At 34.4% G+C, this 72,089-nt stretch overlaps 1 protein-coding gene and 1 long non-coding RNA gene across 5 annotated transcripts; both read left to right on the forward strand.

Moving 5' to 3' along the window:
• Window positions 1–18,787: 18,787 nt before the first annotated feature.
• On the forward strand, window positions 18,788–53,082 carry LOC117916180 (molybdopterin biosynthesis protein CNX1). 4 transcript variants are annotated; one of them, XM_034832077.1, is made up of 14 exons: window positions 18,788–19,098; window positions 22,331–22,457; window positions 26,461–26,591; window positions 41,016–41,117; window positions 41,193–41,276; window positions 42,881–43,108; window positions 43,296–43,483; window positions 43,821–43,919; window positions 44,127–44,417; window positions 46,867–47,024; window positions 47,136–47,242; window positions 51,695–51,751; window positions 52,621–52,870; window positions 52,957–53,082. In XM_034832077.1, exons 1-13 carry the CDS (start codon window positions 18,928–18,930, stop codon window positions 52,837–52,839), a joined length of 1,962 nt encoding a protein of 653 aa, XP_034687968.1. In that variant the 5' UTR covers window positions 18,788–18,927; the 3' UTR covers window positions 52,840–52,870; window positions 52,957–53,082. The 4 variants fall into 4 exon arrangements, with proteins under 4 accessions (XP_034687968.1, XP_034687970.1, XP_034687971.1 ...); XM_034832079.1 differs by lacking the exon at window positions 52,957–53,082 and adding an exon at window positions 49,227–49,293 and having other exon boundaries at window positions 52,621–52,707; XM_034832080.1 differs by lacking the exon at window positions 18,788–19,098 and adding an exon at window positions 22,826–22,965 and having other exon boundaries at window positions 22,366–22,457.
• An 8,516-nt stretch (window positions 53,083–61,598) lies between these two features.
• On the forward strand, window positions 61,599–63,549 carry LOC117915523. Its single transcript, XR_004651408.1, has 3 exons — window positions 61,599–61,712; window positions 63,006–63,365; window positions 63,460–63,549. It is a non-coding gene; the product is annotated as an uncharacterized LOC117915523 (long non-coding RNA).
• Window positions 63,550–72,089: the final 8,540 nt, after the last annotated feature.

The raw sequence follows: 72,089 nt of genomic DNA on the forward strand, positions 1-72,089 counted from the left end.
AGTCTCATTTTCTTTCATAAAAAACAATTCATAGCTATGAAAAAGTAAATTGATTTTTGACTCTTTCACTTGATTTGTTCCTTCATGGGTTATTTCAAGCAATCTTCAAATTTCTTTAGCCGATTTGCATTGACATATTCTATTATATTCATTTCTATCCATAGAGCATTGCAAAGTATAAACGGTCTTAGCATTTAATTGAAAATTTCTTATATCACGCTCATCTCATTCTTGCTTGAGTTTTGAAACCATGACTCCATCAACTAGTTTTGAAAGAAAGATTGGTCATCTTTAATGACATCCCATACATCTAAATCAATTGATTGTAAAAACCAAGTCATTTTATTTTTCCAATAGGGATAATCGATTCCCATAAAAAATTGAGGACTATTTTTTGCAAAACTTTCAATGTGAGATGAGCTTGATGGAATAGTCATTTCCTCTTAGACGATTAAGTCTTAAACAAGAAGCCTAACTCTAATACCAATTGAGAAAATAAAGGTTAATCTTAAATGAGAAAAATACCTAAGAGATGGATGAATTGGGTTTTAAAAAAAAAAAAATCTTTTTAAACACAATAAATTTAAGCACAAGAAAAGAAAATAAAGAGAGATATGGTTAGAGAAATCAAACTCAGATTTTATAGTGGTTCGGCACTTCCTTACCTACATCCATTCTCCTCAAGTTCCTAATTGAGTGAGGGTTCCACTAACTTAAAGCTTCAACCAAGCCTCTAATCTCCTTTACACTTGGATTCTAGCTTCAATGGGCTCTTACACAATCTCTTTAACATTCAACTCACTTGAAGGCTTTAACGCTTAATTAACAAGAAAGAATCTCTCAACCTAGCTCAACAATAGCTTAAATATAATTTAAGGCTAGGATGAATCACAAAAGTGCACTAAAGGATATGCAAGTGAAGATTTAATGCACCAAGAAAGAAATAAGAGCTAAGGCAAGAACAAGTGGGTAGAAAAATAAATACAAGTGTTCTCTTGTTCATAAATGAAGTGGAGTTCTTTATTTATAGGTTTCTAACCTCGAGAGCCAAGAAAAACAAAAAGCAGCCTCAACCAGTCGAGTTGGGGGTCAACCGATTCACAAGCCGTTGGAGTATTTAATGTTTTGGCAGGTTACCATTGTTTCGACCGGACCTTAATCGGAGGTCGACCGGGAAGGAAATTACCTCGACCAGGAAGGGAAGACTACTAGAATAGAGAGAGTGTTTTTTGCCCTCCTCGATCGGACCTCAACCAGACAAAGGGAACCGGTCGACCAGTACCCTAGCTAGTTGGCCAGTGTCTCGACCGGTTCACCATTTTGGGCTCAAAAACCTATCTTTTATATTATTTTCTCTTCTCACACTTAGGCAAGGTCTTTAGGTAAATTAATACACCAATTTTGAAAAGTTTTACCTAAGGTACATTTGATAAAACTCAGGTTTTAATGAAACTGTAACTTTTAAGAATAAACTGAGCTTTTCAAAGATGCATGAAATGATATGTAAAACCTAAGTACACCCATGCATTCATCTTACATTTGTTTTCTATGATTAATGGTCTTCCAAACGTCTTGATCTTGCATCCATTAAGTCCTTTGATGAATTTCCAAATTAATACCTGAGATTATTTACAATTCAAACCAATTAGTAACTTAACCATGGTTTGTTATCATCAAAACTTGATTAGGAGAACCCTTGAGCTAACACACTACATGTAGATTCCCCATAAACTAATGTCTATAATTTAACACAGTAGTGTTATCAATCTATCAAAATGTCTTCTCCAATCCTTGAGATATAGATCCACCTATTATGTGATTAATTGACATACTCTAACCCTAGAAGCACATGTCAAATTCCACTGAAGGAATTATTATGGTCATAATCTTCATGATCACGTCTCTTTAGATCACCTCATAAGACACACTATCTCAATATCATGAGATATCATGGTTTCTTTATCGAGAATACATGTTGTTACTAACCTCCATCAACAGTGACTCAATTTGTATGGATATATGATTATATTAGGGTCAAAGCCTTCTATTGACTTCAACACAAGCTTGATATCTTCTTAAGGTTAAGAGTTCATCAAGTATAACAACTTGGTGAATCATGACAATTGATAGCCTTCTTATATCATGGTTCACCATATGTCCTATTCAATGTGGAATTGTAAACACTAATGCACTCACCATGAGAAAACAATTTCAACGATCAAGATACGTCATTCCTCCAATTGGGAGGTAGTGCACTACAGTCTCTACTAGATTGCTCAAATCCATGAACCGATTAATTATGAACTACTATCATTTTGTAAGAAGCTCAAGACTGGTATCTTTTGTGTAACTCTTAATGCATCTAAGTCATGTACGATGCAATTGATATGGACAAGAATGTTGAAATAACTAATTAATGCATATGGGATGATAAAAGAAGCCAAAAAACATAAATAAATAAATATATTAACCAGTCAACCATTTGCTGCAGCATGTCATTCTTTTTAAGGCTCTATCCCAACAACTTGGTTCCTAATTGATTAATTAACATAAATAAATAAATATATTAATGAGTCAACCATTTGTTGCAGCATATCATGCTTTTTAAGGCTCTATCCCAACAACTTGGCTCCTAATTGATTAATTAACCCTATGAAGCTCCAAGTAATTAATTAACCCATTCTAGAGAGACCATTCACAAGTTTTTGTGCAACCTTGCGCCACTACAAGAAAAAAGGCTTTCATTGACAGTTTTTCACCATCAAAGTAGGGTATATCTGTCAAGGTATGTTACTATTCATATATGTCATCTATGCCAGTGTCAAGAAAAGTTTAAATCTACCTTGACATTTAAATATATCAAGATTGTTTCTATTTCTAGTAATTATGGAATCTTTGTTAGTATGACATATGTCAATGTTTCTTTCACTTTTGTCACGGTTGGATTCAACATATGTCAAGATTCTTTGATCTTATGTTAATGTTAACTTGCTTTTCTATCAAGGTTGCTGCAACAAATGTTAAGGATAAGTATAATATGTCAAGGTTTCTCGCTATTGCAGATGTCAATGTTGGGCATTAGCCATTTGTCAAGGTTGCCTATGAAAAATTTAAAAGTATTTTATTATAATTTTTAGTTTTTAATGGAAAATGAACCTATTACCATATTTGGTACTATTTAATTATTATAATAATAATTAAGTCCTAAAACCATACAAATAAACTATTACTCAAGGAAAAAATTATTATATATACATTTGAATAATAAAAACACAATGGAATAAATATTTTTCTAGTTACTCTCTATTTTCTATATACAAAAAAAAAAAATTAATTACAAACATTCAATTAAGATACTATACAAACTTAAATTAAAAAGTACAATACTATCTTCGTAAGATGGTCTCTAATTCTTCATCATATTCTTCTTCTTTTTGCTATATTTCTTGGATACCTAATAGGATAGACACAACATTAATAGAAAAGTAACAAGTATCAAAATAGACATTTTCGAATTATAAGGTACTTTCAATTACAAGAATACATCAAACATATAATCAATTAGTAGATACCATATCTCTAGCATTAATCTTCAAGCACTGCCCTCTAAAAAGTCCCCAAAATTGCCAACACCTCTATCTCAAACCTATGATAGAAAAAACAAACCATGTTAACAAAAAGAAAACTCAAATTGAGAAATTAGATATCTAACTACAATTAAATATTTTTAAGAATGAATTCTAAGTTTAATTATTGTGCTTTTATATTATGGACCTAAATAGCTATAAAAATATACTTCTTTTTAGTTTCTAAAAGGAATGCAAAAAGGAAAAGAGCAAAAGAAAGTTCCAAATATATCTTTCATGTTATTTTGGCTTTTAAATAGATAAAAACTCACATTATCCAAGAAATAATTGAAATTTAAGTTGAGCAAAATTTTTAATTATCTCAATCATAAATAATAAAATATCTAAATTCAAATTCATAGAAATCATACTCACTATTAATTTCATTCACCAAATGCATCTAAACTTAAGAAAATAAAAAATCAAGGATATTCTCCTTCAATTTTTCACAAGCAGCACCAACATGGGAAAACTGGCTTCTCCTTATAATCAAACTTCCCTGTGGCTAACATCATTTCCCCCACCCCAAACTACATCCCAAGCTTGTAGAGCCAATTGTATTCACCAATTTTATCAAGAAGGTTGCATCCCAAGCTTGCAGATTCAATAATGTTCATCAGTTTAATTAATAAAACCTTGTGGATATAAAACACTCTTATTTTATTAACAACATTTATACTAGGGAATATTTTTTATATTGTCACACAATAAAGAAAATATCAAAGATAACAGGAAAATTCAGAGAAGTGGACAATTATCTCATGACAAACACTGAAATAATTTCCATATTACACAACTAATATGCATCACCAGTTGAAAATAATAAAAAGCAAACATTCACCAATATGGTTACTGACACACTCAGCAGCTAACTAGAAAGTAGGGAAATTAGATAGAAAACAACAAAAAATAAATTAATGAGGGAATTTTATACTACAGACTAAATGAAATTCATTTATACAACCACGTATTGTTGGCAGTCTAACATTGAACAAGCAAGGATTTTCACCTATAGAAGCCTATTTGGCACAGTTATAACTTCTAATGAAGTATTAATCAGTAAAAAAAAAAAAATCTGTATGGTGAAGAGGTTTCTATTTAACATGCAAAAAAGTTAAATTGTAAAACCTATCCATTAAGCTCTTCAGCAGAAGTATATCACCTTTTTAGGTCTCAAAACTTTGTAAAATTCTACCTTGAAGTACATTATCCAGCTAACCTATGAGACTCACTAACAGTCAAATAGGTTTTTTCAAATAAACTCCCTCTTGCGTAAAACAATTAAAAAATTTATTTATTTTTGGAAAAAACAACAGCAGCAGGTCAAACAGCCTTTCACAATCAGAAAGAGCATGGAGTGGGCCTTTTGTTTACATTCTATTAATAAGTCACATGGAAAACCACAAGGATTATAATTTCCTTATAATTCCTCTACCACTCTAAACACGCATCAACACCATAGGCAGGAGATGGAAACACATTTGTGAAGACAGAGGTTAACGCAACCAACATCATCACTGACACGGGAAATGGAAAATACTGTCAGCAAACCTATTACCAATTCTTCACAATGATGACAATTCGCATCATGCATGTTGACAATTCGCACCATGCATGCTGACATGTTCACCCATTGCTCTGACATGTTAGCCACAAGGTGTTGTCGTGGCAACATCCAAGTCATCTAGTACATGGGCTCATAATAAGATTATAACATTTTCCTTTCGCAGTGTATATCTCAACCAAGAAGTACAAGTCAAAATAATCCTAACCCTCCAATTGTTTATTGAGAATCAAAGGAACAAACAAAAGAATGAAAATTTGAATCCTTCTTTTTACATTGTTGTTTCAGTTTCCAGTAGAAAAAAGAAAATAAAATAAAAAAAAAGTCCTATAATTCCTAGTATAGTCTAAGTTTCGTTTAGGCCAATGAAAAATAATTCAAAATTTCACTCTTATTTACTCAAAATGCCTCAGCAGCCAAACAAATCCTAATTTCAACCAAGATTCTCGTTAATCAAACAATCGATTACCAAGAAATATGACATACACTACAATTTGAAAAAAAAAATCCAAAATTGATTGAAACAAAAAGAGTGAGCTTATGATTATTTTCTATGCAATTTTTTTAATCTCATTCTCCCTCAGTTTTTCTCGACAACCAAACAGATTCAAAAAAGCATTCTAAAAAGATCCAGAGTCACCAAACCACTAAATTCAATGAAAAAGACAAAATGAAGCTATGATGAGTTTATGCTTTAATTCCTCCTCTTTTTCCTTCCAATTTTTCTCAGCAACCAAGCGGATCGACAAAAGCAAATTAAAGAAAAGACCAACAATCGAAAGAGATAGAGGATTACTGGGCTTCTGGGGAACGCCATTATCCCATTTGGAAATGGAGAAATGGACCTTCTCACGAGTGAGGGCTTCGTATTTGAATGGCTCCTTGAGGCAGTTCCTCACCAAATTCGCGCAGATGTTCGAGTAGGATATGTACGTCATCCCCCTTGCTTTCTAGAACGACACCGCCGTACCTAATCCCACTACCTACGCCATTGATTTTCTTTCTTTCATTCTCTCTCTCTGATCTTCGCCTTCTTCACCGAGGAAATTCGAAGTCAATGAAACCCTAACCCTAATATAAGCTAGGATTTGGATATTCGCTTGGACTGGGTTTGAATATATCAAAATGGGTTGAGCTTAATTATGGTCCAGATATTGTATTTTCCTTAATTTGATTATATCTAGAAAATTAGTTTACAAAATAATACCATTACAGTATTAATTAAAATATTATAGATTTTGTAACGACTATCCCCCTATGTAGACACAATGTCATGTCCACCGGATTACGAGAAAACACTTTGAGTCCACTTGACAATGCTTTTAAAAAATGTTTCTAACATAAAAGACGTTTTGAAGAAAAATCAAGTATTTGATAAAATTTCAAAAATAAATTTAAAATTTTGAAAATCACTAATAGTGCATCCCAAAGAAGCATTTTATAGGTGATTATCCTAAAAAACACTTTCATTAAAAGCACTTAAAATAGGAATATCATCGAACACACTCCTTTTTTATTTATGTTTAGACTTTAGAATTTTTTAAATCATTTCTAAAATTATAGAAATAATAATATGTAATTCTTAAAAAAAAAAATTATACTTTTATTGATCATTATCAAAAACACTATCAAAATGCTTTTTTTTTTTTTTTTAGCTAATATCTACAAACCAACTAATTTTCCTTAAAAAGTATTTATAATGGAAGGGTTATTATTAAAAACACTAAAATCAATCACAAATGGACTCTAAATCTATTATAATATGTAGTCACAAAGTTACATATCTTATTGTCTACTTTGCTAATTTCAACTCAACATATATAATTAAATAGCTTCCCGAATTGAGTCTATTGAGTTTTATTTTTTTTTTTAAAATCACGATTGGAGCAATGAATCTCAATTGAGTCTATTCGAACGTCTTATTATAATATCCAATTTTTTCTTTTCTATTTTTTCACTAAGATTAAATCCCCTATGTCACCTTCACACTTTCTTTTTATAAAATCTTTTCCTTGTCGTTCAACAACACAAAATATTTCCTAATTGAAATGAATGGTAAGGATGAGATTATAAAATAAACGATCCAGATTTCACCAACATTAATATTGTCACACCAAAATTTAAATTCTTATTATATCATAGTCAACTTTATGAGAATCAATTTATGGAATATATTTATAACTTGTATAATGCCAATATACTATAATTAATTTTATTCTTTCCTAATATCTAAATTTGTATGAGTTAACTTAAAAAGTAAAATTTTGAAACCTAATATTATGCCCATCAATTTATAAATTAAAATTTCAATTATCGTAATTTTCAAGTTCACATAAATTAATTAATTATTTTTAAATTAAATACAAGTTAATTACTAATTTAACAATAATGAAAAATAGTTTATATTAATACAAACTCAAAAAAAAAAATATTCATTATCATCAACGAATAAAAAAATAGTTTATTAAGATTGATTTTATTTATATCAGTTATTAAAAATTTTGAAACCTAATGTAGCAAATTTTATTTCACTAAAATTAGTGAATAAAAAATTATTTATAAAAATTTATTTCACTGTTATTGGTATAGACTACAAAATGATTTAATCAATTTGATAAATAAAAAATGAAAATTGATATTAGCATTATTAAAATAATTTATTAAATAAACATTGACTTCCTTAATCAAAATAGATTGTTCTCACCTCAATTTATAATACTTAGTAAGTAAATTAGATCTACACATATCAAACAAATTGTTGTCATTATTGTTTTTATTTAAGTACCTTGACATATGAACATATTAACTATACATTGACTTATAAATTATCTATCAAGATTCTATTATATAAGTCATGAAAGAATTCAACAAATTTTATATATGTCATTATTGGTTTAAACAAGTTGTATATGTCATTATTGTTCATTTAAATAGACAATATTGACATATATCACCTTAAGTCAAGACAATATAGGTCAACAATGACCTGTTTTCTTATAGTCATGCATTTTTACTAGAATGCCCTTATGCAACATGTGAATAAAGAATTCAACTAACCCTAATAGAATGTGTTATTAATGAATATGAGCTTGAGTGATGAACATTAAGACCTAGAAAATATTGAGTGCCTCATAATCTAATTTTAAAGTTAACTCACCATCCCACTACAGAGAGTCAACTCCACTTCAATATCCTATGAATATTACAACAAGATACAAAAACTCAGGTCTATGACTTATTATCCACTATATGTAAACTCCTTATGAACTAGTACTCATAATCTAATGAGGTATGTGCTATTTATTGGTATTGAGCCCCTAAAAGCAAGACATGATGAAACAAAGTTAGACTTAACTATCCATTTGCTATCCTTTTGATGTATTTGACATTGATTGAGCATTTAGTCCATGTCTCTTACATTGTACATGACTCGAGTTCATTAGGAGTTGCACAGGAGATACAAGTCATGGGTTTCTTGTAAGTAGATAAGTTGTCCACAATTGGTTCATAGATTTGGACAATCCAGTAGAGACTCTAGTGCACCACCTCTTAATTGGAGGAATGACTTATCTTAACTATCGGGACGTGTTTCCTATGGTGAATGTACTAGTGTATGTGATGCAAACTGAACATGATCTACGATGAATCATGATTCAAGGCTATTAATTATCATGATTAACCAAGCTACTATATTGCATGGACTCTTAACCTTGAGAGGATATTAAGTCTGTGCCAAAATCAACAGAAAGCTTTGACGGTGAGACCCTAAAGTGGTCATATATCCGTATGGATTGGGTCAATGTTGATGGAGATTGGTGACAATAGGTACTCTCAATAGAGGCACCATGATATCTCATGGAATTGAGATAGTGTATCCCCTAGGGTGATCCAAAGGACATGTGATCATAAAATCTGTGGCCACGTATAGTAATTTCTTTAGTGGAATTTGACATATGCTCTTTGGAGTTAGAGTATGTCATTTGATTACATAATAAGTGAGATCTATAACTCAAGGATTTGAGAGGTAATCTTGATAGGTGATAACAGTACCTTGTTAGATTACAAACATCAGTTCATGGGGAGTCTGCACGTAGTGGATAGTAAGTCACGAACCTGAGCACTTGGTGTCTCGTTGTAATAGACATAAAGTATTAGAGTGCAGTTAACTCTTTGTAGTGGGATATTGAGTCAATTTTAGAATTTGATTATGAGGGAGCCAATACTCCTATGGGTCCCAGTGATCCCTGCTATGAGCTCATAATCCTGGATGGCACGGTTTATAAGGATTTGATGAGTTTTTAGTTCACTTTTGTGCATAAAGGGTGTTTTGGTAATTATTCAAGCTTGCACATGGATAAGTGAGTGGTATCTCTAGACTGGGCTAATTGATTAATTAAGCCTTGTATGGTTAATTAATCAATTAGCAACCTTTTGGGCTAGATTAAATGATCCAAGCTCATATTGGGCTTAAGTCACTTAAGCCTAGTAGAAAACCTATAAATACCCTTTTAGGGGTTAAAGCTTCCACGTCTTATCACTCTCTCCTTCAGTCTAGAGGGAGAACCCTAGCCTCCACCCTTGAGATCTTCACTATGTCAGTGTCTAGACATAAGGAAAATTCATTGGGCGGAAGATCATGGTGTTTATGAGATCCATTACAACTTTAGAGTTATCTACATCGATTGGAATCGATTCGGGAACATCTACATAAAAGGTATGTGGCTTTATTGTCTAGATCTATGTTTTCTATGGTATCCTTATAATTTTTTAATACATGTTGATCCATTGCAATAGATTTAAAGAGTTTATGATAGATTTGCATGCACCCTACATGATCTAGGGTCTACGAATGGAGTAATCTAGGGTTCCCTGCACTATCAACCTCTTAAGATTACTTCTCTAATCCTTGAGTTATAGATCTTTCTATTATATGATCAACTAACATAATCTAGCTTACGAAGACTATAAGTCAAATTCCATTAAAGGAATTACTACGACCATAAATTTCATGATCACTGATCGATCTTCTTTACTATCCAAAATACTAAGCCTTTTTACATAGCAACTTTGGTCAAGAAAAACTAGAGAAAGAGTCATTGTTGTTTTTGTAGTACTCAGTGTATCATCCTCAGGGACTGGCTTATGGAAATTGTCAATATTAGAATAAACGAATTGCTTTTGTTTGAATCATAAAGTGAAAAACAATCTGGGAATTATCTTTTATGAAATGAGACTAAGTGAATAAAACTAAATTAACAACAAAATGAATATTGATTTTAATTCAATCGTTTCAACTTTGGAGTTTTCCACAATCTAACTTAAGGTATAGAAACAGAGAGAACAAAGGTTTCTTAAGTAAAGTGATCTCAAGGTCTTGAGATTCTTGGCTGCTCGCGATCAACTTGAGTTCCATAACTCAAAATTGCATTTGAAACCTAATTTTTTTCTTTTTTGAAATAGATTGCTAAAACCATCAAATGAATGAGATAGATTACTAGTTTAAGATTTCGCTTTTTAACCCTTCCTACTCCTTATAGCTTTATTTTAGGGCAAATAACGATAGGGAAGACCGGGATAACTAATGATTAAGAGTTACCAAGAATCACCAATATTGGGTAATAACCTACCATATCATTCTCTAAACTAACATAAAAGGATAGGATGAAAAAAATCGATAAATTGTCACCCAACCAATAATTAATTTCATTGTTATTATAATTGTTTTTATTTAGATCTAGCCCTAGGTTTTCATGCTTCAAGCCCCCAAGTTGGTTTTTTAGCCTCTCATGGAGGTGATGTCACATTCACAATCCATAATAGGGTAAAAATCCATAACTTGAATAAAAAGAAACTAAAAACAATATATTTAATAGAGAAGAAAATAAAACAAACCAAAGTTCTCGTCTTCTTCCCCACAAAATTTTAAACTCCTAGAAAAGATCCAAAATCTAGATTTTTCTTCCCCTAAAACCTAGAAGTAGGAGAGTTTATATAGAATCATCAATGACCTACATGTGGTAGCCTCTCATTGGCCACTTATTACAATGAAAAATCATAAATAACCTAAAAGAGCTTCAAAAATTACGAGTTCTAATTGAGTACAAAGTGTTTTGAATTGGATGGAGGCCTTTAGAATTTGTTTTGACTTGTCTTGGGGCTCAAACTCAATCACCAGTGGCTGAGTTCAAAATTTGTGTAGGTTTGAAATCAATTTCGAACTCATAATCTAAAAGAGCTTATTACAAAAGGCCAAACTCCCAAAAAATATCCAAAATCTAGATTCTTCTCCCCCTAAAACCTAGAAGTAAGAGAGTTTATATAGAATCATCAATGACCTACATGTGGTAGCCTCTAATTGGCTACTTAATACAAGGAAAAATCATAAACAACCTAAAAGAGCTTCAAAAAGTATGAGTTCTAATTGAGTACAAAGTGTTTTGAATTGGATGGAGGCCTTTGGAACTTGTTTTGACGTGTCTTAGGGCTCAAACTCGATCACCAGTGGTTGAGTTCAAAATTTGGGTAGGTTTGAAATCAATTTTCGAACTCATAAGTGGAAGGGAAAAGCTTTGTTCAAAAATCATCATAATGAGTTCGAAATTCACAAGGATTTTCGAACTCACCCACTGCCCATGCAAAAAATCTATGTTTTTGGGTTTGAAATGTGTGTTTCTTGCTTGAAATAGGTATTAAGATTCTAACTTAACCTTTTCCAAAAGATCCTTGCATTCTTTTGGGTTTTAAATGGCTAAAAACCATTTCGAACTCAAGTTGTCAATTTCGAACTCAACCTTCCTCTTTGACCAGTTTGCTTCAAATGCACATAACTTTCTTGTTTCAGCTTTGATTTGCACACCGTTTGAAGCATAGGGTTTCTGACTTCTAGATCTTCGAAACAATATACATCTTGCCTAAAATGGACTTTGGAAAGTACTCCAAATTTTACCTTAAATTCAGAGTGCATGGTGCCACCTGATTTTGAGTTCTAAATTTCCATGCAAACTTGATGAATCTTGTTTCATGCCCCATTGTCCATGACTCTTGACTCGCTCAATTTCTCATTTAATATCTTGATCTTTTAAAATGTAACATGGTTTCAACTTGTGCCCTTTTCTTCCCTTAAACTTAAGATATATCTTCAAAATAAAAGTTAAACCCATGGCTAGGGCCTTAGCATCAATTTGGGTCAATTCAGATGTTTTGAGTGTCTTATATTGCATAAATTACATCGAATATGTGCCATTAGAGCACATATTTTGGCTCTAATCGATCACATATCCTTAAGATCATCCAAAGGGACACACTTTCTAATTTTCATGACATATCATGGTGCCTCTTTTAAGAATACCTATTATCACTGGCCTCCATCAATAAAAATGTAATCCATAGAAAATATATGACCACATTAGGGTCTCACTCATATGTCAAAATCATTGCAAACTTTAGTACAAGCTTAGTATCCTCACAAGGTTAAGACATCATATAGTATAACAACTTGGTGAGATCATGACTTCTTGATAGCTTATATCATGACTCATCATAGGTCATGTCCAATGTGTAACCACACATACTAGTGCATTGACCATAAGAACCTCATCCTTGTGACCAAAACCATTCATTTCTCCAATTATGAGGTAGTGCACTACAACCTTAAATAAATTGTCTAACTCCATGAACCAATTGTAAACAAATTATCCATTTACAAGGAACTCATAACTTGGATATCTCATGTAACTTCTAATACACCTAAGCCATGTATAATGCAAATTATGTTAGACTTGAATGCTCAATATAGATAATGCATAAATATAGTTTAGTCAAAAAGAGAACTAAACTCATAATATAAATATTAATGAATTCCATTTATTATTACATCATGTTATGCTTTTAGGGGCTTAATCCAAAAAAAAAAAAAATCTAGTAAAGATTTCAACACTAAGTCAATATCCTCTCAAAGTTGAAAACTCATGTAACATAGTAGTTAATTGGTGAATTATATATCGAGATTGAGCCCCTAAAAGCAAGACATGATGTAACAAAGTTAAACTTAATTGTCTCCTTGTTATCTCTTTGGTGTATTGACATTGATTTGAACATTCAACCTATATATCTTACATTGTACATGACTTAGGTGCATTAGGAGTTGCAGAAAAGATGCAAGTCATGGGTTCCTTGTAAGTAGATAAGTTGTCTACAGTCGGTTCATGGATTTGGGAAATTCAATAGAGACTATAGTGCACCACCTCCCAATTGGAGGGATGACTTGTCTTGACCATCAGGATTCTTTGTTCCTACCTTTTTAATTTAATAAATATTCGTAATCATGGAATCTCATCTTCATAATAATTTATTTTATTAAAAAAATACCAAAAATATAACTTTTAGTAACTTCCTCAATGATAAATTATCTATCTTATAAAATTTTCAAAAAATATTTTATTCTCCAAATTAGGGATTAGTGTTATAAGGAAAATTCCAAAAATTTTTAAAATAAAAATCTTGAGAGCATTTTATCCAAAAAGGAAAACCTTTTACTTTATAAGGATTCTCATTAAATTAGTGTTAAAGAAAATATTTTAGAATCTTTAAGAATAATTTTAAAAATGAAGTAGTTATTATAATTTTATTTTCTCAAGTTTGATTTCATTAATCTAGACTATTCCAAATATATATACCTTAGGGATCCTATCACAAATTTTGGTAACCAAAATTTGAAACTCGAAAAATCCAAACTAACCAAAATGCTCTTACAACAAAAAAAATAAGGCTATTTTTTTATATAAAAAAAAACCTAAATAAATACCTTAAATTGCCAATTTGTCACCTACAACACTAGACGGAGAGCTAGAAATGACTTAGAAGTCTCGAAGCAACTTAGAGTGTTTGAACCTTCAAGAGCGTTGGAAAGAGCACTAGAAACGACTTAGAGTATCAAACCTTTGAATGTTGGAAGGAGCGTTTGAAGCATTGTTGGTCATTTGAGGGCTAATCTAGACACTTGTGCATTGTTGACTGCATCTTCTTGCAGAGACAGTCTCCTTCATGCTTTTTGGTCATTTTTTCACATAAAAACTTACCTTTCGAAGGTTGGTTTGTCACCATGAAAGTCCATGAATGCTTAGAAACTTCGATCTTTTCTCTTAAGTTACCATAGACAAATAAATATACAATTTTTACATTGAATGAAAATTCTTATACTCCTAAAAAATGGAGCTTACAACCCATCTATGAATAAAAGAACAATTTTTACATTCCAAATAAAAATCTTATACTCCTTATGGAGTTTACAACCCAATTTAAAGAAAGAAAATTAAAACCATCCATTCAATACTCTTAAATAAAATATGTTCATGCATCCTTGAGGCAATGGGATGAAAAAGACACCTTACAAAATATAAGTGAACACACCCTACAAAGGTTCTAACATACTTTTCTCATAACCTAGGGCTCCAACACAAGTTCTTGGAATCTGTTAATTGCTCCATTCCAAGCCTTAGATCAGTGGGGTGCATGCAAAACTATTGTAAGGATCTCTAGTTCTATACAACGAAAGCATATACAAGAAAAACTATGGATCTATGTACTTAGAAAAACACACCTGTGATCTAGATGTTCATAGATCAATTTCAATCAGTGAAAAAGTTGATGCAAATCCCAAAAATAAAGAGATTTTCTACTTGATGGTTCTTTTTCTTGGATCTAAGTACTTGAGAATGGTGGAATCCTCTCAAAGGGGTGGAACCTAGGGTTCCACTTTTTGGATTCTAAAAGAACAAAAGAAGAAGACTGAAGCCTTAAACCCTTAAAGGGTTTTATATAGGCTTCCTTGTGGACATAAGTAACTTTAGCTCATCTTGAGCTCAGGTAACTTATTCTAACCCACTTAGGTTTTAATTCATTAATTAGTTATATTGGGCTCAAATTAATTAATTAACCCAATTTAGAACGATTATTCATAAGATCTAATGCAACCTCACATTTGTACAAAAACGCCCTTATGCACACATATGAATAAATAACCCATGTATTCCTCAAGTGATGTGTCACCTAGAAATATGAGCTCGAGTAAGGACCGCTAGGACCTATAAGAAAATATTTGCTTCCTCATAATCCAATTTTGGAGTTAACTCAATATCCCACTTTAGAGAGTCAAGTGCACTCTAGTATCTTGTAATACTAGATTGAAAAAGAACACTCGAGTTTGTCACCTACTAACTACTACATGTAAGCCCCTTATGAATTGATGTTCACAATTTAACAAAGTGAACACTATCAACCTCTCAAGATTACCTCTCTAATCCTTGAGTTACATATCCTCCTATTATATGATCAACTAGTATACTTTAATTCATAAAGAGCATATGTCAAACATATCTAGGATTAAAGGAATTACTACGACCATAGATTTCTTGATTTTATGTCCTTAGTATCATCCAAGGAAATCATGGTGCTTATTTTAAGAATATATATTGCTAACTATCTTAATCGATAGAAGTGATAACAAACATAACTTTGGCCCCATGGTGTGTTAGAAATCATATATGGGATTTGAATATTCCAAAACCTAATTCCTTTCGTAATAGAGATCTCAAAAACCACAAATATTCTACCAAGTTACTTTGTCTTTGATCCTTGGCACATGTGTGAGGTGGTTACACACTTAAGAAGGGGAGAGAGAGAAATGGAAATTATGACTCTTTCTTTGAAGAATATAGTGAATAAAACGGCTAATCCTAAATAATAAGGGGTTTCTATAGCCACTCTTATGGACTTAAATGACTTTGGCCCAACTTGGGCTTGGGTCACTTAATCTAGTCCAATGGGTCTTAATTAATTAGTTAGTCCTATTAGGATCCAATTAATTAATTGAATAAATCTATAAAAACTTGTAATAATTAATCATTAAATCTTGTGCAATCTTCTGCTTTTACCAAGATGCCTTTTTATGCACATAAATGATTAATTCTCCAATTTTTCCAATTGTGCCAATAAAGACTATGAGCTTGAGGTAGGACCACTAGGACCCATAAGAAAATATCAATTCACTCATAATCTAATTATGAAGTTTACTCAATATTTCATTAAAGAAATTCAATCAAATTCCGGTATCTTATGTCATTACATCAAGATAAGAATTGATTAAATCCAATTTAATCAATTCTTTTGGTTTGTGACCCATATCCATTGTATGTAGACTCCCTATGAATTGGTGTTTATAATTTAATGAGATAAAAGTTATCAACCTCTTAAGATTACTTTGACAATTCTTGAGTCTCATATCCTCCTATTATATGATTAACTGACAAATACTAGTTTAGCAAGAACATATGCTAAATTTCATCAAAGGAATTACTATGGTGCCATAGATTTCATAATCATTAGTCCTTTGGATTACCTAAAGAGACACATTGTCTTAAATCCATGGGAATACCTATTGTAATCAATAATGACCTAATCCATAGGGAATATATGACCGCCTTAAACTCTTACTTGTAGGTGTAAGTCACTAAAAACCTCAACACTAGCTCAATATTCTCTTAAGGTTGAGAGTTCATGCAACAAAGTAGCTTGGTGAAATCATAACTACTTGATAATCAATGTTATTATTCATTGTAAGTCCTATTCATTGCGTAATTATACACTAATGCACTCATCATGAGAAACTCATATTGATGACCAAGACAAGTCATATCTCTAATTAGGAGGTAGTGCACACTACAACCTTAGATGAATTGCCTAAGTCCATGAATTGACTATAAACAACTCATCAACTTGCAGGGAATCTATAACTTGAATATTCTCTACAAATATTAATGCACTCAAATCATATACAATGCAAGTAATACAAACTTGAATGCTTAAATAAATCTTAATTCAATCAATGGATAAAATGATGGAAATTTAAATCTAACTTTGTTACATTATGTCTTACTTTTAAAGCCTTTATCCTAACAAAAAGATGAACGACACAAGAACATGAATCCTTAGTGATTAAATATGAACAACCCCAAGATAAGAATCGTTGGAGATGAAATGATAAATGACCTAAGGATATGAACCCTTGTGGAGAAAGATAAAGTTGAAGTAGGCCCATGGGTAGGGATCCATGGTAGTGAAAAGTAAGGAATGCTCATGGATGAAATCCATGATTAGGAAGATTGAGAAAGCTAACAAATATAGATCAATGGTGGTGAAAATTGAGGAGGACCCATGATGGTGATGGAAATTGAGCAATACCCATGGATGTCTATGGTGATGAAAACTGAGGAAGACCCATGGATAGGGGTACATGGTGATGAAAATTGAGGAATGCCCATAGATATGAATCTATGGTGTTGAAAACTAAGAATGGCCAATGGGTAGAAACCCATGGTGGTGGAACCTAAGCAAGGCTATTCTTTGCATTCATCTCCTTGCGTCCTTTCTTTCTAACCTATTTTTTTACTCATTGGGTTGAAGAAGAGGAATATTAAATAAATCTTAGAGTCTTCCTTCATTGTTTTTAATCTATTCTTTTACTCACTTGATTGTCAAAGAAGAATATTAAGTGAACCTTCTTGTCTTTCTTTATAGTAAGAACATGTGTGGAGTCACCGTACTAATTGACAATTGAGTTGTAGGGCTTATCGAGTAGTTCAACCTTTGGATCTCAAGCCTAGATGCACTAACAAGAAAGATTTTCTATATTTTGGCTATAAGGTTTGTTCTATTTAAAAGGCATTTTCATAATTATATAATGTTTCATTGTTGAGAACATCTTTTTTTATATACATAAAATTTAAGTTTTAAGATTTTAATTCAATCTCTAAAGCTATCAAATGGATTATAAAAATATGCCTAAGTTCATGAAGACTTTTGCTTGTTGTTTTCTTAATTTTGTCATTTATTAGAAAAAAAGATTTTGATAATATAAAATTTGATATTGCAACTTCTATTATTATTATTATTATGGTTTAAATTATAGTATTTGTGATATCGCATATTGGATATGGGAAAAAGGTTCCGACGTTATATAAGCATGAACTTATTTTAATTATGTAGCGTTTTAAAGTCGTAAAGATTTATTTGGGCTCAGAGTAGACAATATCTACAAGGTTGGGAGTGAATAATTACAAATGGTATTAGAGCCGATCCCAACCTCGATGTAAAGGTTTGTTCAACTCAATGAATGATATTTATCTATTTGCCCTGTAATTCCATGAAACACAACAAGGACGTTGTGCCGTATGAAGGGTATTTATGATATCCTATATCGGATAAGAGAGAAAATTTCTTACACTATATGAGTATGAACTATTAATCATAAAAATACGCTTTAAAATCGTAAAAACAATATCTATACAATTGTAAGTAAGTCGTTATATTCTTTTTGAGAAAAATTGCAAAGTACATAACATTTTACTAATTTTCTTTTCAAATTTCTTTTATGAAAAACTTCAATTTATTTCAAAATTTATTTACGCAAAAATAATCTCTTTCTCCTCGACGTCCATTTCTTTTTTATTTCAATTTCCATAAATAAAAAATTGAAAAAAATATGAGGCGTAAGGGTATATACCTCATGTTTTCTACAGATGGGACAAATTCATTTTTCCCATATTTTAGTGTGTTTTTCCAAGAAATTCAATTTCAGAATCTAAGCCCTAATGCTTCAAACACCAAAATCCTTCCCATTCTAAGTCGTTTCTCACCCAAAATTCACTCACAGTTTCTCTGCAATTGCGAAGAAGATTCGAGATGTGTGAAAAGGGGGCGATGATATCAGTGGAAGATGCTCTCCAAATAGTGAAAACTGTGTCTCAGCAGCTTTCACCAGTAATAGTTCCAATTCATGAAGCCCTTGGCAAAGTATTGGCGCAAGACATTCATGCTCCTGACCCTTTACCGCCTTTTCCCGCTTCTGTGAAGGTCGTTTTCTTCTTTTCTATCATCAATTCGGATTTTACTTCATAGTTATCAAATTTGATCATTTTTTCGGGAAATTTTGTCTTATGTTTTTCTTTTCTGTGACTGATTGAGGTGAGTGTAGTGAAGTAACTGGAAATTTTAGGCTGTTGTTTGTTATGGTATCTGCCCGAGTTGAAGGGTTGGAAATGCAATTTTAGAGATTTGAATCTTGGTTTGAATTGGGTGGCCCCGAATTCGAGTTCGTTTGAAATGTTTTGATTTTGTGGAATATGAAAATTTGAATTCAAGTGCTAGTGAAATCATACCGTCAAGAGCTGGAGCTTCCTGGCAACCTTAGGAGGTTTAATTATGGATGATCTGAATGATGCAGCCTTAAAGAATCTAAAGATGGTTTATTTTATTTTTCGTTTCTTTTTTAGCTGCAGCCACTTTTTTTTTTTTTTTTTTTTAATAATTTTATGTGGATTTTTTATTTCCTATTCTTTTGATTTGCTAATTCTTCTAGGTTCCCTCTCTTTAGAAAGAAAAAAAAATCCAAAATCCTTTAGTTTGGTTTATGATGGAAAATACCGAGAAAAATAAAATAAAATGACTTTTTTATTTTTTTATTTTTTAAATCTGTATATTTTAAAGGAGGAATGAGCTTTGTGAAGCATGGGAGAAACAATTTATTGAGCTTGAACCTTTTGTTTTCCCTTTTTAAATAAATTTTTGTTTATTTTGCTTCATCTTTTGTTTCCTTGTTTTTTTTCCATCTTTTTTTTTCGTTATGTTTTTCTTCAAAGTTTCTATGATCCAAAAGAGAGTTGTGATTTCTATGTTTTCTTTTTCTTTCCCTTTTTGTCTTTTTTGGTTCCAAGAAGTTTATTAGTACTTGGATGTAGTCAAATAATTTCAATATCATTGTTCTAGTTTTCAACGTGATTTTGTTCCATTTTATTATTTATTTATTTTTACTTTAGTTGAGTTATTTGTGAAGGAAAATCAAACCATCCTCTCATGATAAGGTGGCATTAGAATATGTAATGGAATACTTGAAAAGGGATGACTTATGAAATGAATTTACCACCAAAAGATTGAGCAATTCAAGCATCCAATGACCCTCTGAATTGGTATCCATTTATTGAAATTGTGATCTACATTGGGATTGTACATCCAAGCCAGTGTTGTCAATAGCAAAAGACAATGTCAAGGTGATAGGAATCCTTTTAGCCTAAGGTGAAAGGTGAAAAACAAAGCAATAGCCCAACTATAGTAAGAAAATAAAAATATACTCATACTTACCTATTCGATACTTAACCAATGTAAGTGTCATCTAACAAGCAACACTGTTAATATTTCATCCTCAAGGTGTCTTATAAAATTAATAAAATAGTAATAATTATTCAAAGTATTAAATATTATACCCCATATCATAAGAAATATCATATTGTTTAGAAAAATTCATCCTATTCAAATGTATATTCTAATTTTTTGGACATCTAAAAATCAGAATAAAAAGCAAAATAAGAGAATTACATCCTAGATAAGCTTTGGGCATCATCATAATAGTCATCATTGAAATTAAAATTGTCATTACTTCCATCAAGACTAGATTAATAGCGTCATCTCATTATCACTATGATTGATGATATAATATTTCATCTTATACTTTGTTTAATCTAATGTTAGATTGGATTAAATTACAATATAAGTATATTTAATTATAACCCATGGTCAAAGGTGACCGCCTCTATGCTTTGTGCCTTATCCCAAGGCGACTATCTAGGCATGGTTTCTCTAGTTTTCACTCATTTTGAACAGAGAGACATGTGGCTTCTCCACATTGACTTGAATAGTTTAACCTGTTCAGGGTGGTGTGAAGGCTCTGTTCAGATAGCAGACTTGATTTGTCTGACAGTTAGTTGTATGGGTGCCCTCTGTTTTTCTTGAACTTTAGGGCGTAGATTTTGTATTGGGCTGTGATTTGTTTTTCTTTTCCCTTTGCTTGCCTTTTAGTGCAATTATATACTCCTTGTGTATTTGGTGCACCTTTTACAAGCACTTTTATTATATATTTTGCTTTTTACCTATCAAAAGTCGACTTGAATACTTTAGCCACTCATGTTGTCTGTAATGCCACTGCAAGACATGCTGATTGAAAAATGGAAGAGAAATAAACTGAAAATAAAACAGAAATTATATTGCACTGAAACTATTTTTACAACCTAATCTAAGTTATGCTCAATAAGCTACTACGTCTATGTTCTGTACAATAGCTTCCATCCCTTTATATAGGGAAGGAGCGTCAACCTCTTTTGGCAGTAGGTGAGACTTAGATGGGATATTTCATCTTAGGTTAGTCAAAATGTCTCCTTATTTGCAACATTGGGTCTGATTGGTGCAGCTGATAGCAGCTTTTCTAGTCGCAGAAGATGGGACTTTGCAGTGACAACATAGGTCTGGCTTTGGCTTTGCTCAATTCATCTTGGGCGCACTGGTTAGGAAAACATTGATGGAAGTGGGTGAACTTCTCCCCTCCTTTGTGATGGTTCAGTTCACTTGGATGGACACAAGGCAGGTGAAATTGCCCTAGGTTTGCCTGGCTATGTTGTTTTGCATGCTTAGCTCAATAACTAAACTGAGCAAAGCAGATGGATGCTTGGGTGAAGTTGATCTCTTGCCCAGAGTGGCTTTATTCCCTTTTGAGCAAAGCTGCTTCTGTGAGCAGAATAAGTGGGTGAAGTACTCTATGCTTGGTTTGCCAGTTTGATGCATGGTAGACCATCTGCGCGAAGTGTGCCAATCCTCACTTCATCTTAGGCATAAGGAACCTATTGCTGCACAACTTCGCCAAAATTCATCAAACAATTTTGAAGGGGGGAGTAAACTAAAACACTTGGTTGTGGGGGCTTGATGATGCTCAATCTATAGCAGAATGCAAATTGTTATATTATCTTTGAAGTTTTTGTGAGGCACTCATCGGTAGCTGATTCTTTTTCATAAGTTCTTCCAGTGCTTTCTTACTGATTTTTTCTGCATTAAAGATAAAGATACAACCATCCTTCACCCTTGCCTACACTTATTTACAACACCTGTTTTCACCTCAAATTTATGTTGACCAGGCAATGTATGTCAAATTTATCTCAATTTTATGTATGTGTTGGATCACTAGAAGTTTTGGATGCACCTGTCCATTTCTTAACTTGCTTCCTTGGCTAGTGATACTCACAGTTTAAACTGGGTTGTGTAGGATGGTTATGCTGTAGTTGCTTCAGATGGGCCTGGTGAATATCCCATAATTACTGAATCAAGAGCTGGAAATGATGGAGTTGGTGTGATTGTGACTCCTGGAACTGTTGCATACGTAACAACTGGCGGTGAGTCCAATAATCCTGAATCTATATACATTTGTCTGTATGGTCATTATTATTTGTGGTTTATGTTCTGGACAATGTGCAAGTCCCATTGTCTGACATACCTATTTGTGATTACTCATGATTCAGGAATGTCTGAACTGTAGTATATGGGTAAATTTAGGTTTTTGGCTTGGAACCTTATGTGTAATTAGAAACCAGAAGAGAACAGTGTCTCATATAAACAGGCAAACAGGAGACAGGGTGGAAGGATTGAATGTTGAGTAAAGTTGTTTCTACTCTTCATATTGTATAAAGAAGACCCTATCTGTGCTTGATCCAAGGTTGTGTTTTGTAAGAAAGAGCAATTGAGGGCTGATTTTCTCTTGCAGATGCTCTGGGCATAAAAGGGTTTCTGACAATTTACCCAATTGCACTTATGGACATTGTGGGATGATAGGAATGTGACACCAGAGCTCAGCATTTGGGTGAAATTGGACCCAAATGCTATCATCTTCACACAGCAGATATGGTATGTTCTTCCCTGTCTTCTTCCCTCAAGCCCACCTCAGAGCCCTCAGTAAAATAACTGTACCTGGGATGAGCAAGCAACCTGCTGAAAACCTCCATTTTCCTTCATAATGATGTAAAGGAACAGATATAGGGATCTCTCTAGCCAAGATCTCTCATATATTCCTACTGAAAAAATATAGGTCCTGATCCAGCCCACCCCATGTATCTCAATTCTCAAACCCTTGCTCCTGAACAAAATATGATAATCCCAGTGAACGTGTCATATGTGTTTTCTAGCATTCTTAGAGCTAGCATATCTGCTCTGCTCTTAGAGGCACCACTCTGGTTGTCTCTTTGAAATTATTTAGAATGAATTTTTTTATGAAGTGGGTGGGAATTTTCATGTATTGAAATTCTGGGTTGGGGCATGGACAGAAAAGAATAACTCTGAGATGGTGACTTGCCCCATATATCTGGGATTAAGGCTTTGTTGAGGAGAAATCAGAGGTAGGATGGTTGAAAGGGTTGGATAAATCATAAAGCTACTCATGGAACATGCAATCATGGGTTTTAGAGATTAATGAATCGGATGGGTGTGATTTTCTTCCCTTTTGGATGAGGAAGGGGTGTTGAGGCTGGGGAATTGTGGGAGAATACTCTGCTCTGGTTGCCTCTACTAGCAATCAACTGCTTAGAAAGTTAGCCTAGGATCATCTGATTAGTACCCAATTAGGTCATGAGTTTGTAGGATTGCCTCGACAAGAAAGCTTTTGACTACTCATTAGCAAGTTCAATAAATAAACTAAAACATTTGTAAAAAATACTTGTTAACATGCTCCTTCAATGATTTTTCAGATCTATTATTGAGAATAAATTTTGATTGACTAAAATTGAGAAATCACAAAATTTAACAATTTGTATTTTCCAAAAAGATCACACAATCTAAATCCAGCTGAGTGAAGAGAGCAATTTTTATATGTGCAATGATTTAGGTTTCTTTTTTTTTTTTTTTTTTTTGATAGATAAACAACCAAATATATTAGAAAAGGCTAATAAGCCGCACGTATTTAGGTTTTCTTTATTTTGAAATGAAAAATGCCTTTTCTGTGAATTATTAACGATCTTAACTCTCTAATTAAATAACCAGAAAATATTTTGATTTGGATATATTTCTATCTGAATTGAGTGACATCTATTGCATTGGAGAGATAGATATTTAAGATGGAAATAGTTAATTCCATTGGTATTTTGAAAGTTTGTCCAAGACTTGGTTTTGTTTTCTAAATACTGCAAGTTAGGGTCCTAATATGTACTGGACTTGGCTAAGTCCAAGTTGGCTGAAAATTGGTTTCCTTTGGAAGATGTATGGATGTGCTTAAAGTGTGATGATTGAATCTAATGTCATGATTTGGGATGTGGTCTTATCTTAGGTTCCCCTCTAAGCAAGGATAAAAATATCGGTTTTTACGGATATATTGGTAACTCGATTTTACGGATATTGATCAAAACTCATAAAAATGTTTAGAAAAATTCTAAAAAAATGATATAAGAGGTAATAATGGACATTTTTAGGTGTTTTTTTAAAGAAATTTATATATGTATGATATAATTTATCATATCCAATAATAATATTCAAAATTTAAAAATTTATTTTATAGAGATTTATCAAATTTGGATATATTAAAAAACATAAAAAAATTGATGATATATGTATTTAGTATTTTTAATTTTAAAATGTTGATAATTTTATTTATTTTATATTTAATTATTATACAAAATACGTAATAACTAAAATTAATTTACTTACTATAATCAATATTTTAATTAATTTATAATATATATAAAAATGTATATTAATTTGTGTATATATAATTGATAATATGTATTTATATATATGGATAATATTTATCATATAAATACATAAGTGACATTTACCTTATGAATCTTGTACAGAATGTTTGCTTATGAGTTTAATATATATAAATGTGTGTCAAATATGTTATAAATAGCAACGTTGGCCTAGTGGCATGGTCGACCCATTTTGAACTTGAGGTCATAGGTTCAATCCCACGTCTCTACACCATCGAGTTGTTTTTCATTGCATCCTTGAAATGCAATCCCACATCGGTCAACCAATATACCAAAGTGTTGCTTCAAAGGGCCAGAATTGTTTGGTTGAGTTTTGGAAGCCAATTCAAAATTTTGAAATTCACAAAATTGATGACATACATTAAAATCACCGAAAAATTGGCAAAATATCTATATATCACCGAAATATCAGTGATAGAAACATGAATACAAGGAAATATAGGATGGTCGATATTTTAAAGGGTATTATCTTGTCGATACCCTTCAATAGATGGTATTTCGACGATATATCGCTGAAATATCACAATATTTTGATGATATAAATATTGCAATATTTTAAACCTTTCCCCTAAGGATGGTACAGAGTTGATATTCATTGCTTTAAGATGTTTTGGGGTGAGTCCCAAAGGTGTCGTGCTTTGGCATGGTGCCTGTTGTTCTATGTTGATTTAGATGGAGATGATGATGATGAGATTTTCTGGGATAAAAGGAGGTCAAATTAAATCCTTGTGGAATTATGTTCAATGTCTTCCTTGTGGGGGTTAGTTTCCACAAAGATTTTCCTCTTGGCATGATTTTGTTGGATTAGAGAGAGGCATGTAGTGGTATCACTTGTAGGACTTGGATTTTGGTTAATCAAATTTGAGAACTTTCACCATTGGGACCTCAAGTTTTTTGATGGACGTTCCATGAAAATTAGGGCCAGGTGGGGATTGGTGGGGTGCTTTGTGACCATCATGGTATTGTCATTAGGGCTTTGTCTAAGGCAGGTTTGACTATAGAGGCCTAAATCCCAGGCTTTGATAGAAGGCTTTCCTGAGGCTAAAATTTGTGGGGATTACTAACTTCTGAGAGGAAAAGGATTCAACTGTTATTAAGTGGGTTGCTCAAGGGAAAAAGGGAACATGGAGATGGGATATGTGGGCTTGGAAGATTCTAGATCTATTAAAATAGGTGGATTGGATGTTGAGGTACACCAATGAGGTTAGCAGATTGACTCACCAAGAACTTAGGTACTTGCTTGCTTTTATGATGTGCACAGGCTCACATCTTGCCGTGTTGTGCTGAAATTCCTTTGTTCTATAATTCCTTTCTAAAATTCAATGAAATGTCTATTTCTTGTAGCTTCTCAAAATAGGACACTGTGCTGCAAATTTTGGGGGATGATAAGTTATGCAGTCTTAGAGGATAGAATTACTACAAAAAATTAATGACTTTGTTTTACTAGGTTTGAGGGTTTTCATGCATTCCCAAACACTTCAAAGATCATAAATCTGTTAATTTGATCATCTTGTGCAAAATAAATGTTGGGGGTTTTCTGAAAATTATACCTGTGGTTTATTTTTTTAACCCAGACAAACCATCCTAATTCCATTCTGCGCATTGATTCCCTTCGATTTCTTTTTGGTCCCTTTTTTCTTTTCAGGTCCTATACCTGATGGTGCTGATGCCGTTGTCCAAGTTGAGGACAGTGAACTAATAAAAGATCCTTTAGGTGATTCGAAGCGAGTAAGGATATTGACACAAACCTGCAAAGGGGTTGATATTCGTCCAGTGGTATGGTTTGTTATGCCTGCAAGTTATACTGCAATGATGTTGAACTTAATTGTCAGTTTAATAAAAGCAACCTTATCTGCATCCAGGATGTCATATTGATTTTCGCAACATAGGTTCAGTGTTAATATGGGAAAACTTTTTGGAATTCAAACAAGTGCTTTGCACAAATGCCAACTCCTAAGATTCATTATGATACATAGTTTTTGCAAACAAATTTCCTCATTTATAGTTGGGACTAAGTTTTTTATCTTGGAACATTTTTCTTGATGGTGATATGCTATATTTTTTAGGATGATAATTAGTTAATGCCTTGATCCTATAGTGACTTTGGTGTTGTTCAAGTAAAAGAAGTTGAAAATTATATCAAGCATAAGGGAAAGAAACTACCTTAAAGTTGAAGAAATGCATCATAAACAAGCAGTTCAATTGTAATAATCCCCTAAAAGGCTATATGGCCTCACATACAAATATTGTAGTATGGAAAAAATAAAAGGGCTACATGTCCTCATATAGACATAATGTAACAACTCGCTCCCAATTGTACAGATACTGTCCTTTCTAAGTCTAAGGGCTCTCAAGGTTTTAAAATGTGTCTACATGGTTAAGAGAAACTTATACATATATAATGCTAGAAACTTATTTTCTCTTACAATCATCCCCCCATGTAGATAGGACATCCTTGTTGTGTGTCATAGGATTGCGGGGCTAAACAGACAGACACCCTTTATAGGCTAAACAAACTCCCACACTGAGGTTGATGATCAACTTTGATACCATTTGTAATAGCCTACTCCCAACCTTATGAAAATTGTTTGCTAGGCTCAAAGGTTTTCACAGCTTTAGAACGTGTCTACATGGTTAATAGGAGCCTATAGATATATAATGTTACTATATATGTATGAAATCCTTTTAACTTTGTAGATACGTTTTAAAGTTATGAAGGCCCTTGCCCTAGAGTAGACAATATCTATATGGTTGGAAGTGCTTTGTTACACATAACAAGATAAGGCAACCATGATTATTTGTCTTGCTTCACTGGATTCTATTCGAACTGATCCTCTCTAGCTTCAGATTTAGACCCCTTATGAAAAAAAAAAAGGGAAAAAGAAAAGGTATGATGGAGCAAACATAAGTCCATTGAGTAAAAGTATGATGTGCAAGTATTAGGGTTCTTAGGGTAATAAAACCATTTCCAAAACCATATGAAATATCTAATAGGGTGATAGTACTCAAATTTTCATGTGATCTCTTATAATATGCAATATGGACTAATTGGGCTATGTATTTTGAGTCATATTTCATCAAATCATGATGCCTATACATTGTTGTAATCCTCTACATCAACATAGTTTATAAGAAATCGATGTTTGACATTAGTGCTTCTGGAAAAAATAACTGACATCAGGTCCAACCTTGATTGCTATTCCAGAAATAACCATGCTACACTGCCTTTAGGTGTGCATGACAAAATTTCCTACAAGTAGTCAACATTCTAAAATTGTCAATCATGTAGCTATCAAAAATAGGTTACATGCCATGCCTAAAATAGTTCTAAACATGTACTTCATATTTGTGGTTCCAAATTCCAGGGGGTTGTGCCAAGGAGATCCACTCTCTCCCTACCTTTTTGTGTTGGGTATGGAAGTGCTAAGTGTGCTTTTAACAAGGGCTGTTGATGGGGGATTCATTTCCGGCTTTAGTCTTCGAGGGAGGGGGGGAATGGAGATGAATGTGTCCCATTTACTATTTGTTGATGACACTATTATCTTCTGTGAAGCAAGGCAAGATCACCTTACCTATTTAAGTTGGATTTTGGTGTGGTTTGAGGTAGCCTCTGGTCTTAAAATAAACCTAGCCAAGAGTGAAGTAATTCCGGTTGGGGAGGTTGAAGACATCAACTAATTGGCTGTGGAGATAGGGTGTAGAGTGGGGGCCCTTCCTACTGTTTATTTGGGGTTGCCCCTTGGAGCCAATCACAAGGCCACGGCTATGTGGGACGGGGTGGAAGTAAGAATGAGAAGAAGGCTAGCCCTTTGGAAAAGACAATATTTGTCAAAGGGCAGGAGAATTACCCTCATTAAGAGCACTTTGGCCAGTATACCTATTTACCAATTGTCTCTCTTTCGAATGCCCAAGCTAGTTGCAAAAAGGCCCGAAAAATTACAAAGGGATTTTCTTTGGGGAAGGGGAAGCCTGGAAAGAAAAATCCATTTAATCAATTGGGAGGTGGTGTGCACCCAAAAGGAGAAAGGAGGTCTAGGCATTCGGAAGATTGATCTCCTGAATAAGGCCTTGTTGGGCAAATGGATTTGGAGATTTGCCTTTGAAAAGGAAATCCTTTGGAAGAAGGTGATCGGGGTGAAGTATGGCTATGTGGGTTTTGGTTGGAGAACTAATGAGGCTTGCGGAACGTTTGGAGTGGGGGTTGGAAGGAAATCTTGAAGGAGTCGTATTGGTGTTGGGATAATATAGAGTTCAAGGTGGGAGAGGGGACCAAGGTTAATTTCTGGATTGATCAGTGGTGCGGTAATGAGGCGTTGTCCCAAACTTTCCCCCAGTTGTTTGCCTTGGCGGCCCAAAGGAACGCCTCGGTAAATGAGATGTGGGATTCTAGCCTTGGCCAAGGAGGTTGGAATATAAGACTCTCTAGAAATTCTAACGATTGGGAGCTGGACGCTTTAGGAGAGTTGTTTCATATGCTGAGGGACTTGAGGATTTCTCCTGAAGAGGATTCAATGATATGGAAAGGAGGGGGACACGGTCTTTTTCGGATTAGAGATGCTTACAAGCTGTTGACAGTCCCTAGTGCCATCACCTTCCCGAAAAAGAGTATTTGAGTGGACAAGGTCCCATCCAAAGTTGATTTTTTTGCTTGGGAGGCTACTTGGGAGAAGGTCCTAACTTTGGATAGGCTTCAAAGATGGGGCTAGCATCTTCCAAATCGTTGCTTTTTGTGTGGTTGTGAAGAGGAAAATGTAAATCATATTCTTTTACACTGTATAGTTGTAAGGGTTCTCTGAGAGATTGTCCTTGCCTTGTTTGGGGCTAATTGGGTGTTCCCAAAGACAGTCAAAGAGATGTTACTTAGTTGGAGGGGTCCTTTTGTGGGGAAAAAGAGGAAAAAGATTTGGACTTCCATTTCGTTGTGTATTTTTTGGACGGTTTGGAAGGAAAGAAATAGATTAGCTTTCAGGGGGGCCGCTCTAGCTATCCAAAAGTTGAAAAATTCTTTTGTTTGTAACTTGTGGAGTTGGGCTAGGGTGTATATGGGAGAGGAGTCCTCTTCGCTTTTAGGTTTTTTGGAATGGCTTGCCGTTCCTTAAGGGGTGGTGAGTGATTTGTTCATGTGTTTTTGCTTAGGCTGCTATGTATTCTTCCTGTATGCTTTATGGCTTTTTGCCCCTTAATTTATTTGCGCTCACTTATCTAAAAAAAAAAAATATTTGTGGTTCCAAATTCAATGTTAGATGTCATAAATCACATGCTAATTATAGGTTTCATTTCTAAGATGAACATATTCAAGAGTTCATTATGTTTAAAACATACATACATTTCATTATGTTATGGTGTGTGGGTGGCGATTTTAATGTCATAAGGAGAAGTTCAGAAAAATTGGGGGGTTCTAGTCCAACTTCAAGCATGAGGGACTTTGATAGTTTTATTAGAGAATGTGAATTGCTTGATCCACCTCTTTGAAACGCTTCATTCACTTGGTCAAATTTGCAAGAGTCTCTCGTGTGTAAGAGATTGGACCGTTTTCTTTACTCAAATGAGTGGGGGCAGCTCTTTCCCCAAGGCCTTCAAGAAGCCCTAATTAGAAGGATCTCGGATCACTAGCCAATTGTTTTGGATACCAACCCGTTTATGCGGGGCCCAACACCTTTTAGGTTTGAGAATATGTGGCTACAACATCTTAATTTCAAGGAGAACTTTAGAAATTGGTGGAGTGGTTTTCAAGGAAACGGATGGGAAGGCCACAAGTTCATGAGGAGACTACAATATGTTAAAGCCAAATTGAAGGAGTGGAATAAGTTTTCTTTTGGAGAGCTTAATGAAAAGAAGAAAAGTATCCTCAATGATTTAGCTAACTTTGATGCCATTGAGCAGGTAGGGGGTCTCACTTCTGAATTGTTAAGTCAAAGAGCCTCAAGAAAAGGGGAGCTAGAGGAATTAATTTTGAGGGAGGAAATTCATTGGAGACAAAAAGCTAGGGTGAAATGGGTTAAGGAAGGGGATTGTAACTCGAAGTTTTATCATAAAGTGGCTAATGACAGGCGAAATAGGAAATATATCAAGGAGTTGGAGAATGAGAGGGGCTTAGTGTTGAAGAATGCCGAGAGTATCACAGAGGAGATTTTACTTTATTTTGAAAAGCTCTACGCGAGCCCTATAGGAGAATCTTGGAGTGTTGAAGGATTAGATTGGTCCCCTATTTCGGAAGAGAGCGTGTTAAGGTTGGATTCCCCTTTCACTGAAGAAGAGATTTCTAAGGCCATTTTTCAGCTGGATAGGGACAAGGCTCCAGGGCCTGATGGCTTTACTATTGCAGTATTCCAAGACTGTTGGGATGTGATTAAGGAGGATTTGGTGAGAGTGTTCGCAGAATTTTATAGGAGTGGAATTATCAATCAAAGCACTAATGCCTCTTTCATTGTTCTATTACCCAAAAAGAGATTGACAAAGAAAATATCAGATTTAGACCCATTAGTTTGATCACTAGTCTCTACAAGATAATAGCCAAAGTGCTCTCAGTGCGTCTAAGAGGGGTTCTACATGAGACCATCCACTATACTCAAGGCGCTTTTGTTCAAGGGAGACAAATTTTGGATGCGGTTCTTATAGCGAATGGGATAATGGACGAGAGAAAACGATTAGGGGAGGAAGGTGTCGTCTTCAAAATAGACTTTGAAAAGGCCTACGATCATGTGAAGTGGGATTTTTTGGATCATGTGTTAGAGAAGAAGGGGTTCAGTCCTAGATGGAGGAAATGGATGAGTGGATGTGTATCCTCGGTATCTTATGCAATCTTGGTGAATGGTAGCGCTAAAGGGTGGGTTAAGGCATCGAGAGGATTAAGATAAGGTGACCCTTTATCCCATTTTTTGTTTATTTTAGTCGTAGATGTACTGAGTAGGATGCTTATGAGAGCAGAGGAAAGAAATATGTTGGAGGGTTTCAGGGTGGGTAGAAACAGAACTAGGGTGTCCCATTTGCAATTTGCTGATGATACCATTTTCTTTTCTAACACTAGGGAAGAAGATTTGCAGACTATCAAGAGTCTTTGGTTAGTGTTTGGGCACATTTCTGGACTCAAGGTCAACCTTGACAAGAGTAGTATTTATGACATCAATCTTGATCAGGTTCATCTTTCAAGATTGGCTGAGATGCTTGATTGCAAGGCTTTCGGTTGGCCTATACTCTATCTGGGTCTTCCTTTGGGTGGGAACCCTAAGGCGTGTGGCTTTTGGGATCCAGTGATTGAGAGAATCTCAAGTAGATTAGATGGGTGGCAAAAGGCCTACTTATCCTTCGGGGGAAGGATAACTCTTAGCCAATCTTGCCTTACGCATATGCCCTATTACTTCCTTTCTTTATTTAAGTTACCCGCTTCAGTGGCTACAAAAATCGAGAGGTTGCAAAGGGTTTTTTTATGGTCAGGGATTGAGGAAGGCAAAAGAGATCATTTAGTGAGGTGGGATGTGTGTAAACCGAAGGCAATAGGGGGTTTGGGTTTTGGGAATATTTCTTTGAGGAATCTCTCTCTTTTAGGGAAATAACTATGGAGGTATCCTAGAGAGGGTTCAGCTCTATGGCATTAGGTCATATTAAGCATTTATGGTTCACACTCCAATGGTTGGGATGTTAACACTTTAGTCAGATGGTCACATCGCTGTCCTTGGAAGGCTATTGCACAAGTCTTTCAGGAGTTTTCCTTGTTTACTCGGTTTGTGGTAGGAAATGGGGAAAGAATTCGGTTTTGGGAAGATTTGTGGTGGGGGGACCAACCTTTGGGAACCCAATATCCAAGACTATTTAGAGTAGTCGTGGAAAAAAACATTCCTATTTCTTCAGTTCTCGGTCCTACTCGTCCTTTCTCTTGGAATTTAAATTTCTGCCGTAACCTGTTAGATTCTGAGATAGAGGACTTAGAAGGCCTCATGCAGTCACTTGATGAATTGCATCTATCTCCTTTGGTCCCAGATACCAGATTTTGGCCATTATCCTCTTCAGGGCTTTTTTCAGTCAAATCCTTCTTTCTAGCATTATCTCAATTTTTTGGATCTTCTCAGGTTTTCCCTTCTAAGTTCGTTTGGAATTCTCAAGTTCCTTTCAAAGTGAAGTCCTTTGTTTGGTTAGTGGCACACAAGAAGGTGAATACTAATGACATGCTACAAATGAGAAGACCTTACAAGCCTTTAGTTCTGATATTTGTATTCTGTGCATGAAGCATGGGGAATCAGTAGATCATCTTTTTCTTCATTGTTCCTTGACGATTAGGTTGTGGCACAGGTTATTTTAGTTAGTTAAGATGGATTAGGTCCCCTCGAGGAGCATCTTTGACATGATGTCCATCAAATTTAATGGTTTTGGTACTTCTAAGAGGGGGATAGTTTTGTGGCAAGCTGTGAGCATCGCTCTAATTCGGGTTGTGTGGTGGGAAAGAAACGCGAGGATTTTCGAGGATAAAGCAAGGAATTCAGAGTTTCTTTGGGACTCTATTGTTTTCCTTGCTTCTCTTTGGGCTTTCTGTTCCAAGGCGTTTAAGGGGACTCCCCTTAATGTGTTACAACTTGATTGGTTAGCGGTGTGTACTCCATAAGGAATGGTCCTTTATAGAGAGTTCGTTTGTTTTCTGTGTATTTTCCTGTAATTTAGTTTTCTTTGGCGGGAGGATTTCTCATCCTTCTTATTGTACTTCTTTTTTCTATCAATATATCTATGTGTCGTTTCCAATAAATAAATAAAAAAAAAACATACATACATTTCTAAAACAACATTTCTAACATGTTTTTGACTAAAGCATCATTAAATAAAAATATCTCATGTGAGTATTGGAAATAAAATTTAATTCTGAACATATATATCAAGAAAAAGTACTCTCTCTAGCTTACTAATTTATTTGATGCCAGTATTTGTAATACTGAGTTAGCTTAAAGGCAAAAAAGATTTCAAAGGGGTTTCCTTTAGGGGGTGGATGATATGGAGAAAAAACTTCATCTAGTAAATTGATCGACAATTTGCATGGACAAGAGGGAGTTGGGGTTTGGGCATTTGAACTATGACTAATCTCAGTAAAGTTTTTTTTAGGTAAATGAAGTTGGGGAATTGCCACTAAGATGGAATCCTCTTAGAAGAAGGTGATTATAGGAAAATATAGGAAGGAAGAGGGAAGATGGTGCTTAAGAATAGTGAGGGAAAGGCATGGAGTAGGAGTGTGGAAGACAATCAGAAGTGGGTGGGAGACTTTCATAGTAGGATCAAGTTTAGAGGGGGTAATGGGTGGAAGATAAAATTTGGAAGAATAATTGGTATGGTGAATTTCCCTTGGGGAGGTTTTTTTGCTATGTTTTCTATAGCTATTGCCAGAGATGCATGAGTGGTTGAGGTGTGAGACCAAGAAAGGGAAGGGGGATGTTGGAATTCTTGTTTCAAGATAGCTTCATGATTAGGAGCTAGAGGAGATGGGGGTAGTCAATTGATAAGCGCATTGAGAATAAACTGGTTTGGCTGAACACAAAACTTGTTATTTTTCAGTTAAATATCTCTACTCTTTATTCAATGGAAATACAGAGGCTTTCTTGTCGATAATTGTTTAATGTCCTTTGGTTCCATCAAAAGTCAGGTTTTTTGCTTGGCAAGCCACATGGGGAAGGATATTGACATTGGACTAGCTCAAAAGAAGGGGATAGAAGATGCCAAATAAATGTTATATGTGTAAAGAAGAAAAAACGGTTGATCACATCCTCCTTCATTGCTAAAAAAGTAGTCACCTTGTGGGAGATGTTATATGCTCTGTTTGGAATAAAGTAGGTTGTTCTCTCCTCAATAAAGAATGCCTTCTTGTGTTGGCATGGATCCTTCGTTGGGAGAAAGAGGAAGAAAGATTGGAGAGATGCTCATTTATGCTTATTATGGGCCATATGGAATGAGAGAAATAGGTGAGTGTTTGAGAATATGGAAAAAACAATGAGAGGAGCTTTGATGGGGGTTAAGGGGAAGCTATTCTTCTTTGGACTAGGCCATTTGGTTGAGTCTCCATATGAGAGGAGTTTTTCCATATTTTTTTTATTAGCTTTCTGTGGTAATGAGGACTCCTCGTCCGTTGTTTCTTATATATTTATATAAGAATACCAAAAAAAGCAGATGAAGCAGGTAAATAGTCATTTATGTATAATTTTTTGGAGTGGTTAAAGTGTACATAGAAGATTGTTCTTTGTTTAGACTTAATTGATTGGTTGAGCTTTATGAAATATGTGAGAGTTGCTTTTTGTATATCCGTTATATACACATATATACTTTAGCAAATTCTTTTTTTAGGTGCTATTAATATAATGGATATTTGTCTATCAACTAATAAATAAATAAATAAATAATTAATATCATTTAGGGAAAACCTAGAAAAAGCTTGCACATCATAGAGCTACTCCCATGATAAATAAGCAAAACTCAGCAATTAACTTTGTTAGGCCCAATATTCTCCCTTGAACACAAGGATGAAATATATGCAATTAGGCTTGACCTTATAAAATGACCAAAATACTCTTCTAGGGAAAATACCAAAATATCCTCCTGAGAACTACTCAAATGACTCCAAGTGGAAATTCCTAATTGAGTTTCTTTCTTTTGAAACCAAAATCTAAAACTATATAGCCTTGATTTATTTTACAGAAACTTGAAAATATCAAAAGAGCCATAAAAATCAAAATTTCTGAATTACAGGGTTCAGTCAATCAAGTCCTATGTGCTGATCATTTGGGATGCTCTATTGATTGAGTCCTCTGTCTCAATTAATTGAGATTTGTATAAAATCATTTTTCTTCGTTTTTCCCATAGTTTTGAATTTTCCTTCCACTTTATATCATTTCTTACTAACACTAAAATTAATGGAACTTTCAAATTTAATCTTTAACAAGTCTAGAATATTTTAAGATTGAAAACCTGATCATTTGATGCTCAAAACACCCTCAATTAAATGAATTCCACAAATTAGGTCTCCTTGACCCATTTTAAGTCTTCTACTATTTTCCTTATTTTCAAACACCCAAAATTTCTCAAATAAATTTTAAAACAAACCTGACTTGGAGAATAAGTTTAGCTTGATTAATAAGAAAATTTCTAGATTAAAGACCCCAATTCAAGGATTCCTCCGATACCATATACAAGATGAACCCACATTAAGATTGATATGATCCATCATTGTCATTCATCAATTCCTTTGTTCATTAAACTTCAAGATTGTGAAATTTCTTCAAGATCCTAAAGTCTAAATTGTAAAATGTAGAAATCTAAGTATCAAAACAAAATTAGTTCAAAGTTTAAATCAATTGAATTAACACTAGTACAAAGGTTTTCATGGAGTTGCTTCCATAGTAGTATTTCCACCATTAGGTTGAAGATGGAGACCCAGCTTCATACCCTCACTCTTTTGAAAAATTTTGCTCCATTTTCCTCTAATTTCTACGTGTTCAAACAATCTGAAATGAAGAGGGAGCTCAAAACACAATAAAAACAAAGACTACTCAACAACGTGATACTCACCAAATTCTAGCAGCAAACAAGACTTATTAAGTAGATTCTAAAACTAGTCTCTATTTCCATTATCAACACCGAAATGTAACTCAAAATACTCCATTTTCCAAGAACTCAAAATACTCCATTTTCCAAGATCATCAGCACTGAAGGGTTAGAAGCTCACATAAAAGTCTACACTGCAGAGTAGAGATTTTCTCTACCTTTTCATGACCACTTCTGTTCTAAAGTTTCCTTCACTTTCTCTCTAGTTTCTTTTCAGCCAAACACTCAAAGCTCAATAAAAAAGCAGAGATTTTTCTTCCAGTTAGCCATCTGTTATATTGATACTCTAATATATTTTCCTTAGACCAAGATGCCTCCTATTATCCACCAAACACCAGATATACCCTCTCTTGATACTCAATAAAAAGAAGGTATACCCTCTCTTGATACATTTTTATTGCATCATATTAAGCAGCCTACCTAGTATCTAACTTGAATTCATGTGAGATTCCTCATTTACCCTTTCTAAATCTCCAAGTTTTGCTATATGTTTCTTGATATTTCAATCACTCAAATTCCCTATTTTGGTTCATCAAATAGCATTCACTTTCTTATATTTTAAAAAAGCAACCTAACTATCTCTAATTCCCTTAGAAAAATCAGGCAACATATACCATGTCATCAAAATAAAGAAAAAAAAAAAGAATTTTTCATAAGATAATTTTATTAAGGCACAAATATAGGGTTGTTATGTTCTCCCCTTTTAAAGAATTTCATCTTTGGAATTACAAAACTCAAGTACAAAGCAAATAAGGGTCTTTTGCACGTCCTACTTAGTCAGCCTAGTGGCCTTCTCAACTAGTAGTTCCTTCAGAAGACTTTCACTAGCATTACCATCTTGTTCTTGAAGACTCTTTCTCTCCATCTGTCCCTCTCCCTTATCCAATAATTGCATTTGTTGCTTTTCATAAGATAGATCATCCACTCTCCAAAGTGTCATGTCTAAACACATGAGAAGGATATGATATGTACTTCATCAATGATGTTACATAGCAAACATTGTGAATCCTTTGTAAGTTAGGTGACAATGTAACACAATGTGTCACCTACCTAATATGCTCCAAGATCTCAAATGGTCCCATAGAGCACAAGCTTAACTTCCTTGGCTTTCCAAATGTCATTAGCACTCTCATAGGAGATTCACAAACTGTAATCTCTAACACTAAACTCCTAATCCTTATGTTGTGTGTCTATGTGGCTCTTTAGCCTCCTTCAAGCTACACAAGGTTGTGTTATGATCAATTTGACCTTTTTGCCGTCAATTGAACCAACTTAGGTTCTACCAATGTCCTCGCTAGGATAGAACTATGATAGAAAATCTTTTATGTTTAGTGGTCATTCTTAGAAGTTCATTTGAGAACGTTCAAGACCCTCATGGACGTAGAATGAGGGTTTCACTCATTATGGGACTTGACCAAACATCTTACAACATGAGATGATGACACAACCTTTTAAGAGAGAATATTTAAAAATTTCAACACCATGCCCCTTCTCCATGATGGTAGATGGGTCTAATTTGAACGGAAGAAGTAATCGCATAGCACTTTCAAAAGCAAAGCTAGAGAAAAAAAGATCTTCTTTCTAAAGCGATTTGATTTGGAACTCTTATAGTGTGCCATATTAATATTGGATTTATAATTGTTATTCTAGGCCAACTCCAACTACAATAGGTGTCTTTTCCATCCACCCCTAAGGTTTAACACACAAGCTCTCAACACACTCTTGATAATGTGCATATGAATTTTTTTTATTTGATAGGTAAAATCGATTGTATTAAATAGCGCCTAAAGAAGGGCATATAAAAGTATACATGATGTGTACAAGGCACCTAAGGCCAAAAAAGACGAGGAATACACAAAAAACAACACCCTTGCCTCACTTGCACCTTAGCTAATCAATTAAATCAAATAAAGAAAACAAGGTAATTTCTGTGGATGTTTAAAGAGACAATCATTGCTATTGACTCCATCATATGTGGGATAAGGTCTCATAGTGCTTCAACTAGTGAAATGTGTAAGTTATCGTTTTGCCATGTCGCATGAGTACAAAACTGAACCCTTAAGTTGTGCCTCACTGTACACTACATACTCTCTTTATCCAAATGATATAGTCAACATAGGTGTTGTCACCAATCTACTCTTCAACTCTTGAAAGCTTCACTCACACTCCTTTGATCAAGTAAATCTGAATTCCTTCCATGTCAGATGAGTCTCCTTTGACCGTGTAAACTTGAATTGATTTTGCAGCAGATGAGTCAATCTACTCTAAGAAAGTAACAAAAATGGAGCCTCACATCATACTTGAAAAATGTCAAAGGATCCAATGAAATATTCTTGATGAAGAGGCAATCTAAAGATAAGTGCTCCATTGGAACAATGGTGTCCAATCCTTAGAATGCCTTCTAAAAGAAGAACTTAGAGGGGGGGGAGGAGGTGTTGTACTCCTGTAGTTAAGGAATGGATATAGAGTTAGAGTATGGAAAGTCGTAAGGATAGGGTAGGGGTATTTTAAAAGCAAAACTTATTTTGAGGTCGGAAATGGAAGGAGAGTGAAGTTTGGATGGATATTTGGTGTAGTGACACAACACTGAGCACTCTTTCCCATTCTTATTCACCATAGCAAACTCAAAGGGTGCTTGGATTGTAGATATTTGGGGGGAGATTGGAGAGGGTGGACAATGGAATCCATGCTTCTCAAGACAATTTAATGTTGAGAGCTAGAAAGTATTAAGGCCTTTGTGGTGAAGCTATAAAGGTATTCAATTAAAAGGGACATGGAAGACAAATTGGCATTGGAAAGAATCAAAGGGTGGAAAGTTTCTCAATCAAAGCCTTCTACTCTTGCTTGGAGCTAGAAAGAGTGAAACTTTTCTAGTAAAAGTTGTGTGGAATCTAGGGGTGCCTACAAAAGTAGGGTTTCCTTTGCGTGGGAAGTAACATGGGGGGGGGGGGGGGGGGGGGGGGATTTTAACCATAGGTCAGCTAAAAAGAAAGGAATGGATTTTGACAAATAGATGCAATCTTTGTAGAGTAGAGGAGGAATCAATGGATCATCTTCTTCTCCATTGTGTTAACACGAGAATACCATGACACTTATTAGTCTCAATGTTTAAAGTTGAGTGGGTGATGCTTACAAGGGTTAAAGAACTTTTATTACGTTGGTAGGGGACTTTTGGGGGAAGAAGTGGATGAAGGTGTGGAGGACAACTCTTTTATGCTTACTTTAGATAATTTGGAAAGAAACAAATTGTAGAGCTTTTGTTGATGAAGAACAATCGGATCAAGCTCTCAAAAACTCTTTTCTATGCTTTCTTTGACTTTGGACTAGAAAGTCTTTGGACAATGCCTCTGTCTATCCTAGATTTTGTTGATTGATGAGCTCTTTTTGATGTTACAGAAGTGTTTTTTGTTAATCTCTCCATCAATTTCTCTTTTCGACACCTTTGTATACTATTTATGTACTTTGGTGGGCCTTATTCTATTTAGGTGATGTTCATAATATTTTTTTGCCTATAAAAAAGAAAAGTGCTCGATTGCTGCAACTTGTCATCCATATTGCATACCATTTGTTAGATCATCTATCCTTGCATGAGAACGTTGTCTTGAGATCAATGGCATAACAAAGGAAAGGTGGAAAAGAATTATGTCCAATCAAGTTAACAATTCTCATAATCAAAGAAGCATTGAATCTTTTTATCATCAAACTAAGATAGGATGATGTAGATTCTTGGATGCCATAAGACACACTACAAATTCAAAACTTTGAACTAGACTAAAGAAGGATTTTGAACAATGTATCTTTACTAGAAAGTATACCAAGTCATCCATTTAGCTAAAGGATGTGAAATTCAAAAGGAACATGATATTAAGAACTAAAAAGGAGTGATTGTTTTGTCTTATCTTCTTGTATCCTTGTATAACAAGGAAGATGGTTATAGGGTTTTAATTGGTATTGGTAAGATTTGAAAATGGTTTTGAAACTTTACTAATATGTGACTTAGGATATTTGGAATCTGGTAGAGCATAATGTTGGAGCATGATATATATTGTGGACTCAAATCCTCGCAACTTCAAACTTTAGGAAAATTGGTTGCCTAACATGATATCAAAACTTTGATTAGTTGGAGTTCATGGGTTCAAGTCCTCTCATTATTTATTTGTCTAATTATTGTGACCAGAAAAAATGGTGGAACATGGTTGCAAGTGAGGGGAGGTGTTGGAATATGATATACACTATGGACTTCTGATAAAATATATATATATACACACACGTTATGGATTCAAATCCTAACAACATAAGCTTTTTCGAAACTTGGTTGCTCTACACAACTTTTGCTAGTCCTAGTTTTCTTAATGTTGGTATCACTAGGTTTATGAGAAAAGATCTATTATGACCAATGAAGGAGCATTTTATTATTATTATTTTATAAAATTTTTGTAAGAGAACATACAAAAGGAAGAAAATATGTGGTCCACTTATGACTCCATCACTCTTAATTTTTGTGAAATTTTTGCTTTCCTATGGTGCTTATAATCAAATGGTAATCAACCTGAGTTTTTTTGCTATAATTGTTGATTTGTTTCACAAGGTTTTGTTTCGAAAGTGTGACTAAAATATTTTTTCGGTCAGGGATGTGATATTCAAAAAGATGCTATTGTATTAAAGTCTGGAGAACTAGTGGGTGCTTCAGAAATTGGCTTACTCGCTACTGTGGGTGTAATGATGGTGAAGGTATTATGACATCAAAATTTCATTTTGCACTTGATTTTAATTCATAGAAGGCTTATGCATAGTAATGTTTTGTAGGTATATCCTACCCCAACAATTGCTGTGCTTTCTACAGGGGATGAACTTGTTGAGCCAACAACTGGGCATCTAAATCGTGGTCAGGTACTTCATGTCAGCTGGATACCTAACTTTGAGGTGTTGAGGTAACTGTTGTCTATGTTTGCCACACATAACTCTGAAATGGATATCTTTGGGTTTGATTTAGTCTAAAGGAACTTTAGACTTCTCAACATGGACAAGGCAGCAAGAGTTTATAATTGAAGCTTTGGTTCTAACCTTCGTCAGGACCAAAATTGGAATGAATAAGTGAAATTAGAAAATGTTGTATGAAAAAGGGCCAAAATTTTGAAAGTTGGCTTGAAATTGAAACAAAATGGTGTAAGCATGGTTTTTAAAAACTTACAATACATGATATGATACAACAATATGATACATTTTTTATGGAAATTATATGTATATTGTAAAGTGTATCTTACAATACATGATACGATAAGTGATATAATGATATGGCAATATATGTCTTCAACCACTGTTTATAATTTTTAAGAAAAATCAATTTTAAATTTTTTTGTAATTTTTTTAAAACGTGTGAAAACGTTAGAAATTGATCATAGAAGGGAGAAAAAGGTAAAATAATCCTACTTGAAAAGTTATATTCTTTTTATCAAATACTATAAGTCAAATAAGTTTATTTTTATAATGCGTATTGGAGAATTTTCATTTAAATAATTTAGATGTTGACAATGAAAATGATGGTGATTAGTGAACTAAAAACTTTTACTTATATATTAGGTTTTTTTTAATTTTTTAATTTTTTTATGGTGGGAAAAGAATGATGACGAATATGAAAAGTTGTACCTTTAAAGATGACACATAAAGACATGTATATAAATAACACACAAGTGCATATGCCTAGTTAGAATTTTGAATTAAAATCATAGCTAAAATTTAAGAAGTTTATTTTGTGGATTATGTGATGATCCTATGCATTAAAGTCATATTGTATCAAATTGAAATTTTCAAAATTTTAATATTCAACATTTTTATATAATATGAGGTGTGAGTTTAAAATGTTGAAGAATTTCATAAACCTTGAGTAAGTTTGTTTTGTTCTATTTTTTATTTTTTATTTATTTTTATCATTCTTATTTTCCTGGTTGGGGAGGGGTGGTGGGAGCAATGTCTGGTGGAGATGGATGCGTGGGTGAGAACCAAATACTTCAAATGTCATTGTCGCTTAAACTTTGACCTGTATAAAGATGACCTCTGTTCTAGTCTTTAGTGGCTTAGTTCTGATATGGTTCACATGAAGTAGACTATATTTTCCATTGATGATCTCATTTTAGTCAATGTATAGATTTGGGTTTTAGCCTCTTTGTTGCGCCCCCCCCAACAAAAAAAAAAAAAAAAAAAAAAAAAAAAAAAAAAAAAAAAAAAAAAAAAAACCAAAGAAGGAAGTGAGGAAAATGTTGGTTTTCTCAAGAAAAGAACTCATGGAACAAAGTAATTGTTGTTAGTGTTGAAGTTGCTACACAAGGACTTGTATGGAACTCAACAGTGTTTATATCTCAACATGCAGATGCACCATGTGTAGTACTTTCACATTCGTAGACATTGCATTTGGATTTGGGATTAAGGTTGTGTTGGATTTTCCATGTGTTTTACATTCCTAGGTTTTAAAATTGAGAAAATTCAACTCTATGCAGATTAGGGACTCGAACCGTGCTATGCTACTGGCTGCTGCAGTGCAGCAGCACTGCAAAATTCTTGATCTTGGTATTGCTCATGATGATGAAGAAGAAATTCAGAGGATTTTGGATAGTGCCTTCTCTGCTGGAATCGATATCCTTTTGATTTCTGGAGGTGTTTCCATGGGAGATAGGGACTTTGTCAAGCCTTTGCTTGGAAAGAGAGGGACCTTGCATTTTAGCAAGGTAGACTATTGGTGCATTTGTTGAGTTGGCTTGATTTACTGCTTCTTCTCAAGAATTTGTTATTTCAACATAAATATTCATTTTCCATTCTTGAGATTCAGTTGACAGTTGTGCTGTTCTGATATATTATGTTATTGAAATATAGAGATGTGTTATATTATCTTAATTTGGTGTTGATTTTCTTTAGGTTCGCATGAAACCAGGTAAGCCTGTGACATTTGCAGAGATCATTGTAAAATCAGCAGATACAACTTCCAAGAAAATTCTTGCATTCGGGTTGCCTGGAAATCCAGTGAGCTGTTTAGTCTGTTTTCATCTATTTGTAGTCCCTGCCATTCACTGTCTTGCTGGATGGGCAAACCCTTCCCACTTGAGGTATGTGTGTGTGTGTTTCTAACTAATGCTTGCATGAGTGATTTTTTTTTTTTTTTCTAATAACTGAGGAACCTTCCATAGCCGAGGCCTTTGGACTCTCCATGGGGACTCAAAACTTGGGGTGCTGACTGTGTCCGTCACAACTAATACTTGTAATCCAGGGCATTCAACCAGTAGCAGGAATTGAACCCAGGACTGCACCTCTACCACATCTCCCGGCATTCGTCCTAACCAACTGGGCACTCTGAAGGGCAATGCTTGCATGAGTGAAAAATGAGATTAACAGTTTTGAGTTACTCATTTGATGATGCCTCTCTCTGTTCTTTGTTGTGTACAGAGTACAGGTTCGCCTCAGACAATCAATAAAGACAGATCCAGTACGACCAGAATTCCACCGTGCCATTGTTAGATGGAATGATGGATCTGTCAATCCAGGGTAAGAGTCAGATCCCTTTGTTTAAGGATATCTTTCTAGACCTTGTAATCTGAGTACTTTCAGAGGTTGGGATCCTACTAGATCCTCATGTAGTTGTGTCTCAGTCTAGGTTTGACAGATCTGTTTGGTTATTTTAAGGTTTGAAACGTTGTTTCCTCCCAATTGAGTTAAAATATTGATCAAATGCTTTTTGATGATGGATTTCAGTTTTGTTGCTGAGAGCACTGGTCATCAAATAAGCAGTCGGCTCCTCAGTATGAAGTCCGCAAATGCATTGTTGGAGTTGCCAGCTACAGGAAATGTGATTTCTGCTGGAAATTATGTGTCAGCCATCATAATATCTGATATAAGCAATGCTGCGATGGGCGAAGATTCAGCTTCTGGTATGCAAGGAAGTGTATCACAAGATATAACTGCCAAGTCCCAAGATGCTGTATGTAGAGTAGCTGTTCTTACTGTAAGTGATACAGTTGCATCAGGGGCTGGGCCTGATCGGAGGTACACAACTTCATGCTACTGCTTTGTTTGCATCATTGACTGGAGCTTGACATGTGCGTTAAATAGATGTATTTTTTTCAAAGTAATATTGAAGCAGAAAACAAATTTCTTGAACTTCTGACAGATTCATGGTAAATACCTGTAGACAATCAATAATGGATGATGAGGACTAGTCTCAACATGATGGATCAAGGAGGGAAAAAATTTAAAATAGTTACTTCTATGATTTCTGACAAAGCCACAAGTTTCTTTATCACAATTTTCTGAAAATATTGATGAGCAGCCTATCATACTCTGTTTATTGTGATATCTACAACTCTTTAGTGCCTAGTATTGTTCTGAAGGAATAGGCATCATCCTTAAATAATTCACATGATTAGCTCATGGCCAACAACATGGCTATATCCTAGACTAGGATCTCAATGATGATATATTAAGATATGCCCTGGAGGCCTGGCTCAAGTGGTAAAGGGATGGGAGGGTGTGGGAGGTTCTTGGTTCAAGTCCCAATGGGGACAAAAATTCACATAAAAAAAAAAATGATGATATATTAAGAATAACTAATGATAGATAAAATAAAAAATGTGCCACTTCTATGGCTGCTTGTACAACTCCAATCAATATCTAAACTAAATGCATCTGGATACCTCTTATCAAAAAAAAAAAAAAAAAAAGCATCTGGATACCCCTATTTGAATCATTGTTTCAAAGAGGTCACTTAATCGATGCTAAAGCAATGGGGCAGAATCGATATTGCTCCTTGTAAAGTGAACATGGATGCACTGAATGCTTTGCCACAGCTTTCTGGAATTTTCTAAGCAATCTTTGTTAGGAAGGTGTTGGATACTGATTTTTGTCTTTTTCTTGTATTTTTTGATAGGCAAATTAAATAAAATATGATACAATAAGTGTGCTTTACAAACAAAAGGGGAGGCTCGATCCAAGTAAACAGGGAGTTTACAAGGTGCACAATGACTGAAAACTTGGAATAACTAAATTACTGTTAGCTCACCTGTCCCCAGCAATTTAAAAGCTCAAGTATGGTGAGATTAGTAATTTCCCCTTTTGCTTTAGACTATATCAACAATGATGTGTCTAAAACAAATATTTTACAATCAAGATTGATCGCTTTACTCCTTCAAAAGTTCTAAGACACTCTCTCCAAATGGTCTAGAACAAATATAAAGGGGTCAAACTCAAAATAACCATGTTTTGATTTTCAACAAAATTGTTATGCTAGACAAGTTAATATTTATCTTACCAAATGGGGGAGAATCATTGCACACCTAATAGAGAGAAGACTAAATGTCAGGGGCTAGAAGCCGAATTTCAATGGTTGAGGATGTGTTTTACTGATTCTTCATCTTGTTCATGTAAACCAGAGCAATTAACCCAACTCCAAATTCTTTTCATGTGTTGGTTGATCATAAGAATTTCCCCTATGGCACCTTCCAACACACGCACACACAACTGATCTTAGATGGAGTCCTTGCATCTCTTTAGTCAGGAATAATGGCACCTTGTGAGGTGACAATAACTTGTAATAAGACTGGATTGAGAATGCCCCCTTCTCTGAGATCTTCTAAAACAACTTGTCCATAACTTCAGCATCCATAAAATCCAGCTTGTGACCCTGAAACAAGGCCTCCACCAGGGTCAACTCCTGATCCATGTAATGCTTCCTAAAACTGGGACTCAAACCACCTTGATGCCTGGTTTTCCCTCCCAACAGTCTGCCACCTGAGCATCCTTGTTGGACTGCTAAGCTAAATAATTCTGAAAATATTCTTTTAGAGGGCCTGTCCCACACCATGGATCAGTTAAAAATTTGGTCCAACAAGCACACCCCACCCAATCGCTTGTCCTCAATCAAGAATCGCCCCGACCCTTCCTAATAGCTTTTCACAAGCTTCGGCTGCAAGCTTCTCTACCTTCGAGAACAACCACCCCACCCCAGCCCCCCTCTCTTTCCAACACCCCAAACTTCCCTGAACTTTTCTCCACAAGCTTAGTAAGTTGTAACTGAATTTTATTGAGTTCTTAAAAGTTTCTAATTGGTCATTTTGAATTAGCTGGGTCTTGATTAAGAAAATTATTAGTTCCTTTTCTTGGTCGGGTTAAATTGATATGTCAAGTGCAGAAACACCCAGGTTAGGTTCAGACCTAAATTTTTCTCACAATTTTCTCTTCAATGTTTTTTTTTCATTCTTGGAAACCTATAGAACAATTTATACTACACATATGGTTATTTGATGAGAAGAACATACAACTCTTATTTATAATTTTTTATTAATTAATTTTTTTCTCTTGGTAGAAGCCTGATATGAATTAGAGTTTTTCTGATAAGATTTATTTCAGATTCATTGGAATCTTTTTTGCCTGTTTTATCTATTTGCATATCAACATTTTAAGGAGTCTTTACTCTTAAATTTTTTTTATGTATATGCAGTGGTCCAAGAGCAATTTCTGTTGTAAATTCCTCATCTGAAAGGTTAGGGGGAGCAAGGGTAGTTGCAACTGCTGTGGTTGCTGATGATGTGTCAAAAATCAAGGAGATTTTGCAAAAATGGAGTGATGTTGACAGAATGGACCTGATACTTACCCTTGGTGATATTCTCACTATGTTGCTTGTACATTTGTTTGGTTGAGAAAAAATAAATCACTATTTTGCTTGTATTTATTTCCCTTGTTCTTTTCTCAACGGAATTTCTTAAATAGGTGGGACTGGCTTCACACCAAGAGATGTTACTCCAGAAGCAACAAAAGAGTTGATAGAAAAGGAAACACCTGGTCTACTGTATGTCATGATGCAAGAGAGTCTAAAGGTACAAACAGCTTATATGTTGATTATTCATCTTCACAATATATGTTGTTACACATGTACACAAAATAGATTAAGAAATCGATTAGGTGCTGATGGCAATGTCATGCCTTCATGAGTTGTTCTTATGAGGATATTTTGGTGGGTCACTGTTTGTGCTGCGGTTACTGGTTTTACACATTGAGATGTGCTGTTCTGTAATTCCTGTGGAAGGATAGTTCATCCTCCTTGCACACTTGAATTATTATTAATGAATTATTGTTTATGTGTGTGTTTCTAATACTTTGAATAGCTAGTGTTTTCCATGTGCACATCTTTGATTTTGCATGTGTTTCCTCACCATTCATTCATGTCAGTGGTATATATATTGATTTTGTGTTTGAATTTATTTTCTCGTCTATATGACTCTTGTTAGAGTGCGATGATGTAGGAGTGCCATGTGTAAAACCAAATATGTTTGAAAATATGGAAGTATATTTGTTGCCCAACTATGTTGTATAGTTGTAAAAGTTTAAATCCCTGATATGTAGAAATTGATGAAGTACTAGTTTCCTAAAATAGTCAAATTCTTTTGTATAAATTTTATAACTATGGATAAATAAAATTTAGATTTAAAGTTTCCCATATGGTATTAGTGCCTACACTCTTAGGAAAGTCTGACTTCTATAGCTCCTTTTCTGAAGAGACCTCCTTTGGGTTTCATTCCTATAGTGCTCATTCCGAAATAGCCCTAGGCTGAATTACTGATTTCTCATATATGCCAAACATGTCCAAGACATCCAAAACTAATTCCAAGCCCTTCACAAACTCAATGGCGGAGACACGGTGGAATAATTCTATGGAAGAATTTCAGTTGCAAACTTCATATTGTCTGGATGGATGAAATTATCTGAAGTGGTCCCAAGTTGTGAGAATCTTTCTGAAAGGGAAGGGAAAGCTAGGTCACTTATTGAGGCTTATTCCAAACAAGGAAGACTAAAGATTCAACACATGGGAGGAGGAGGATTCAATGATTATGGCTTGGCTTTGGAACTTTATATTTCTAGAGGCTAGAGGCACATATGTGTTTCTCACCACTGCTAAGGAGATATGGGAGGTAGTTTGGCAAAGTTACTCAAAGGTGAAGGATGTGGCTCTTTTCTTTGACATTAAGATAAAAATTTCAGCCACGAAACAAGGTAATCTCTCAGCCATTGAGTATTATACTAACTTGAAAATTTTGTGGCTTGAACTTGATTATTACCACAACATTAAAATGATGTGTAGTGAGGATGTGGTTATGTTGCAAAAGTTTGTGGAAAGGAAAAGGATTTTTGAGTTTCTTGCAGGATTTAATGTTGAGTTTGACCCAGTTTATGTGCAAATTCTGGGAAAGGAGGAAGTGTCGTCTTTGAGTGAAGTTTTCTTGTTGATTTAGGCAAAGGGTCGAAGTGTGATTATGCTCTACTCGTGTTACTAAAGGGTCTGCTATGCTATCCTCAAAACAAAATAAAGAGGTACAACATAGTAATACAAGGAATTATTCCAGACCTGTAAATCAAGATGGAGCTTGGTGTACCATTTTGATAATGCGTCTCAGAAACCACATCACAATGCAGCATCAAGGTAAACTTGATCTGTGTGCGTTAAGATGTATTTTTGTGGGACATTTTGCAAATTAGAAAGGGTATAAATGTTATCATCCCTCTTCTCGAATATTTTTTGTTTCTATGGATGTGACTTTTGCATAAAATAAACCTTTCTTTAATTAAACTTACCCTCAAGGGGAGACCTTAATAGAAGATAAGGGTTCTTCGGATCTGATTTTTATTGTATTGGCTGACACAAACACTTGATAGTGCTCAATTCGAAATTGAAACTTCTTCCAAGTTCCAGAATTCTGCAAAAATATTCCAACCATTATTCCTGCTCATTCTACAGAAAATCCAGATGCTACAACTCCACTTGTCTCCACTGATTCTGGTCCCATTGTTGTCCCACCTTTTCAGGTTTATTCCGGGAGGACACTAATTGTTTTACAGCCTATGCAAGTCCAAGAAACCAAACCACAAATAGGTATTGAGTCTTCTTTCTCTAATTCTTCTCCTCTTGTTGATGATCTTGACCAACCTATTGCATTAGGAAAGGAATTAGAAGGTGTACTTGATATCCTATGTCTTACTTTGTGTCCTTTAGAAATTTGTCTTCAAAATATAGAACCTTCTTAGCCTAATTAACCTCCATTGAAATTCCTCAAACATTTCATCAGGCGCTAGGTAATGAGAATTGAAAAAAGATTTGAGAGAGGAGATAGGGGAACTTGAAAAAAAATCAGACATGGGAAATAGTTGGACTTAGAAAAGAAAAAAAAAGAAAAAAGAAAAAAGAAAAAAAAAAAAAGAAAAGAAAGGGAAACCCAGTGGGGTATGTAGATGAGTATTCACAGTCAAATACAAATTTGATGAGTTCCTAGAGAGATATAAGGCTAGGCTAATTGCAAAGGACCATACTTAGACCTATGATATGGATTATCAAGAAACATTTGTTTGGTGGCAAAAATGAATACTGTGAGAGTATTATTGTCCTCAGCAGCTAACTTTGATTCATGTTTGCAATAGTTCAACGTTAAAAATTCTCTTACATAGAGATTTGAAGGAAGAGGTTTATAGGGAACCTCCACTAGGTTTTGATAAAGCTTTTGGTAGGAATAAAGTTTATAGGTTGACGAAAGCATTGTGTGGACTCAAGTAATCTACAAGGGCATGGTTTGGGAGATTTGCCAAAGTCATATTAGAGGAAAGGGGATCATACTTTGTTTATTAAACATTTGGTCATAAAGGGGAGTTACTGCTCTAATAGTGTATGTGGATGATATAATTGAGACTTGCTCGTAAGAAAACTAGCAGAAGAATTTGAAATTAAAGATTTTGGAAGGTTCAAGTATTTTTTGGGGATAGAGATAGCTCTCTCGAAAAAAGGAATTTTTATAATGCTATAGAATTATGTACTTGATCTGCTCAGAGAGATAGGAATGACAGGATGTAAACTTGTTGATACATCGATGGAACCAAATAAAAAAGGTGGTGGAGCAGATGAAGAGGTAGTTGTGGAATGAGGCAGATATCAGAGACTAGTTGAACAGTTGATCTATTTGTCCCATACTCAACCTAGCACACATGTAGTTGGTGTAGTTCGCCAATTTTATGCACCAACCAAAGGAGTCTCATCTTCGAGCAATTAATAGGATCTTATGATATCTCAAATTCACTCCAGGGAAAGGACTACTTTACAAGAAGAATAGGGAGCTATGTTTGGAAGCCTACATTGATGCCAATTAGGCTGGGTTAGTAGTTGACAGAAGATCAACCTTGGGGTATTGCACATTGCTAGGATGAAATTTGGTGACTTAGATAAGCAAAAAAAAAAAAAAAAACTGTGGTGGCGAGGTCAAGTGTTGAAGCAAAGTTTAGAGCTATGACTCATGGTATTTATGGATTGTTGTGGTTGAAAATCATCCTTGGGGATCTAAGAATCAGGTGGCATGGATCAATGAAGCTTTATTGTGATAACTAATCTGCCATTAATATTGCAGATAATTCGGTTCAACATAATCGAACTAAACAAGTTGAAGAAGTTGGAAAGTGGATTGATGTGCACACAATATGTCTCAACAAACTGTTGGCTGATTGATATCTTGACCAAAGGATTAGCTAATCCTTCGTTTCACACTATTCTAGGCAAGTAGGGATTGGAGAACATTTGCTGCCCAGGTTGAGGGGAGTGTTGGGAAGTCTGGGATCATATTTGCTGCCTTGTTGTGTTGTATAGCTGTAAAAGGTTAAATCCCTGATTTGTAGGGATTGATAATTAAATAGATTCCTGATTTGTAGGAATTGATGAAGTCTTAGTTTCCTAGAATATTCAAATTCTTTTGTATAAGTTCTATAACTAGGGCAAATAAAATTCAGATTTGAATTGTCCCACAAAATACTTGTACAAAAGGTTCTTATTATGTTGTGTTTTATAAGGATCAATGTGTAGCTTACTTTTTGGATCATGTATTTTTGTTAATATGCAAAAACATACCATGGCATCCATTCTATGGGAATTCAGTATAATTATTTCAGAGTTGCTTTTGAATGTGGGTTTTGTTGAAGTCTGTCATATTTCCTGGGATATTCTTTGCTCAAAGGATTCCCTCATATTGTTTCCTCATCTTTTAAGTTTCACCATCTTACATTTTGTTCTTGTTTTTTTATCTCTTTTCTGGGTGATGTTTGAAGAATTTATTTAATTCGTCCCATTCAAATTTGTATTCTATTTTATAATTTGTTTCCCATTTTTATTATAATTATTTGCGTATCATTTTATATGTTTCCTTGTTATATGTATTCTTTGCTTTGAGTGTGATTTAAATGTAACACTTACGTCTCTCTTACTAGAACCGTTTCTTTTTCTCCAATTAAACCATAAACAGGTGACACCATTTGCTATGCTTTCTCGTGCTGCAGCTGGGATTAGAGGATCTACATTGGTAAGGCCATAACCTCATTACCTCATTCTAGGATTAGTAAAAATATCAATAAAAGAAAGTATTCGATTTATTCTCACACCTACCCCCCTCCCCAACCACTCCAACCCCAACAAATATAACCTATGGTTTTCTGACCCCTGATCATTGGTATGCCGTTATGGTAATTAGTATATTTAAGGTTAAAGTTAATAAAACTTATGTGAATATTTTGATGGATATGAGCAACAATATTAAGTTTTAATTTGTTCCTTTTTGTTTGTTTTTTTTTTTTATAACATAAATAAGGTAAAATTTATTCCTTATAGAAGGCGCCTAATCAAATTAGAGATAGGCAACAAAGGAAACCTGCTAGTTAATAACTTCTGAGAAGGTCTGGAATAAAAATCCATTCAGGTCTCTTACTGAAACCTAACAAGATGAACTTTTACTAAAAGAAGATTGAGACGTGTAAATGAAAATGACCTTTTTGTGAGAATAATTCGCAATTTTCAATTAATTGCCTTGAAGGACATTTGGAGAAATCATTTTCTGAATTCAAAGTGAAGAGTATGTCCATATAAAATGTATGGTGTTCATCTGGAATTCTTGACATCCCCATGATTGGTGTTTTCCATTTTGATTTTTCATAGCATTGGAAGGCGCAAAACCTTATGTTAGAATGAAGCCCTTCAAAGCCAATGGAATCATTTTGCTTTAGGGGTTTGGTTGACAAGTAAAACTTGTCACTCATCCATCTATACCTGCCAGTAGTAAATACTTGACACATTCTGCATTGATAAAAATAGTATCTACTTGCAGAGTGGTTTTGATCCTGTTTTAATAATTGGTTTTTTCTCTTTTTAAATTATAATTATAAATTTATAATACAGATGATCAACATGCCGGGGAATCCAAATGCGGTTGCTGAGTGCATGGAGGCCTTATTGCCAGCACTAAAACACGCGTTGAAGCAGATAAAGGGAGACAAGAGAGAGAAACATCCTCGCCACCTCCCTCATTCACAGGCAGCGGCAGTAGATACCTGGGAGCGCAGTTATAAGATGGCCTCTGGCAATGCCTCCGAGCCTACTTGTTCTTGTTCCCATTAGGAGTCGTATTGCTCTTCAGTTTTGTTTCCAGGTTTGCGAGTAATTGTGTTAAACTATTTTCATTTCCGTGTTTTGCTAATTCTGTCTCTGAATCACTTGTCATGGTTACATGTACAGGGCTTGGATTAGAATGCTTTGGATTCAAATCAAACCTATAGATTCGGAGTGAGGCCCTTCTCCACTCATTTTTCATTTTGTCTACCTTCCCATGTGCCGATTAACTTAATAACTTAATTTAAGTCATCCCATAAATTTAAATTATGTTTAGTAAAATAATTTGATAATATGATTTAAAGTAAAAAACAACTTTAAGTAATAAGTAAAAATAATTTATTTATTTTTAAATCCATATCTTTATTGTACCTTTTTACTCCTATTTATCTTAATTATTTTCACTATTTTATTCCACGACCTTCATTGTTACTCGATCTCCTTTATTTTAGCTATAATTTTTACATTTTTATCCCTATTTGTTATAATTATTTTTACGATTTTTTATTTTTTATTTTTGTTATTTGTGACCTTCATTGTTATTGAACCTTATTTATTCTAGTTTTAATTTATGAGGATAAATATATTAATTTAATGATTTAAAATAAATTTTAAGTTAATTTTATCAAACTACTTTAATAGTTAAAAGTAAGTCATTAATATAAGTATGATTTGACTTAAAGCTAATTTAAGTTATTAAACAATAAATATTAAATTTTATCAAACATCTTTTTAGTCTATTCTTGAAAATAATTTTCTTAGAAACTTATTTGATAAATTTATGATATATATAGAAAATATATTTTAAGAATTTATTTTGAAAAAAAAAAGTTTTTGACAACAAATCACAACGTGTAGCATCTTTGTGGAGAATAATTCAAGTCAAAACCTATTGCTAATATGTTATGGCAATCGTTTGAAAATTTAAGATATATTTGGAAATGTTTCAAAACCAAGTATAAAAAATAGTTTATAAACGAAATTATCTAAAGCAGTTGTCATTTGTTTTCAAAATATTTTTTATCTCAAATATTAAAAACAGTTTTTTCTATCTATAAATGATATTTTTCTTGATACCCAAGATGATAAAAAAAAAAAAGCTAAAAAAAAATGAATTTAAAAAATGTTTTTGGAATAAAAACACTGCTGCATTGTCATGAATTTTACAAATATTTACTTGTATGCCATCATATTTAGCAGAAAAAAAAAAAAGGAAAATAATTGTGTTTCCATTCACAGCACATATGAAGGGATTTTTCCATACAAAATTGTATTATAATGTTTATTGCATGTCATTATTGAATTGACCAGTAACCCTATAACATACAGTGAAAGTAATGGTTCAAATTGAGACCCTTGGGAGAACAATGGGAAGCTATTAGGATAAGTGTAGGGTTACATCCACACATTTGGACAAATCTCATTTGAGACAATTGTCATTTCATTTTCACCCATAAATTTGGAAGGATCTAAAATTAATTATCAGCTTCCTAATTATTTACAATTTTATAATCTTCTTGTTCAACTCTTGTATTTATTTTTCAATAAAACTCATGCATTAGCTCTATTTTACTGGTTGGAATATTTGAATGGTATGTATTAGGATTAAATATATATTTTATATTTTTATGTAATGGTTGGCTTTCACAAGTAATATAAAAGGAAAGAAAAAATCAATGGTCAAGAATCCATTTGGATGTTGAAAGAAATTTAGGATAAGTAGGGGGAAGAAGATAGCAAAGAAAAAGGATATGAAGAAAGAAAGAGTAAAGGAAACCAATTAATTTTAAAAGTTCACATGTTATTTTTATATGCTTATTGAATTTTTTTTAAACTAAATAAGAGTGTTGAAGAAATTTATGCCTTTTCTATGCTTTTGTTATTTATTTTTTTCGGTTGATGATCAAGGTCTACCTAATTAGGTAAATTTTCATATCAACTCTCTCTAGATTAAATTAATTCAATTAATTAAATGGGTGAGAGAATCTCTTGACACATGGAATAATTGGAGGATAATATATGACAATGCGTGATCTAAAGATACTCGCTTGCCACATCATTTTGGTGGGCCCTTTCTCATCATAGCACAATAAATAAAATTGGGAAAATTGTGCTTCATCGTAAGTCCCTCGTAAAATTGGGAAAATTGTGCTTCATCGTAAGTCCCTTGTTTAAGCCCAAGATCCAATAGAATAGTGGAAAATGAGTCGAAGGATATTTGGTATTTTCAAAAAAGTCCTTTGCTGATTTTGAAAAAAAAAAAGAAGAAAAAAGGTTAGAAATCCAACACAACGTGGTATCCCAATACCCTAATTTTTCTCCCTCCTTATATTGGATTTTGAAGAGGAGAAAACCAAATATCCCCAAATATTTGAGCCTTGGCCTCCCTTTCCCAATATTGGCGTTGTTGTGCATTATCGTTGTAGCCACACTCCTCTCGTCATTGTCGTAGACGCGCTTGTCTCGTAGTTGCTCTAGCTGCGCTCTTATTAACGTCGCCATAGGCAAGGTCTTCTCGTTGTTGTCATCGCCTTCGCCATAGTCGTGGTCCTCTTTCCGTCGCCATAGTCGTGCTCCACTTCATTTTCACAAGTGCAGGTATTTCAAATATAAAAATGGTATATATATATATATATATATATATTCGGACTAACTAGAAATCTACCATCATATGCATGAAGATATAATCCAAACACCCCTTGATGCTTTCAATTTTTGAGTATTTAGGACACCCCTTATTTTTTGTCATTGGCCAACTTGACCTTAAATTTTTTATTTATTTTTAAATTAAAAATAATTAATTTCAATATGTTACAAAAAATAAATTTATTTTTTATTATTTTCATAGTCAATAAGAAAGATTTACTATTAAAGGATTAAACAAAATATAATTTTATTTTCAAATATTATTATAGATCATTTTAGATATATGTTTGTATCACAAGTTAAATAATTTCATATGTAATAGAAATTTATTTTATTGATTTTTTATTTTACCTATTTCAATTTATTTATTTTTGCAATAAATCTAGCTATCTTTTTTTTTTTTTTTAAATATATATATATATATAATGTTTTCCGCATTGCATAATACCAATCCAAGTTGTCAAGACCGATGTGTGTTAGGACCCCTAAGTTAGCGATTAAATTAACCACTTTGAACCATGGGATAGATATTTTATCTTCATGTTATAGAAAAAGTTTGATTTGTATATGTTTGTACATATAAATATTGATCTAAAAACTCATCTAAAAGTTCATTTAGTTACAATTTAGAATCATCCAATAGGTTATATGATAATAGAAATACCTAAATCTACTTAAAATACTTGATTTTTAGAAGAAAAACAGAGAAGAAACTGACTTGGCTAAACTACAATAAGACAATAATCAAAAGGAAAAGAAACACTCAAATCGAATTAATATGTTGTTCAAAAGCTTAAAAATGTTTTTATATTGGATGGAGGAAGCCAAACTTGTACTTAGAGTTTCTATCAAATTTCCAAACATTTTTGTTTTATTTTTATGAAATTTATCAAGGAGAGTACAAACCACTGTAAAATGTATCAAATGCATTACTTGAGATACCATAAGAAAATAATCGAATGATATGTTATAGAGTTCACGAACTATTATTTCGTATTTGCATCCAATTTGCACCAAACAATGGGCGGGATTTATCAATTAAAGAATATAACAATTTACATGGTGTCCATGCATCTAACCTAGTGTCTCATATGAGGAACCAAAATAGGATGAAAATTTAAACCTTATCAAATAGTGAAGTGAGTTGCTCTACCATGTATGATTATCATACAATCATTATATGTAATCCAATGTTTTCTTTTTCCTTTTTTGGGAAAATGAGTTTTAACTCACTAATATTAAAATATATGACAAAAAAACCTCAAATTATTTAAATCAGTATTATCTTTATCTATTTAAAAATAATTTGAAATGTATACACTTTTTAATAAATCATCTAATTATTCCTTAAAATGACCCTTTATTTGTCCTATTATCAACATCCATAGACAACTATTAAGATATTGATTAGTTTTAAAAGTTATATAGGTTAAGCAATAGGTTTTGACTTGAATTAGTTTTAAAAAGACTATAACATAGGTATTGATCTTATTTACAATAAATTTTAATTATTGTCAATTGATTAGTTTTAAATATTGATGTCGTCAATTGATGTTATATAGGTATAGAAAATTTCGATATGATTTCTTGAGATTTTGATTGGGTATCAAAATGTTGTGTGTCAAAATATCAATATAGGTTAGGAATTTGTCAAAATATGGTGCCTAAGCCTAATATTGAAATTTCGATACCACACTTAAAATCTTGTCGAATGATTCATCTCACTCTTCTAATATTCTAGAACCCCAATGATATAGATCACATGAAAGACGAAAGTATACATGAACAAGTGGACATTGTGCTATTAAGAACAAACTTAGGGTCTTACAATATTCTTCCTATATTAATAATTTATTGGCTAACCCACTACTCATTTTAAATTACAAGGTATTAAAAAGATAAGCGAAGTTTAAAAATAAAAAATAAAATCGTCTAAAATTTATTTTCAAATAAAATAATAAAAACAATTTTTTGCATCTTCTCAAATTAGGGGTATGACAAATTGTTTTTAAAGAAACAAAAAAAAAAAAAAAAAACCATTTGAATAAATAAATTTCAATTATATTTATAAATAATTTATATTTTAATTTTTTAATAAATTTATAAATATAATATCTATTAGTGTTAATTTAAATTTTATTAAAAATAAACAATATTTATCTGGTGCTAGTTGTTGTGGATAGTCAATACCCATAAGTTTGAGTATCTATGAAAACGCAGTTATAAATAAATATATAAATAAATATAATATATTATATATATATATATATATATATATATAATTATGAACACTAACACATCATAATGGGTAAAACCTTAACACATATATGCAACCAATTTTCATCATAAGGAATGACGTTATCTTATTAGATATTACAAAAGAAATGCAATTAATCATGATTGTATTTTTTTTTTTTTTTGTCTTTTTATTCAAAATAAATTATAATACTTTAAAAATAATAATAGTTACTAACATATTATTTAAAATGGACTATAAAAAACAAGTTAACTTTGTTAATATAAGCAAAGTTTTTTAGTTACAAAATGACATTCACCACACATTTAACTCTTAATTATTGACGAAATACTCAAATTGATTTTGATTCAAAGAAATTTTAGAATTAATTAGGTCAATTTTTTTTTTAATTTTAATTTTTTTTAATATTATTAGAATCATTAAAAAATTTAAATAATAAATCACATTTGATGGGACCCAATTTATCTAATGAAATTTTTTCAAAAGTATAATTATATATGTAATATTAAGGGTGGCCAAGTTCGATATAATAACCACCATGACGTGAAACTTAACATACTTTCATGGGTTTGAGTTGACTATGATTGAAATTTTGATGTAATTCATGCTAACTTTATGCAATTTTTGCATTGCAAATTCATTTCAAAAACTCTTGTTCAAACATTTTAAAACCAAAAATACTAGAATAAAAACAGGGCATGTGGAATATCACGACCCTGATTTTTTCTTTGTTATAAATCTTGCTTATGTAAATATGTTTATTGTAAATAAAGAAATTTTTTATCTTGTGCCTCAATTCATTTACCAGGGAATTTTTAAAAATATTTATTTAAATCAGGCATCTCAAATCCCTGAAAAATTTTCAAAAAAACTAAAAGATGTTTTAACATATTTTTATAAAACTAAAAAACAAATTGATATTTCTTTTATAACCATTCCACCCTTATTCTAAACCGATGGATCAATAGTATCAACTTATCACCATGTTTATATAAAACATAATAAAGAACCACTCATTCCTTAATAAGAACTAGAACTAGAAATGACATGTTCAAATAAATTTCCAAAATCTTTTACTCAATTTAGAACTTTTTAAATTTATGACTTTAGACCAGCCTGAAATAAATTGATTCATGTTATTGGAAAAACAAAAAACCACATCTATTTGAAGAAATAAACTTTTAAAACATGTTATTACTCCAAAAGCTTTTGCAACCCCTAAAGAAAAAGATTTTATAACCAAGCTTACTCTAGAGTTACCAAAACCATCTTCTTACCTCAGCCATGACGCAACATTCTAGGATAATCTTGATGAAGAAAGATATTAGAACTTGCAAAATGCGATGGAATGATGATGTCAACAATGATGATATTGAAACAATAAATGGGTCTCCAACTACAAAAATTTAAAGCAACAAACAAAGAAGCAGCAAAAGATTGAACATATTAACTATATAAAATACATGTGATGAAAAAGAAGAAAAAGATAAGGAAGAGACTAGACAGACGAGAAATAAAGAAAGAAAGAAGAAAGAAAAGTCAAAATCCTATCAATTTTTACCAGCTTTTCATTTATTATTATCAAACCTTTGAAGACTTTGTAAATACATCTTAAAGCCTCTGTCTTCTATCCACCAACTACCCCAATTAACTTTTGTTTGTCTTATTAGAAAAAATTTGTCTATAAATGTGATGTAAAGTTGATAGTGGTAGTGGGATTGAGCCACATGGACCCACCATGGTTGGCACTTAGTAATTCCGAAGGAAAGGCCAAAGGCCTAGGACCGTGGCCCCTCAAATCCACCAATTGTTTATTTGTCCCAAAGGGAGCTTCCCTAGGAGGAATCGAGACTAGGACTAAACCTTATGTCCAACCAACTCCTGGTACCATCTAGGGTGGTGTTTTTGTTAGGATTGAGCCATATGGACCCACCATGGCTGGCACTCGAGACTAGGACTAAACCTTATATCCAACCAACTCCTAGTACCATCTGGGACACTCGATTCCTCCTGGGGACACCCCTTTTGGGACAAATAAACAATTGGTGGATTTGAGGGGCCACGGTCCTGGGGCCTCTGGCCTTCCCTTCGGAAATGCTAAGTGCCAACCATGGTGGGTCCATGTGGCTCAATCCCAACAAGTGGATCATCGAGAAATCAAGAGAGAAAAAAAATATATGAGAGAGAGAACTTAGCTTCTTTTGCACAACCATTTCTTCAATTGTACATTTACGCATATAACCACACTAAAAAGTAAGAATTTCTTGTTATGATTATTGTTATAATGATTTTTTATTTATTTATTTATTTATTTATGTTTTTTTTTTCTAACCCTTGAGGGGTAAAAGATAAAGAAGGGAAATGAAAATTATTTGAGTCATAGTTTTATTTTTACTATTTAATATCTGCAATATGCATAGATCCTCCATACATAAAAAAGAGAGAAAAAAAAACCAACATTTATAGCAAAGGATAACGATTCTAATAACGAGGGGAAATAAAGATAAATAATTTATTTGAAGATTGGATTTTTATAGAAAGTTTTTGAATAAAATCAAATTTTAAAACATCACTTCGTATTAGGGTAACGACCCCATCTAACCAAACAAAGTCTTCCAAAAACACGTTAATTTTTCGACTAAAACAAGTTACAAGTTAAGGGTTAAGAGTAAGGACTCTAGTTTGTAAAATCTGATTTCAAAACAACATTTTCTATTATAACCAGATTTTTTTAATTTTTTATGTATGAAGGATCTATGTATATTACAAATATTAAATAATAAAAATAAAACTATGACTTAAATAATTTCAATTTCTCTTCTTTATCTTTTACCCCCTTTACCATATAAGTGTTAAAAAAACATAAATAAAAAAGACAATAATTATAACACTGATCAAAACAGGAAATTCTTACTTTTTATTGTTGTTATATGCACAAATGTACAACTGAAGAAATGGTTGACCAAAAGAAGCTAAGTTTTCTCTCTCATATTTATATATTTCTTGATTTCTCAAGTATCCACTCTCAAATTTACATCACATTTATGGGCAAAACTTTTACAATAGGACAAACACAAGTCAATTGGGGTAGGTGGATAGAAGACAAAGGCTTTAAGATGTACATACAAAGTCTTCGGAGGTTTGGTAATAATAAATGAAAAGCTGGTAAAATTTGATAGGATTTTGACTTTTCTTTCTTCTTCTTTCTTTATTTCCCGTCTGTCTAGTCTCTTCATTGTCTCTTTCTTTCTTTTTTTTCATCACATGTATTTTATATAGGGAGAATTGTGTTTTGGGCCCAGTTGGGCCCAAAAATTAACAAATGGTCCATATATGTTACAGAATTAAGCCCAACACCTAGACAAAGTCTCAAAATTGATAAGAAGGTTATACAATTTATAATATGCCAAAAATGCCCTTTGGCTGGCTAATGTAAAAAAAAAAAAACAAAATCCACGTTGGATTTGCAATTCGTTTTCCCCAAAATTGAGAGGCGTCTTCACATTCCTGAGTGTTTCCCTCGTTTCCGCCCAAAGAATGCCCTAATCCTCTTTTCATTTGGAGTTTGCCGACCATCCGATTAAAAACAAAATCGACGTTGGATTTCCATTTGGTTTTCCCCAAAATTGAGAGGCGTTTTCACATTCCTGAGTGTTCCCTCGTTTCCGCCCAAGAATGCCCTAATCCTATCTTCATCTGGAGTTTCCCAGCCATCTGATTTTAGGTGTAGACGGTAGAGTTTTTCATCTCTGTCAATCCATTGGTGTCGACGATCACCACCAGATTTGGGTTCCGTGGCGAAGTAGTTGATAGTAGGTTCAGCAATTTCAGTTTATGCTTCATTTCGGCTATCTCGACCATTTCATTTCAGCCCAAATACATTGCCCTAATTTATCTGGCGATTTCAGTGTGCCATTAATCCCCACCGTGGGTGTCGTCCCGTGCTGAGCATTGAGGAGGGAGCTTCTCTGACCATCAGGTAAAGAAGTATTTTTTTTTTTAAGCTTAAAGCTTAAACCCCGTAACTGGCTCTAAGACATGGTGTGGGTTATGGTGTTTTTAAGACATGGCTCACAGTTTGAAATAGTGAGGATCCTCATGGGCTAATTGCATCTGCATGTCGTGGAATCAAAAAAGTTTTGTTTAGATAATTATGTTTGTGTTCGATTTACATGATTGATAGCCTTGACATGGAAAAATCACTTCTTTTTATTAAACTGTGATGTCACCATGATTCACTTGTTTCTCCATCAATATGAGAACCCTCGATTGCCATTGATAATTGTGATGATGAAGACGACATAAAAAATATTTTGATTTTCCTTGCATTTTACTTGGTTCACTTATGTTTGTTTGGTTTAGCATTGCATATTGAATTGAAAAGTTAGTTTTATAGGTGCAATTTTATTCTAATATATGATAAGTAAATGCAAATAGATTTTCTTGTTGCAAACATATTTTTCGTCCTTTCGTTCAAATTATATCATTGAGCATTATATTTACTTCCTCGTGTGGCAGTCTAGTTTAGTATGCTAGTTCGCCTGTTACCTATTTTCGAAAAAAACCCAAGTTCTTTGAACCCTATAGTATGAGATATTGTGGGATACCTAGTATGTGTAGATAGATTATCATTTCGAACTTCATGAAATCTGTAGCTAACATGAATATAAATGCGAAATAAAGAAACAGATCAGTTCAAAGGCAGTTTAACGAGCCTTAATTCTATTTTGAAATCCAAAATTAAGGGAGTCAATACATAAGAAACCAATTAAGGGATTTCTCCTTGAAATCCAGAATGGTTTCCAACAATCATTGTAGTGGCCAAATACCTCTTTCCATGTTTACTATTCACAATTGCTAAATATCAAACGCATGCAACTCAATATTATTTTCAGCATACAATTGAACCAAATTGAAATTAAGTTAAATTTGAAGTTGTCTATTAAGTATGAGCCAAAACACTAATGACATTGGCATGATCTGTCCATTTATAAGTCTGAAAAGTAATTGTGATGTTCCTATTGGGATCTAGAGGGTCATAGCAATCTGCAAAAAACAGAGAAAGAGTCGACCAACCAGTTAAAAATAGAATAAGTGAAGTAACATTTGGAAAAGTATATGCATAAATGATGCATGATAATCTGGACATGGCGACTAGTAATAGTGTGAACTTCAAAGCAAAAGGGCAGATGAGAGAAAATATGAAGGCCATTTTCTATAAGACGCATAATTGTTTGGTCTATAATATGATATTTGTGCTATGTTTGTATAGGTTAATGGACGCAAGTAATAGGATATATTGTTACATTTTCGTGGGTGGCAAACTTGTCCAAAAAAATGATGGGCAATGGGAATACTTGGGTGGAAGAAGCAAAGGTATTCACATATATAAAGGAATGGCATTTGAAGAATTCACCAAAAAAATCATAGAGAAATTCGACATTTCCCTTGACGTGATGAAGATGCACTACACGCTGAAGTTCAATCCCAGAGTCATCCAAGATTTAGAAGATGAGGATGATTTGGATAACGTGGTTTCCCACAGTGATGACTTTGCAAATGTATACCTAGTAGACTTACCCTCTGTGGAAGCCATTGAAGCAAATATCCCGAATTCACAGTTGGCATTTCGGTAATGGACTTTAACATCAATGTTTATTTAAAATGTTGTGAATATCAATTTTACGCATCACGTAGTCTAATTATGTTAATATATGTCAATGCAGAGATCCACCTATCACGTTCCCGTCCTCTAATGCATCATGCGATCCAATTCCTCAAACTATGATGCTATCAAGAGGTTTTGCGTCGCGTTGCAGATACTGAGTACATCCCTTTGGAATCGATTCGTTTTCGTGAGGCAATATTAGGGTCGGGACATACATTTAAAAATGCCGAGGAGTTTCGCAATGCAATTTACCAGATGTCATTAGGTGGAAGTTTGAATACTAGTACAAGAAAAATTCCCCTACGCATATGTCTGTCAAGTGTTCGGTTGATGGTTGTCCTTGGAAGATAACAGCTCACGGCTGTCGAGGGAAATGTCATCTTGCGAGTTCATACTTACCAAGTGAATCATAATCATATAGCTCTAGGATGAGTGTTCATCTAAGGTGAAGGTTTCTTCAAAGAGAGGTGCGGTTGTTGTTGAAGATGTGTTTAGAACCACTCCAGACTATCTTCCCCGTCAAATCTGTAAGGATTTGAACGTGATCATGGGGTTCAATTGACATATAACCAAGCATGGCACCTTAAAGAGAAGGCAAAAGAGGCATATATGGAGTACGACGCGACTCTTACACGTTTCTCCCTTGTTATGCCATAGGCTAAAAGAAATAAACCCGAGCACAATTGCGGAGTACACTCCCAAGAAGGTCACTTCATGCAATTGTTCATTGCCCATGGCATTTTCAATTCAAGGGTTCATCATGGGGTGTCGACCTGTATTGGCTATGATCTTGCCACCTAAGCGGTCCATATAAAGAAGCTCTTTTGTCTGCCATTGCATATGAGCAGATGATGAATGTTCCCGCTAGCCCTTTGGTGTGGTAAGTTAGAAAATTATGAGGACTGGTATTGGTTTTTGGATAAATTAAAGGGGGTATTAGATGGTAAAGAAGTTGTTATTATATCATATAGACATCAGGAATCTTGCGTAGTGTTTCGAGTTGTTTGGGATAGGAATCATGCATATTGTTATCGCCATGTGAAGGAAAACTTTTCTAGCTTCTTCAATAAGCAAAACATTCGAGGAAAGAAAGGAAAGAAGATGCTTTGCTACTTTTGGACAGCATTGCGTATGCTAGGTTGGAAATAGACTACAATGAGCATTTGAAAAACTTGTGCGCTTCAATGAGAACCTAGCAAAATGGTTGCGGAAAACAATCCCGAACATTGGGCAATGTCAAAGTTTCTTAAAAAGCGATGGGATATAATGACAACTAACATTGCAGAGGCATTCAATGCGTGGTTAAGAGAAGAACGTCACCAAACAATTTATACTTTATTGTTAATGTACATGGATAAACTTGTAGCCATGTTGGACACCCATATGCGTGGTACACAAAAGTGGAAAGAGCGTGGTCGGACCGAAAACTGAAGAGAAGTTAATGTCAAATATCATGAGGTCTGGTCGATTAGTGTGCTACCCTATTTGGGAGGGACGTTTAAGTGTTTACTGAAGAGGTTTATTTGGTTGTCGATATGAATCAACATACGTGTACTTGCATGACATGGAAAATGTCCGGTTTGCCATGTGCACACGTATGTGCTGTCATCCGCACACTGAGACACGACGTGTATGACTATATTGACCCATGTTTTCATGTCTCCATGCAAGATTTGATTTACTCGAGTCAGTTTCAACCATTACCAACACACAACATGCCGAAACTTTGTGACGATGGGAGTTTGCAAGATTGCGCGAGCAACACCTTTCCTGCTTTCCAACCCCCTCATGTGAGACGTCCTCCAAGAAGACCCCGACAAAGGCGCATTGAATCACAGTTTTGTCATAAGAGAGCAATTCATTGCTCTCGATGCAATGGAATAGGTCACAACCGCTCTAAATGTAATAATCCGTTGTCGTGACATTTGCATTTTATTTGGTTGTACAATTTCCTTATTTTGTATCATTCCATATATTCTGTTGTATGGTATATGGTATGGGGTTGTTGATTCTCGTTTTTATGTATTGCCCTATTTATAGGCATAATGCACTTTTTTGGAATTTTTCTTATTTAGAGTTGCTTTCAGTAACCAACTTAATTGAAAGTGCACTTTGAATGTGGTTTCTTTTTAGTTGTTATTTAATTCCATCTCTGTGTCTACATTATCGAGCATTTCTTATTTGGAGTCTCATTAAGGATGACAATTTCTGTTACATTATTTTACGTATAGGGGTGACAAATTTTTTTTTTTCAATAAAGCGAGACTTCCCCTATATTTATTTCCAAGTTGTGAATTAATCCTCTTATCGCTTATCTTCTTGTTGCACCTACTTCAATGTCCCATCAATTTCTAAGACGTCATAAAAATTGTCTTTCAATTTGTCCTCAATTAGATATACTTGTTACACACGTTGTCCATATGGTTATTATCTAGTTATTTATCTAGTTGCTGGTTGGATTATCGATCATACACGTGTTTGCTTCCAAACTGTAAGCGTTTTCCTAAAATGTCATATTGTTATGTATTTCATTTATTTTTTCCTTACAACTATGATTATGGAACACCATTACCAAATTAATCAAACAGATTAATTGTCGAAATAGTCAATTGACATTTCCCTTTATTATTAGTTTCTCCAGGTCATCAATAACTGCTATAACACCCATTTCCAGGTGGCCGTTTTTCCAAGGTTGAAGCTTACAACAATCATTTCATTCTTCTATGGCCACTACGGAGGTGATGCATTCTTTCTTGTTTTTAAATATTGATAACTTATTTCGGATACTTCATATTTTGATCAACTTACGACCTATAGTTGTTTTTTATGTTAAAGATTGAATTACATAAACATCCAATCATAAATTATGAATCCACATGAATATGTTTGTTTGTTCATTCAATTTTATTGCTTTATTCACTACGTTTACATATTCCTATTGATGTTAATTTTTTCTTATATATAATTCATGTGTAAACTACTAATGACCTCCAACCATTTCAATGCAGTCCACCAGATTGTATACACATTGTTCATCTTCAAGGTTTCTGAAACTATGCAACAGGCTCCTTGCTGAGAAATTGGACGTGGTTCGAGACCTTCAGTTTGGAGGTCTTCTTCACTTAAATTGCAAGGAGATACGGCATAATATCTGTATATGGCTGATTGCCCATTTTAACGTTGGCTTCAGACGCATTGACATTACATCCCACAAAAGGTATGATCTGACAGCTGCTGATGTCAGCCTTGTCTTTGGCCTCCCGACGACTGGACGGATTCTACATATTGCTACTACCTCGTCTGGTCATCCGTTCGGTACCCTCAACACATGTGAAGAGAGACTCCTCAACTTACCTATTGGGGAGGAGTTTCGTAGATGCTTCATTTACTACACTTGTGCGACGCTATTAGCCCCCACCTCAAGGATTGATGGATGTCGAAACTTGTGGCATACCATCCATGAAGATGGTTTCAAAAATGATGTTAATTGGGGCCAATTTGTTGTTGACCAGCTTGTGGAGGGTATAAGACAATTTAAGCAAGGGAACAGCGTCTGGGTTCATGGTTGCATTCTTTTCCTCTAGGTATTGGCCTTCTTTAACATTCATTAATTGGTAAATTTGAATTTGTTAACATCAGTACCAACAAGTAAGAATTATACATATGTTTATTTCCATTGTGCAGCTCCATTACGTAATTAAATTCAAAATTCCTTCCGTTCATGTTCCGATGACAGCGCCCCTACTCTCAGCATGGTCAGATGAGTTGATAAAGGAGCGCTTATCTGCTGAGATGAGTGAGTTTGGGAGTTTTGGACATGGCCAGGTAGTCATTTATTTGGCATGAAGTTTGTTATATATTGATTTACATGCATTTTGAATACCTCCAATGTTTCTATGTTCTTACCATGCATGATGTTCTCATAATGTAGGCGTTTGATGAATCGTCACCGCCCCGTACACATGTCGAGGATGACAGTGGACCAACAAGTAGTCATGTATGCTAAAACTACTTGTTACTTTACGCATTCAATCCATCTAAATCACATTACAATTTGGTTATCATTGCTATATTGTTAATAACTTCTAATCAATTTTCTTTTAACTAGTTTGAAATTAAATTTGCCTATGCTAATTCGTTAACATGTGACAGGAAATCTTGGAAAAGTACTATGCAGCCGAACGCGCAATAAATTCTTATCAAAAGGGCATTCAGCAGCAGCTTGGCATCATGCGTGGTCTGATCCATAGATTGGATGCTCGAAGAGAAAGAAGTGTACATTCCCCTACTGCTGGTCACTCAGGCTATGCAGTGGATGACTTTCCCGAGGCCGCGCATGATTCACCCTCTGCCCAATATGACATGCCATTCCATTGCACCGAAGAAGTACCAAACACTCCTATTCGGCATCCACCTATTATTGGTAACATTTTGGGCCACATTCATTACTGCATTAGTGCGTACAAAATATGTCAAATTGTACTGGGGTTCAGTTAACTAATTTGTTGATACTCCAAACAAACAGCCGATGACGAAGTAGTCGTCTGTGACCCCTTACCTTTACGTTCTATGATTGTGGCCCCCCGATCCCATAGCATTGGGAGGCAACGGAGAGTGCGTCGGATGGCTCCCAATCTATTGTCACCATTCATAGTGCAGGCACAAACCCGACATTCTGCCATCAAGATGGACCTAAAAGAGGCAGCTGCAACTGTATTTGATGGGGACTTGGAGCCGAGGCATGTTATATCATATACTACTCCAATTTCAAGTGTTTCCACATGCAACAAATGGTATTACCCTAACATATATGGTTTTGTTGGCAGCGAGGAGCTTGTTTCAATGCATGACACAAGTTTAACCAGAGGCAACCTCGCGTCTTTCCAGGGAGACTGTTGGATTGGCAATGATGTTAATATTTAAATTTCTCCATTAGTTTGCATTATTTTTAATTTTAATGTGATGTAACATCTTCTTATTAGTCAATCTGACTATTGATTACATTTTAATCATTTCTTCTTTTAGGTCGTTGATGCATTTTGCCAAATGTTGCAATTCGACGATGAATCAAGGACAAAACTATTTCTCTCCCCTACATAGCTGTAATGAATGCTTTTAATGGCCACTACATTTGAATTTCCCTTGTTCTGATAACATGTCCACATGTTTGCACATGTTTCCATGCATTAAGTACTTTCATCTCATATACAGGAAATGGTGATGCGTTCCAACGCAAAACATTTGACGCACGATGCAATTATTGCGCGTTTCGATCCATATATGTATGCCTTTGATGGCTTGTATCAGAATGTTACTCAAGTCAGACTTGCATTCCAATGTTTTATGTTTCTTCACTTTTGATCTCCTTGACCCATTATATGTTCTAATCCATTGTATGTGGCATCATGCAGGTCTACTTACCGGTCCTTTTCAAAAATCATTGGACACTTTATGTCTATGACTTGCATAACAAACGAATCCAACTCTTGGATTCTCGGCCTGGAAGAAAAAGGAGTTGTATGAGTGGAATACAACAAAATTTGGTAATGTACCTTCTACTCCCCCAATATTTGTTGCATTGTACATCATATTGTAACTTTGAATGTCAATTACTTTGCTTGTTTAAGGCCAAGGTTTTTCTATTGCTTGTTGCCAACAAGAAAGAAATGGTTGTTGTAGACTTGAACATGTACAGTTTTGTCATGCCAGACGTACCATGCCAACCAAATGAGTTAGTGTTTACCACAATTAAGTTTAATTTGATTTCATAGCATTTTCCAAATATTATACTTCCCATGTCACGCATATTAAGTTCTTACACATTACTCTTTGTATTAGCAATGACTGCGGCGTTTTTATTATGAAATTCATGGACAACTGGTCCAATGGGGGACTCTCCAAATCCATCGATGTGGTATGTACATATAGGTTTTCGCTATGACATCATTTATATAAAAATTGCATAGCATCGGCAACTTATTTAACCTTTCCTTGTATGTCTTTTAAACATGAATGAGTGCAGGCCAAGATTAAGAAGTATAGATTGAAGCTACTGGGCAGATTATTGCTTTCATCACATAATGCACATCGGCATCGATTTATGGCAGTTTGAGTTACACTTTTCAATAGGATGTGACGAGGATTTGTAAAGATGATTGTACATTATACAAAAAAAAACTAACTCCTGCCATTGTATTGCGAATATTATGGTTTATATATTTAATGAAGGTTCTGATGAAGTCGTATTTTCCTTCACTCTCTCAAAACATCTAATAAAAGGCACCGCCATTACAAACTATAAAAAACCTATGCATCAACACTCTCGTACATAGCATTTACAATTTATTTAGTACAATGAAGGTGTATATATGGCGACCCCACGAACCGTCCGATGACCTTGCTTTAACCATTTAATTGCATTCCCCTTCTAACAAAACATACCAATATTTGACCAATAAAAAAGAAATTATCCGCCGACCGGTCTATGTGTACCCGTCACCCGGGAAGCAGGAATTGTTCGACCGAATACATGTTCTGGATAAGAGCTAAAGCAAAACAACCGACTTTGCACAGTTCACGACCGGTCGATACTTTGCTTCATCCGTATATCAACCGATCGAGCACGTATTCAGCCGGCCGAACACATGCTACTGGATGAGAGAGAATGCAAAATGGCACCCTCGTCCGGAGATAGACCGGTCGACCGGTTCCAGGAGGCTTTTGATTTTGAAATCCTTTAAAACATTTCACTTTCTTTTTTTTATCAAAATAACATCAAATAGTTTGTTTTTACTTATTTTAATTATACAGCTTTTACGTATTTTCTAAATTAATTGTCCTTTGTTTTTAAAAACCATTTATATAGAATAAAAACCAAATAGTGGCATAAATTTTTAAAAAATATTTTTTATTTTTAAAAACAAAACATTGTTTTTAAATTACACATTAAGAAAAACTTTCTAAGATGTTTTTATAAATACAAGTAAAAAATTATTTTAAATTATGTGTAGGGATATTTTTATTAATTTATTTATTTTTCCATTCCAATTTCCAATATTACCTAAAATTGAAAATGAAACAAATAATGATTCTAGTCTTAATCATAAGTATATCCAAACATAAAAACTGGAACATGTTACTGAGTCAACCGGTTCATATCTGGTCGGCCGGGGTGACGTTTAAAAAACCCTCCCGCGGTTAATTTCTTCAGTGCTATCCTCTGCTAGTCGAAGGGATCCGCCGATTGAGCTTCCACACACCCACTTTCGACGCCCTTCCAGCTATTGCAAGCCTTCGGAGTGAGTTTTGAGGGGTGCGGGTTCACATTTCAGACCTAGGGCGTGAGGTTTGGCAGTGGTCCTCCTTCATCGCGCGTCACAGGCGGTTTGTTTTCTCTTCCCGCGCGCCACGACTCTTTCATTGGCCTTGTTTTGACATAAGTGTGGCCCTTTGTTCCTGTAGTACAGTGTTCCCTTCTATTGTAGTGTTTCATGGCGCTTAGGAGAGACAAGGGTGCCTCGAAGGCACAAGGCAAACGTCCTAGTCAGGCTTCTCAGGACGGTCAGGCGGAGGCTCGCCGAAAGGCGAGGTTCGACATCGGCCTTTTCAATTCGCTCAACGAATACCAGAGGTACAAGCAGCATTTCGTCCAGAGGAAGGTGGTTGTAAGGAGAAATATTAATTTCGCCCATCTACAACATTTCGGGTTTGAGAGCCTCTTTGCACGCATGGGGTGGCTGCCTTTAGTCACTATTTCAGAGCCCATTTTTCTGACATTATTCAGGGCATTCTATTCACGAGTGACGTATGGACATGGAGGCCCGATCACTTCGACCATTAGAGGGGTTCAGATCCATCTGGACCCGGAGAGCATCTGCCGCATTTTGGACATTCCTCCTGGTGGACTCTGAGTATATGATGCCAAGGCCTGGCCGACGATGCCGGGTTTCGATCCGAGAGAGGCGATTCAGAGGATGTGCGGCCTAGCAGATGCCCCAAGGTTGGGCAAACCATCAGCACATAGCCTCACAGTGACCTGCTGAGTCCTTCACCACATGATAGCGTACATCCTCCTACCACGTGGCGGTCATCGAGATGAGGTTTCCTACCTGGAGGCATTCCTGATTGATTCAATTATGACGGGGAGACGTATTGATGTCGGGTATGTCATGATGATGCACATGATGGCATGCTGCGAAAGGCCCAAACGCATTCTCCCATACGACCGCTTCATGACATGAGTGTTCAAGGATGCGGGGTGGATTTGAGCAAGGAGCAGGAGGTCGAGGCGCCCAGCAGTTATGACACCTATGATGAGCAGTCGATGGCGCGGATGAAGTTGGAGAAGGCCCCAGATGGGTCATGGATTAGGAGGGCGGACCGACCAGTACCACAGCCACAGGCAGAGGGGGATGTGTATCCTGCAGTAGACAAAGAGGAGGAGATTCGGGAGATGGAGGGTAGGGTACACCCTCAGACCGAGTATGACCATAGAGAGCTTGCGTTTAATATCCCTCCACGCCAGTCTGAGGGTCGCCACTTTGACCCGACTATTTCAGAGTCGATCACGACTGAGACGGGTTACACAGCTGGACCATCTGGTCAGCCATCATTTACTGAGCCTCATTACACCCATACATCACCTGGCCAGGCTCCTGACGCCCCTGAGCATGTGCCTTGGATGGAATT

This window comes from Vitis riparia, chromosome 6, assembly GCF_004353265.1.
Source record: "Vitis riparia cultivar Riparia Gloire de Montpellier isolate 1030 chromosome 6, EGFV_Vit.rip_1.0, whole genome shotgun sequence".
Classification (NCBI taxonomy): Eukaryota; Viridiplantae; Streptophyta; class Magnoliopsida; order Vitales; family Vitaceae; genus Vitis; species Vitis riparia.

What these genes read in the sequence shown, in the direction of transcription:
- LOC117916180 (XM_034832077.1), top strand. Translation starts at nt 18,928, where the DNA reads ATGTGTGAAAAGGGGGCGATGATATCAGTGGAAGATGCTCTCCAAATA. An exon ending in GGCATCTAAATCGTGGTCAG is followed by an intron (nt 41,277 to 42,880) that starts GTACTTCATGTC and finishes AACTCTATGCAG; the next exon opens with ATTAGGGACTCGAACCGTGC. An exon ending in GCAAACCCTTCCCACTTGAG is followed by an intron (nt 43,484 to 43,820) that starts GTATGTGTGTGT and finishes TGTTGTGTACAG; the next exon opens with AGTACAGGTTCGCCTCAGAC.